Source organism: Trichomycterus rosablanca, chromosome 4, assembly GCF_030014385.1.
Source record: "Trichomycterus rosablanca isolate fTriRos1 chromosome 4, fTriRos1.hap1, whole genome shotgun sequence".
NCBI lineage: Eukaryota > Metazoa > Chordata > Actinopteri > Siluriformes > Trichomycteridae > Trichomycterus > Trichomycterus rosablanca.
The window spans coordinates 50,932,723-50,984,618 of record NC_085991.1 but is presented as its reverse complement, the minus strand read 5'-3'; the positions used below and the strand labels follow the sequence as shown (position 1 = coordinate 50,984,618).

Below are 51,896 nucleotides of genomic sequence, written 5' to 3'. Positions count from 1 at the left end.
TCTATCTATCTATCTATCTATCTATCTATCTATCTGTCTGTTGATCTGTCTGTCTATTATTATAGTATCTTGCTGTCTATCTGTCTGTCTGTCTACCTACCTATCTATCTGTCTGTCTGCCTTGTCTATCTATCATATGTCTGTCTGTCTGTCGTCTATCTATCTATCTATCTATCTATCTATCTATCTATCTATCTATCTATCTATCTATCTATTATCTGTCAGACTGTCTATAATTATAGTATCTCTCTGTCTATCTGTCTGTCTGTCTGTCTGTCTGAGATTTCCTTCGGGATCAATAAAGTGTTATCTTATCTGTCTGTGTATCTATCTGTTCATAATTATAATATCTGTCTGTCTGTCTATCTATCTATCTATCTATCTATCTATCTATCTATCTATCTATCTATCTATCTATCTATCTATCTATCTATCTATCTATCTATCTATCTATCTGTCTAACATTATTTTCTATCTATCTATCTACCTACCTATCTATCTATCTGTCTGTCTGTTGATCTGTCTGTCTATTATTATAGTATCTTGCTGTATATCTGTCTGTATGTCTGTCTACCTACCTATTTATCTATATATCTGTCTGTTTGTGCCTGGTTTTTGAGGACCATTTTCTCCTTTAAGTTTGGCATGGGGTCCATCAGAACCACCTGCTTCTCCAGCCGTTGTGCCTGGTTTTTGACGACCATTTTATCCTCTAAATTTGGCATTGGGTCCAGCAGGACCACCTGCTTCTCCAGCCTTTGTGCCTGGTTTTTGACGACCATATTATCCTCTAAATTTGGCATTGGGTCCAGCAGGACCACCTGCTTCTCCAGCCTTTGTGCCTGGTTTTTGAGGACCATTTTATTCTCTAAATTTGGCATGGGGTACAGTGGAGCCACCTGCACCTCTACCTCCTTCATCACTATCTCTATAACCAGAACTATCTTCTTTACCAGCTTCTGGTCCTCAAGAACTGCCTGCTCATCCAATTTATCCATCTGACTCTCCTGAGCAACCTGCTTCTCCAGGTTCTGTATTTGGTTCTCCAGAACCACCTGCTCTTCCAGTTTTTCTGTTTGGTTCTCCAGAACCATCTTCTCTTCCACATGTGTTACCTGGTTCTCCAATCCTTCACTCTCCCTCTCTACCATCACCTCATTTCCCTTCTCACCCTCCACGTCCTGCATCGCTACCTTCTGGCATCTCTGCCACCATTTTCTCTTCTTTACTTTCTTCTCAGGTTTGTTTTTTCCCAGAACCACCTGCTTCTCCATCTTTGGTATTTGGTCTGCCTGGTCCTCTAATACCTTCTGCCCCACTCCTTGCCCCATCTCTTCACCCTTTACCCCGTTTCCCTTCTCACCCTCCACGTCCTGCATCTCTACCTTCTGGCGTCTCTGCCACCATTTTCTCTTCTTTACCTTCTTCTCCGGTTCGTTTACCCGCCTGTGCGGCTCGTCTTCGTCAGATGGAACAGTCCGACAGGAGAACATGTTCATGCTGCTTACTGTCTCGGCGTCTCAGATCAATTGAGCACAAACACATGAAACGCAGCAATTTATACCAGAGGTGTGGAGTGTGGTGATGTCATCATGATGATGTCACAATGTGTGCATGTAGCTGAGAGTGGTGCTGATCATCATCACTGCTGCTCTCAGCATCATTAACCTCTAGTGTAGAGTGGGACAGTGGGAGGAGCTTCAGGCCCTATCAATCGAAAGGTTGGGGGTTCGAATCCCAGCTCTGCCATGCAGCCACTGTTGGGTCCTAGAGCCACCAAAGTTTTAATGTATAACTACAATGATAATAAAGTCTATATATCTGTCTGTCTGTCCATCTGTCTGTCTGTCAATCTGTCTGTCTGTCTATCTGTCGGTCTAGCATTATAGTATATCTATCTATTTATCTATTTGTCTATAATTATAGTATATGTCTGTCTATATAATTATTTAATAATTATCTGTCTGTCTGTCTGTCTGTCTGTCTGTCTATCTATCTATCTATCTATCTATCTATCTATCTATCTATCTATCTATCTATCCGTCTGTCTGTCTGTCTGCTGATCTGTCTGTCTATTATTATAGTATCATGCTGTCTATCTGTGTGAATGTCTGTCTGTCTATCATGTCTGTTTGTCTATATAATTATTTAATAATTATCTATCTATCTATCTATCTATCTATCTATCTATCTATCTATCTATCTATCTATCTATCTATCTATCTATCTATCTATCTATTATCTGTCTGTCTGTCTATAATTATAGTATCTCTCTGTTTGTCTGTCTGTCTGAGATTTCCTTCGGGATCAATAAAGTGTTATCTTATTTCATCTGTTTGTGTATCTATCTGTCCATAATTATAATATCTATCTGTCTGTCTGTCTGTCTGTCTGCCTGCCTGTCTGTCTGTCTGTCTGTCTGTCTATCTATCTATCTATCTATCTATCTATCTATCTATCTATCTATCTGTCTGTTGATCTGTCTGTCTATTATTATAGTATCTTGCTGTCTATCTGTCTGTCTGTCTACCTACCTATCTATCTGTCTGTCTGCCTTGTCTATCTATCATATGTCTGTCTGTCTGTCGTCTATCTATCTATCTATCTATCTATCTATCTATCTATCTATCTATTATCTGTCAGACTGTCTATAATTATAGTATCTCTCTGTCTATCTGTCTGTCTGTCTGTCTGAGATTTCCTTCGGGATCAATAAAGTGTTATCTTATCTGTCTGTGTATCTATCTGTTCATAATTATAATATCTGTCTGTCTGTCTATCTATCTATCTATCTATCTATCTATCTATCTATCTATCTATCTATCTATCTATCTATCTATCTGTCTAACATTATTTTCTATCTATCTATCTACCTACCTATCTATCTATCTGTCTGTCTGTTGATCTGTCTGTCTATTATTATAGTATCTTGCTGTATATCTGTCTGTATGTCTGTCTACCTACCTATTTATCTATATATCTGTCTGTTTGTGCCTGGTTTTTGAGGACCATTTTCTCCTTTAAGTTTGGCATGGGGTCCATCAGAACCACCTGCTTCTCCAGCCGTTGTGCCTGGTTTTTGACGACCATTTTATCCTCTAAATTTGGCATTGGGTCCAGCAGGACCACCTGCTTCTCCAGCCTTTGTGCCTGGTTTTTGACGACCATATTATCCTCTAAATTTGGCATTGGGTCCAGCAGGACCACCTGCTTCTCCAGCCTTTGTGCCTGGTTTTTGAGGACCATTTTATTCTCTAAATTTGGCATGGGGTACAGTGGAGCCACCTGCACCTCTACCTCCTTCATCACTATCTCTATAACCAGAACTATCTTCTTTACCAGCTTCTGGTCCTCAAGAACTGCCTGCTCATCCAATTTATCCATCTGACTCTCCTGAGCAACCTGCTTCTCCAGGTTCTGTATTTGGTTCTCCAGAACCACCTGCTCTTCCAGTTTTTCTGTTTGGTTCTCCAGAACCATCTTCTCTTCCACATGTGTTACCTGGTTCTCCAATCCTTCACTCTCCCTCTCTACCATCACCTCATTTCCCTTCTCACCCTCCACGTCCTGCATCGCTACCTTCTGGCATCTCTGCCACCATTTTCTCTTCTTTACTTTCTTCTCAGGTTTGTTTTTTCCCAGAACCATAATTATAATATCTATCTGTCTGTCTGTCTGTCTGCCTGCCTGCCTGCCTGCCTGCCTGCCTGCCTGCCTGTCTGTCTGTCTGTCTGTCTGTCTGTCTATCTATCTATCTATCTATCTATCTATCTATCTATCTATCTATCTATCTATCTATCTATCTATCTGTCTGTTGATCTGTCTGTCTATTATTATAGTATCTTGCTGTCTATCTGTCTGTCTGTCTACCTACCTATCTATCTGTCTGTCTGCCTTGTCTATCTATCATATGTCTGTCTGTCTGTCGTCTATCTATCTATCTATCTATCTATCTATCTATCTATCTATCTATCTATCTATCTATTATCTGTCAGACTGTCTATAATTATAGTATCTCTCTGTCTATCTGTCTGTCTGTCTGTCTGAGATTTCCTTCGTGATCAATAAAGTGTTATCTTATCTGTCTGTGTATCTATCTGTTCATAATTATAATATCTGTCTGTCTGTCTGTCTGTCTGACTGTCTATCTATCTATCTATCTATCTATCTATCTATCTATCTATCTATCTATCTATCTATCTATCTGTCTAACATTATTTTCTATCTATCTATCTATCTACCTACCTATCTATCTATCTGTCTGTCTGTCTGTTGATCTGTCTGTCTATTATTATAGTATCTTGCTGTATATCTGTCTGTATGTCTGTCTACCTACCTATTTATCTATATATCTGTCTGTCTGTCTGTCTATCTATCTATCATATGTCTGTCTGTCTATAAATAGAGTATGTCTGTTTGTCTATCTATATAATTATTTAATAATTATCTGTCTGTCTGTCTATCTATCCGTCTGTCTGTCTATCTGTCTGTCTGTCTGTCTATAATTATAGTATATGTCTGTCTGTCTATATAATTATTTAATAATTGTCTGTCTGTCTGTCTGTCTATCTATATAATTATCTATTTCTCTGTCTGTCTGTTGGTCCATCTGTCCATCTTGACTGCAGGAGTGAAACTGATTTATATCAAGTGGTTTTCACATGGAATGTCTATCACATGGTTGTCCAAACACTTCTGGCCGTACAACAGCAATTGAATCTATGTTATTGTGTTTACTTTTTAGTCTTTTTCTTCTGTTTTTCTTTTGTAAAAATATCTAACTTTGACATAAAATTATATTTAAAAGATCATGAGGGAATTGTTATTCATTCAGGTCTTAAAGTCAGAAATAAAATAATGATGAAATCTGAGTAAAATAAAAGCAAAATAAAAACAAAACTCAGTAATGACAGAGGATTTTTATCACAGCACATAAATGTTTAAAATAAGACACGATGAAGGTGAGGGGTGTGATGGATGTGAAGGATCGACGCTCTGCTTCAGCGTCAAGGGACAAATTTAGTTGAGCTTTTATCTAGACGTGTTTGTACCCTTGTATGAATGAATACGACGTGTGAACATCACATGATGCGCTTTCAGAAAATGATTTTAAAGTTTCTCTGATGCTTTGTGCTCTTTTACTCAAAGTTTAAATTTACTCCAGCCCGGCATGACGTCCATCAACATGCAAGAACGAACATCTTACAGTCTGATACCACGAGAGAAAAATCATCTATTTTACATATTTAAAATGTTTTATCACACAAATGTAGATTTACAGCATTCAGACACTTTAATCCAAGCGATTTACAGTTGTGACTGTATATAATCCAGGTCTGCAGTGGTCAGTATCTATCAAAAGTGCTCCAAGGAGGAAACAATGGTAAACCGGCGACCGGGTCATGGGCGACCAAGGCTCATTGATGGCTCGTGTGGTCCGATCCAACAGACGAGCTCCTGTAGCTCAAACTGCTGAAGAAGTTAATGCTGGTTCTGATAGAAAGGGGTCAGAATACCCAGAGCAGCACAGTTTGTTGTGTATGGAGCTGCATAGCTGCAGACAGGGATGGACTGGCCATCGGGAGGGTCGGGAGTTTTCCCGGTGGGCCGCTCTGTATGTGGGCCGCTGAGGGAGTGAAAAATAAATTCTGTTTTAAATATTTCTGAATAATAATCCTGAAGTGTGCATTGGCCCACCACAGTATCCTCGCTGCATGTCCGTTGGCCAATCACAGAAATGTCCCTCCCCCAGGATAAACCGTAATCACAACCACCAGTACAAACACTATGAATGAGTGCGAGATGGAGAAAGGGTCGAAAAAGCGTACAGGAGGTGCAGAAAAAGCCCGTGATGAAAAACAGAAAAAGGAAGGTTGTGCAGGAAACTGGACAACCTGTTTGGCAGTGAGGAACTACAGCATAGCCAGAGAGCAGAAAAGGAATAGTTAGTGTTCAGTGCCTCTGCTTCATTAGTAACGCCGTTTAAGAAGAGACTGTGGGCCCATCTCAAATGTCACCTATGCCCTACTTAGTGTACTTCCTAACCGAACAAACCATTTCTTTTAACAGTCACTGAATGATTAATAAGTAGTTATCTAAGCTACTGATGGATATTAGGGGCTTTAAACCAGCCGTTTTATGGACGATTTTTGTAAAAGATCTATTATGTCACGTCCAACATAGTGCACTACATAGGGCGGTGGATATAATTTGAGATGGTACCATTAGTCTCTGCTCTTCAGAAAAAAGTAAACACTGTCTTGTCCTCTATAACACAGAAAGGAAAATGCAGTTGTTCAGGACATTTTTAGAGTGATTATGTGCATAGCTCACATGGTTCATTTCCCTCGTCAACATATTTGTATTTACACATGCGATTTATTTCTTTGCACTAATTTGGAACAAACGTGAATCACGTGTGAATAAACGTGTGAAAAAAGCATATCTACCAATGTTGAAGGTTTAATGAAAGAAAGGTTTAATTTTATTTCTTGCGGTTTAATGAGACAGGATGGGGAAATCCAATAGAACCATTTAAGAAATTGTAAATTTTATATATATTATATATATATTAGGGCTGTCAAACGATTAAAATTTTTAATCGCGATTAATGTCAGAATTTCATATAGTTAATCGCGATTAATCGCATTTTAAAAAATCTGTGTAAATGTTATAGAAAACAAGGATTTTTAAGTGAAATGTTACAATTAAAATGGCGAACACATTTTATGCTAAATGTACTTATGTTAAAAACTGCTGGGACAAGAGAAAACTGTAAGGGAGTTTTATTCACTCACATACTAGGCAGTAATACTATTTAGCAGAGACCCCTGACTTCGTATAAATGTCAGATTGTAGGTTAAAATTTCTCCATCAGCAAACATTGTAGATCAGCGGTGCTTTAGGTGGGATAAGGCGTAGTTATTGTAACAGACTTTACTGTGGTTGTATCGTGACAATGGTTTGATGGACTGCTTTCAGAATTTAGCCACCACTAATTTGGTCCATAAATAAACTCAGAGAACAAAGACCCATGATAAATGTCCAATGCACCACTGTTCAGTCAACGGCCCTCCATTCACACCTTCTCATGTCAATTCTGGTTGAGGACGATGAGCTATTTACTGAGTGGAAAATAATCAGGACTAAAATTTTGGAGTGTAGACCTACAAGTGTTAAAGACATTTTCCAAGCTGATATGTAAACTAAAAGATTTAATAAGCAAAACAAAGACATGCCTTGTTCCACGTCTTAATAAATGGAAATAAAATGCCATCAAATATTAGAGTGAATATTAGGTGTCAAATTCAAATGCCGTGCCAAGACCTGAAAGAGGAAAGTAATTTCTGAAAACCTCAAATAAGACCAGGATAAAATTCCTCCATTTGGAAGTAAAAGTTGTTCTGTGTTATACTTAAATAATAAAAACAGATTCAGATCTGAGGTAGGAAAATTAAACATTTGATGATTTTTCCAGAACTCCCGGCGCCGCAGCGAGTGGAAGCCTGCTCAGTAGCTCTGTGTAGCGGTACTTTAATACAGTATTTTTCTTCTCTTTTCTGTCTGTTTTTACACGTTTTAGTGTGTATTTAGTGTGCCTTTGTGTATCCTATGGATATGGAGTTGAATTTAAATCACGCTAGTGGTACAAACTTCGTGTACTCGAGGGATGACCTACTGGAACTTCGGACAATGGGGCGCTTCGGCATAACGCACCCCATCCCGGAGGAACTCAAGAGCAAATACAGAGGATGCAGAGCCGGTGCTAAGCTAAAAGCTAAGCGATTGGAAAAGCGCAGAAGATATAAACCATCTGTTCCTTCTGTGGTTATGGGAAATGTGAACTCGCTGGTAAACAAGACGGACGAGCTAGCGGCTTTGGTGAGGAATCAGAGGATATACCGTGAATGCAGTCTGTTTTGTTTTACGGAAACGTGGCTAACCAGCAACACTCCCAATGCCAACGTGGATATAACCGGCTTCACCACCGTGAGAGCGGACAGGAATAACAAACTCAGCGGCAAAAGCAAAGGTAGGGGACTTGCGCTTTTTGTTAACATAAAATGGTGCAACCCTGGGCATGTAACTGTGAAGGAGATGATCTGCTGTCGGGACATTGAACTGCTAGCGGTGAGTCTGCGACCCTATTATGTGCCCAGGGAGTTCTCCCACACCATTGCTGTCTGTGTTTACATTCCGCCACGGGCAGACGCAGAGACGGCGTGTGACGTCATCCACACTACCATCGCGAGGCTTCAAACACAGCATCCGGACGCTTTAATTTTCATATCTGGTGATTTTAATCATGTTAATCTGGACTCTACACTCACTGCTTTTCATCAATATGTAGACTGTCCGACCAGGAAAAACAGAACAATCGACCTCTTCTACAGTAATATTAAGGATGCATACACCACCACACCACTGCCCCCTCTGGGGAAATCAGATCACAACCTGGTCTATCTACAACCTCATTACAAGCCCCTCGTCCAAAGACAACCACCAACTTCACGAACCTTCAGGAAATGGACTGCAGAAGCAGAGGAGGCTCTCAGAGACTGTTTTGCATCCACTGACTGGAGTGTGCTGCAGGAACCACATGGTGAGGACATTGAGGGCATTACACACTGTGTTACAGATTACATGGACTTTTGCATGGACTTATATGTTCCCACGAAAACTGTGCGCTGTTTCGCCAACAACAAGCCCTGGATTACCAGCAATGTCAAGGACCTTCTAAATAAAAAAAAGAAGGCCTTCAAAGACAAGAACCAGGAGGAGCTGAGGAACGTACAGAGGGAACTAAAAGTCTGCTTACGAGAGGCGAAAGGAGCGTATGGGAGGAAGGTTGAACAAAAGTTGCAGGAGAATAACATTAGGGAGGTATGGGATGGAATGAGGACCATCACAGGCTGTAAGCAGAGGAAGAACAGCACAGTAGATGGAAACGGGGAGAGAGCGAACGAATTCAACATCTTCTTTAACCGTTTTGACTCTGCTGTTCCAGCACTAACTGTTCCTGACTGCCACGACATCACACCCATAACCTCCCCCCACCAGGATCCTGCTACTTCTACTGTTCACGCCTGTCCAGCTGTTAACTCCTCACCTTCTCATATGCAAACCCACACTCACCTCCACCAGGCTATCTGCACAGACACCACAGCCTCTTCAATACCCTCTTCACACATTCTATTCACCAGCGCTTCAGACCAAGTCGTGAGCACCCCTCCTCCGTCTCACCCTTACATCACTGCGGATCAGGTTAAAGGTCAGCTAAAAAGACTTCACACAAGGAAAGCTGCAGGCCCGGACAAAGTGTCTTCTAAAATGCTCAAGTCCTGTGCTGCTGAACTGGGTGAACCTTTACAGTACATCTTCAACCTGAGCCTGCGACTGGGGAGGGTCCCAACACTGTGGAAGACGTCATGCATCATTCCGGTGCCAAAATCAGGGTGTCCCAGTGAGCTAAATGACTTTAGGCCTGTTGCACTAACGTCACACATAATGAAGACTATGGAAAGACTGCTCCTACATCTCATCAGACCCCAGGTTAAGCATGCTGTGGACCCACTACAGTTTGCCTATCAGGAGAAGGTGGGTGTAGAAGATGCTGTCCTCTACTTTCTTCATCGGGCTTACTCCCACCTGGACAAGGGGAACTGTGCTGTGAGAATCATGTTTTTTGATTTCTACAGTGCCTTCAACACCATCCAGCCCCTCCTACTAAGGGATAAACTGACCAGGATGCAAGTGGACCCATACCTGGTATCATGGATCACGGACTACCTAACTGGCCGACCACAGTATGTCAGACTGAGGGATTGTACTTCAGAGACTGTGGTTAGCAGCACTGGAGCACCACAGGGGACTGTGCTTTCGCCCTTCGTGTTTACACTATACACATCGGACTTTAATTACAACTCAGAGACTTGCCACATGCAAAAGTTTTCTGATGACACTGTGATTATTGGGTGTGTACGGGATGGACAGGAAGAGGAGTATAGGAACCTGGTGGATGACTTTGTTGCTTGGTGCCAGTTGAACCATCTACAGTTAAATTCATCGAAAACTAAAGAGATGGTGGTGGACTTTCGTAGATCTGGGCATCCCTTGCAGCCAGTCTCTATTAAGGAGTCTAATGTGGAGTTAGTAAGGACCTACAAGTACCTTGGACTGCAGCTGGATGATAAATTGGACTGGTCTGAAAGCACGGACAATATATACAAAAAGACACAAAGACAGCTTTATTTCCTGAGAAGGCTGGGGTCCTTCAGCATAGGTAGGACACTCCTGCAGATGTTTTATCAATCTGTGGTTGCTAGCACTCTCTTTTATAGTGTGGTGTGCTGGGGAGGCAGCATTAAGAAGAGGGATGCAACACGGCTGGATAAACTGGTCAGGAAAGCTGGAAAAGTGGTCGGAATAGAGCTGGACTCACTTGTAACTGTAACAGAGAGAAGGACTCAAAGTGCTTTCCATCATGGGCAATCAAAACCATCCACTTCACACAACTTTTCTGCAACAGAGAAGTGTGTTTAGTGGCAGACTACTGTCACAGAGCTGCTCTACAGACAGACTCAGGAAATCCTTTGTTCCCAGAGCCATTAAGCTCTTTAACTCTACGCAGAGGGGACGGGGAGGAACTGAGGACTGAATGTAACAGAATTGTGTCACTTGTACATGTACAATAATATGTGAATGTGGGTGAGCACGTGAGTGTTCACATTTGTGGGCACTCATGTGCACAGGCACTGACAGCACATCCGCACCTTATGTACATAAATCTGCACATTTTCGTACTTTTTCTTACATTTCCTATATTGCACTGTGGTTTCACTTTATACTCTATACTTTATAATTCACTTTAAATTCTTTTTATTATTTATATCTTACAACTGTGACTTATAATCCATACTAGCCTTGCAGTGTTAACTGAAATAACACCTTCATATGTATCACATGTACCATATGTACCCTCAGGTCCTGTTTTGTTGTGTGTTGTCCAAGTGTTGTGGTTATACAGATACTTTTTGTATAATGTGAATCTCTGTAGTGTGTACTATTACTTACTTTTTGACTTTGATTTATGTAACTTGCTACTGAGGCCTCAATTTCCTTCGGGATTAATAAAGTATCTATCTATCTATCTATTAATGATCATATTCATACCATGATGTACATTTAATAATTGAAGTAGAACAGTTCTAGTTTATATTAGTAGCAAAAGAGAAAACTGTAAGAAAAAAACACTTACAGTTTTTTGTATATGCATAGAGTATATTTTTATTGTTTTTATTTTGAATTTATTGGTGTTTTTCAGGACGACTTCCATCATGAAAACTCTTCCCACAATCCGAGCAGAGATACAGCTTAACTTCAGTGTGACAGTACTGGTGTCTATTAGGACTGCTGCTTCCAGTAAAACTTAATCCACACTTTAAGCAGCAATATGGGTTGTCCTCTTATGTGAATGCGCTGGTGTGGTGTACTTTAAGGATATTTCTGTCACTAAAGTTGTTTTTACACAGTGAGAAGTGATGTGACCTCTCTCCTGCATCAACTCAGTGGTGTTTTTTTAAGATTACCATTAACACTAAAACTCATTACTCTGAGCAGTGATGTCTTTTCCATCCTGTGTGAATGCGCTGATGAACTTTAAGGAAAATTCTTTGACTAAAACTACTTCACACAATGTGCAGCCATACAGCTTTTTTCCTGTGTGAATATGCTGGTGTTGTTGGAGAACATAATGTACACTAAAATACTTCCCACACTTTTTAAAGTGATGTAGTTTCTCTCCTGTGTGAATTTGCTGATGTCGCTTAAGATTAGGTTTATAAGCAAAATTCTTTCCACACTCTGAGCAGTAATACGGCTTCTCTTCTGTGTGAATGCGCTGGTGCTCTTCAAGGAAACTGTCGAGTAAAACTCTTTCCACACTCTGAGCAGTGATATGGCTTCTCTCCTGTGTGAATGTGCTGGTGTTGTTGGAGATGATTCTGCTTAGTAAAGTTCTTTCCACACTCTGAGCAGTGATGAGATTTCTTCATGTTTATGCTTTGATACGACTGTACAGGAAAACTATCATCATGTTCAACTCAAGACCTTATAAGAAAACATTTAATTCACTTCACGTTTAAGTCAGACGCTGAATTAAAAAAAAAAAAAATCAGGATAAAATATTTATAAAATCTGCAGATATTAATAACTTTATATAAAGATATAAATAAATCTGACTTTCTCAACATGTCTGGGAGTAAAAAACACTTCATAAAACACCACAATTATGAGCATAAAGCTTTTTCTAACATTAAATATAAGTATATAAAAACGTAATAAATGCTCAACATATTCACTCAGTAATGAACTTTAAACTCAACTTTAACTTTAAACAACCTTTATTGTACCTATTGAACTGCTAATAAAGCACAAAACTGTAATGTTAAGGTCGCAGATGGTTATTTAAAAATGATGGATTTCCTAGATGCAGGCACGTGCACAGACATTTTTGGGGGCAGGTGCTCAAGCCAAAAAAAAGGGCACCCATCACCAAAATTATTAGTAAAATAAAAAAAAAAACACAGTTGAATATTTAACTTACATATTTATTTTGTTAACACAATCAATACAAATCTAATCAAATAACTCAAATTATCAAATTGCATAAATAAATGAAAAACAGGCAAAAACACGGCCACATTGTGCACGCTTTTTAATAACCAAACAACTGATACTGATACATCTCCCTCATTTGCTTTACTGGTAGATTTGCCTAATCCAGGATAAAAGAGAGCTGCTACCCTGAGCTGCTGCTGTAGTTCCTTTTCTTTCTGCTTTTGTAACTTTTCTTTTCTTGGCATTATGCTGCAAAATTTGTAAATGAGATGAATCAATGTTGTGCATAATAATCAAGAGTGACTTTACTGAATCTCCATAAAGGGGAGAACACAGTATACATCATTTATTGTTTTCTGACAGAGTTGAAGCATTACACTAATAATATACCATTACTAGTATCAAATTACCTCACCAGACTGTCATGTAGCTCAACTTAAGACCTACCTTTCATTTCAAATCAGAAACCCACTTTGGGTACTTAATGTTAACAATGGGCCTATTATTTGCTTGCATGAAAATAACTCCTTGACTAAAGGTGACTTTTCCTACACAGCGTTCTGGCCAGGATGCTGTAATTATAAAATATTGTATGTTTGTATCTATTTTCAACACTTTACTGTGAGAGCTACTTGACTTGAAATAAAAGCAGTATTTATAAAACAAAGTTTGTAGGTTGTGAGGGACATTAATGAGTGTATATTAAAAATAGTTTGACATTATTATAATAAATTATCTTAGAGTTTAATTTATTTATTTGTCTCCAATATAAAAATATTATGGATTTACTGATTTTAACTATAAATTAAAATAAAAACATTATCTATAAAACAAGGTTTGTAGGTTGTGAAAAAATAGATTGACATGATTCCATCAATATATTAAAAGATTTGAATGGATTTATTGTAATAAGTGCAGAGTAAATGTTTCCTACGTTTTTCTGTTAGTTTGATGACGCTCCCTAACGCCTTAGCTGGACTTGGCGCTTGATCAGCGGTTTCATTTGAATTTTTCTTTAAATAAATACATTTAACCTTAAAATTACTATAAAATAATTTTTGTAGTATGTAGCCTACTTTCATCTGTGTAAGAATTCATAAAATAAGTAGGTGTTAGGTGTTTTATATAGATCGAAATAGCGAATGTTAAACAGCTGGACAAGGCTTTGAAATTTCCTGACTCATAAGTACAGTACATGTAGGCTGTGTGTTATGCAGGGATGCTCTTTGTATGAAACACTGTCAGTACCTGTCTGTAGTAAGTGTGTAGCAGCGGTTTGGCCTGGAGCTCAGCACTGCATGAGTGTAACCGGAGGAGGAGGATGGAGGGGCAGGGCATGGATCAGATCGGGGCAGAATTCTCACAAGAACTGAAATAAATGCCCCTCAGAAATCAAAACACTTTAGAGGGGAATTGATGACAGAGAGGGTAATTTTTATTTTTAAATATTGATGAATGTAGAAAAAAAAATGGGCTCCAGCAGAAAGGGCACTTTTCTCATCCCCAGGGCATAAGGGCAGGTGCTTGAGCACCACTAGGGGTCTATCTGTGCACGTGCCTGCCTAGATGTATGAAAAACGCATCTAAAATCAAGTACAGCTAATTTGAGCACCTTGCATATTTTTTATATAGATTTTTTCAAGTCACATAGTAACGGCATTACATACACTTAAACTTTAAACTTTTTTAAGGAATTAAAACTAAAACATACAATACTAACCGCTAGAAAAAATAAATTAGGCAAAGGTAGCACAGAATTAAAGACGTTCCCCGGGGTAATTTGCTTACAATTAACAAAAAATAACTTATAATTTGTAAGCAAATCATGTAAGCAAATCAAATTTGTAAGACTCGGATCATGAACCAAACCAGTTCTTTCATTTTCTTTTATTGGCTTATCAGCACAGGTTGTAGAACGCATTCTCTAATATCGAATCTCACAATAAAAGGTTAATAATTTTTTTTACTTTCTTTGTTTGTGTGACATTTCTTTTGGCTTCTTTTGTTTTGATTCTGTTCAGCCAATGTACAGCCAGAATCTGTATGGTGTCATTCAACACCACCGTATATTACAGCCCCCACAGATTTATGTGTTATTAGTTAAAACATAGATTTAAACTTTTTGTTGTTTTGTCCAACCAACCTAAGCATAACCTTTTCTGATCATCTGATTATTCATACTTTAAATATTTTCACTAAATATGTATATGTATATATTGTGAAAAACGTAAATCTGTGGTAGAAATGGGGATGAGATCATGATGTAAAAACCATGAAGATGGAACCGATTGGCAAATACGGTCATAAACTGTCAGCTAGGATGTGAAAGCCGTGTCCTTTTCTCCCAAAGTAATACTGCTGTCCAGAAACTTGCATTACACCCATTTCTAGGTGGACATTACTAGCATACCTGTCAAGTCTCCCGTTTTGGCCGGGAAACTACCGTATTTTACATTTACATTTACATTTTCAGCATTTAGCAGACGCTTTTATCCAAAGCGACTTACACAATGAGCAACTAAGGGTTAAGGGCCTCGCTCAGGGACCCAACATGGCAACTTGGTGGTGGCGGGGCTTGAACCGGCAACCTTCTGTTTACTAGTCCAGTACCGTAACCACGGAGCTATCGCTGGAAAGAGGGGTAATATCTATTACCCCACTTTCCCGCCGTCCTCCCGTATTAGTATTTTCCCGTAAATTTCCCGTATTATATTATAATTTTAAAAACATTCGTGTGCCTCTCCAAACTGAAATGTCACTGTGATGTTCTGTTATTTACATTGGGCAAAGGGAGATCCCTGGCGTTCATTTGTGTTTTTGCTGTTCCAGTGGGTAGTTTGGACTGTATGATTACTTGGCATTATATGGCCAGGAAAACATTTGCCTGTGAGTATTTTTATGTTTAGTTACTGTATAACTTTATTTTTAGACTATCTCTGATGTAAACCTTGGTTAATGTATGAAAATAAGTTCTAAATCTCTTGAGTAATTTGTAAATGAAACCGCTAGCATCTATATGGTTTTTTTCCATAGAAGTTAGCTTTAAGCTAATGATTCGGTTCTATTTATTTTAATGTACAGTGTCACGTAAATGCACTCAGGAAACAAATGTAACTAAGACACATTTTGTTATCTATCTGTCGAGCTTGTAGCCACACACACGAGCAGGGGCAGAATAGTCACTAACCTCGCGAGAACTGCCACCCAGGCTCAGTGTTGCCAACTCCTCAGTAAGGAAAGTAGCCATTGGCTGTCCTAGAAGTCGCTAAATGACGTCATCGCCTAATTTGCATAAGGTCTGCATTTGCATGTAATTGACGCTGTAGAAGAGAGGAATAACATCGTGGGAGAGACAAAAAGTGGGTAAAAACACCCTAAATATGTTTAGAACTACAAATGAACATTCTTCTGTTAATTCGTGGTTTGTTTTTGTTTTTTAAGACAACACTGAGCTACTCTGGGTAGGGTTGCCAGATTGCGACAGTAATTTTCAGCCTAAATGCATGAAAAAATGCTCAAAACACAGGATAAGCAGATGATGTTTGGCATTTCACAAATAATAAACCAGTTAAACCATCATGACCTACAAATCAATATCTTAAAATGTACAGATCAGTAATTATACATTATAAAGGACAAATTATTTTTGCTTGCATGTCTTTAAAGTAGCCTACCAAGTTTGTAAAATGCATTATTTGTTAGGACACACAAACCTTTGCATGTAAATAAAAATAAACTTGCAAGCAATGAAAGTTTTCCCTCTCGTACATATGAGAGGTTGTATGTACGAGACTTGCTTACCTTCATATTCAACTTAAATCACTTGTCTAACATATGAATCAGTGTATTGAATGACCTGTCAATCAAACTTTTCACAACTGGTTGGATGTGGTGGGAGAAGGGAGACCTATTTATACTCCACCTGCTTTAGCAATAGCTTTTTTATTTATATTTTAAGCTGCCAAAATGATTACAAACCAGCCCAAGTTTTGTCCACATGCCAAAGTGTTTTTCCCTGCCAATTTCCAACAAAATCCGCTCATTTTGGTGGAAAACCGCCCAATCTGGCAACACTGACTGTGATACTGTCCGCCCGTGTTTTGGGACGGGGGAGGGGCTCACGGCAGCACCCACTGCTCGTTGAGGACAGTAGCTGCAGAACAATATAATTTTATATAACAGTTTTCACGTTCGAGTCTCCAAAAGTCTCCAATAACACCAGAAAAAGTCGCTAGATTTGTCGCTAATCGCTTTTTTTGAAAAAAAGTCGCTAGAGGGGTCTGAAAAGTCGCTAAATATAGCGACAAAGTCGCTAAGTTGGCAACACTGCCCAGGCTGCTGCAAGTGGCAGTTCTCGCGAGGTTAGTGTGCACAGCGGGAACAAACCTGGAACAGGGAGAGATGGATGGATGCAAGGAGAGAGAGGGCATTCCTGCCAAAAAAGTAAAGACTGCATGTAATTATCTAGAGAAATGGGACATCGAATTTACCTTTCTAAAGAGGAGCAGGATGGGGCAAAGTTATGCAAAGGTAGGCCTATCAGATTCTGATCATCTAATTGCAGTTTGTAAGTGGTTCACAGGTGGTTATTTTAGATTTCTTGTAAACCTTCTTAAAATGTAAGGGATACTGAACCTCGGTTGGGCTGGTGGGACGACTCGAAGCGCGCGGCGGAAAATTTCCCTTATTTTTAAATCCAAAACTTGACAGGTATGATTACTAGTGTGCCTAAACCTGGAGTTTGTTTGTGTTGGGTTAATTTAATATAATAGCAAAGATGCAGCTGTATTATTATTTCTATATGAACGTGTGTTGAGAAATTTTAAAAGTATAAAAATATTAGAAATAAAAACACATTGAACTTGTGATTATAGTAAAATGTATTGGTTGTTATTAAATACAATTTGTTTATTAGGATTTTAATGTTATGTTTTACACTTACATTCATGACAGTGTTACTTATATAGCATTTCTAATTAGTGAACTTCGAATAATGTAGTTACTCCCTATGTAGCAAATGGGATGCGGTTCGGAACACAGCCTAGAAATCACTGTAAAATCACTTAAATATGACATTTTGTAAACTGCAGACTGTGATGTATTAAATGTAATTATGATTAAATATGTGTTCAAATCAAAACACTGTTAAGATGAGTAAATACAAGGGTAAATCTATTTCTTTATGTTTATTTACTTCTGATCCTGTTAAATATTTCACTGTGATTTCTCCTGGTGTTAACATGAGTTACATTCTGTAAGATTAAACTTAGTGTAGAAGATTTAGTGTGGAAGATCAAATGCAGCATAAAAAAACCCCCACAATAAACCCACATACATTTATACAGAAATACAAGATGTGCAGTCCAAACATTGTAAAGCTCTAAATTAAAAAAAGAAAATTATATAGTGCAATAAAATATTCAAGAATAACGTCCTGTTTTACCTCAGCAATTTGAATTTAGGAACAACAGGATTGAAAGGCTACATTCAATTTAAACTACAGCTGGGGTTTACACAAAGTCATTTACACAAGTTTGGACTTTTTAAAGCTAAAAGTAACATTTTAGCAAAATGTCTAACATTAAACTTTCTTTATTTGCATTTTGCTCCCGGTTAGTGATTGATCTTGCTACTTCTGCCGTATGCACAGTTGACACACCTTTTTATTTACCGGACAGTTAAGACATATGGAGGAAAATGATCTAATTTCAGGATGACAGTTTCACTGTTGACCCTTTACAAACCAAAAACCCCGGGTAGAGGAGCTGAGTGAACGTGGTCTGAACTCTGTGGATGAGCTTCATTGTATCAGAGACGCTGTAGTAGGACACAGTAGGAGTTCCTGCTCTGTAATCCACATACACTCCTATTCTAGAAGAACTCGGCATTATGGGAATTTTAGTCTCTGTGTTATTGTGCCAGAATGAAAATCTGGATGGAGAACAGAACAAACTCCAGGACTGATCATTACGTCCAAACACACACTCATCACCACGTCCCTTCCTGCTGATGCTTTTATAAGACACTGCAATATAAACCCCATCATTCCCACTCCACTCAACCTCCCAGTAACAGCGTCCACTCACACTCTCTCTACACAGAACCTGAGTGTAATGATTAAATCTATCTTGATTAAAAGGGTAACACAGTATTTTTCCACTCCAGGTCGCCACTCCAGGTCGCGGGGCTTGAACCGGCAACCTTCTGTTTACTAGTCCAGTACCTTAACCACTGAGCTATCACTGGCCCATCAAACATCAAATCTATCAGGATGATTAGGATATGACTGTGCTGTTTCACTCCAGGTCACCACTTTGTTCCCCTCAGACAGACTGAGGTAATTATTTACTGTGGTTGGATCCAGTGTGAACCGACATAAATCTGATAAAGAGGAAAAACACCAGTGAAGTGAAAATTTAAACATGTTTCTGTTAGTTTAAATGTTGGTAGAGTGACTGTATTCACTAATACAAAAAATATTACAGCCATTGTTCGTACACTATATGACCAAAAGTATGTGGACATCTGACCAAGAGCTTGTTGATCATCACATTTCAAAACCATAAGCAGTAATTCAGAGCTGCCCTCCCCATTTTACTGATATAAAAGCTTCCACTCTTCTGGGAAAGCTTTTGTAGTGTGTCTGTGGGAATTTGGGTCAATGGTGTCAAAACATTATTTGTGTGGTCTAGCACTGATGTTGGGTGTGAAGGCTTTCTTCACAATCAGCGTTCCAATTGATTCTAAAGGTATTCAGTCGAGTTAAGGTCACCCAGCAGTGGATGTGGCTAAAACATAAATAAATTAGGAGTAAACATAAATTATAAATTAGGGGTGATGGGGTGTCCACATATTCTTGGTTATACAGTGTATAGTTTACAGTAGGTTCTAATATTGCTGTGTTTATGTTTGTGTGATTAATAGACTTACATTGTAGAAACTCTCGTCTGGTTTGTGGTTCAGGTGAAGAAATGATCCAGATTTTTCTCACTACAGAAACACAGAAGCACAAACACAATTACACTTCATTCGTTCATTCATTCATTTATTCATTTTCAATAACTGATAACCCTGGTCAGGTTCATGGTGGATACGTCAAATCGTCCTTAATGTGTTGACTTGATACAGCATAACATTGAGGTTATCTGTAGCTCACTGTTTCACTCTGTTCTCTTTCTTGATAATCGTAATAAACAGAATGGACGGTTAAAGCTTTTCACTTGCTTACTTTACTATTTTTATTGAATGTACAACAGTAATGAACTATTACATATATAAACATTTTAATCCGAAACCCGCATACATTACATCTGTGTGCGTCGTTCTAACTGGTCCGTACTGAAACATAAAACTATATGTAACTATATTGTTACATCCCTTTTTGTTTTTTGTTTTAGTCGGTTCCTTTGCATTAAACATTCTTCCATAACATGACAAAGAAACAATACATAAAACCACATTTCAATCATGAAATCTACATAAATCAAAGTTATTTTGCATCTCAATGTTACTTTACTTTTTTCTTTTTCAAAGTAAACCCTTTAAATTAACTAATAAAACTCCTAAACTATGTTCAAATATTAAGAGACTTATTTAGTTATTTTATCTTTACTCTGCATAGTCTCTGAGATAGTAAGGTCTTATCACTCTCCGACCAAACCGGGTAACTACTGGTTGTTGACTTGTTGACTGGTTGTTGGATTTATGATCTGAATTAGTCAGTGGTGTGTTCTTTTCATTTCGCAAGTGTCGTCGGTCCCTCCTCAAAACTCCTCCAGTTTCCAGTTTGATTTCATAGGATCTATGATCAACTGGTTTGATTACTGTAGCTGGTTTCCAGACTGTGTGGCTCAAAAGGTTGGACTCTTACTTTGTCTCCTGGGTTTAAAGCATGCAGATCTTTTGCTGTTCGGTTGTAGTATTTGGCCTGTCTTTGCTGGTTGTATCTCAGTCCTTCTTCTGTTGGTTTAATCTCCGGCCTTAGAAGACTGTCAGTAATTGGTAGAAGGGTCCTTGTTCTCCTACTGAAAAGTCTCTGAGCTGGGCTAACATTGAGACCTTGACTTGGTGTATTGCGATGGTCTAATATAGCCAGATAAGGGTCTTTACCTGAGGCTTTTGCTTTCTTCATTATTCGCTTAGCCATCTTAACAGCAGACTCTGCTTTCCCATTACTTTGTGGGTATCCGGGTGATGATGTCCTGTGTTCGAACTCCCACCTCTTGCTAAATTGCTGGAACTCATTAGAGGTATACTGGGGTCCATTGTCTGAACATACAACATCCGGAATGCCATGTCTAGCAAAGTGAGCTTTTAGCTTTCTAATTACTGTGGCGGATGTAGTATCAGGTAAGTAGTCCACTTCCCAAAAATTTGAGTAATAATCCACAGTCACTAAATAATCTTTGTTCTCAAAGAAAAATAGGTCAGTACCTACTTTAGCCCATGGTCTAGTCTGGATCTCATGTGGATGTAATGTTTCTTTTTTCTGTCGAATGTCCATTGACCTACATGTATCACATTTGTTTACATATGTTTTTATATGTTCACTCATCCTTGGCCAGTATACACATTATCTTGCACGCCTGAGACATCCTTCTACTCCTAGGTGTGATGAGTGTATTCTGTGCATGATGTCTTCTCTCATTTCATCAGGAATGATTGCTCGCTCTCCTCTAAACACTATTCCATCCTGGTAAGTCAGTTCCTCTTGAAACGTGTAGTATTGTGCTATTTCTGAAGGTGCATTCTTTTTGTTTGCTGGCCATCCTGTTTGAATTGCCTGGATCAGTTTCTGAAGCTTTGCATCAGTCTCTGTTGCAGAACGGATTGCTTTTAGTCTCTCTGTTGAGATTGGCAAGTACTGTGCCATATTTACAGTTTCAATCTCAGCTTCAGCTGGACATGTGGTACTCTCTGGTAAGTATGCTCTACTTAAAGTATCAGCAAGTAGCATATCTCTACCTGGCACATAGGTCACATTAATACTGTACTTCTGTAGTCTGAGTAGCATTCTTTGTAGACGTTTTGGTGCGCTCAGTAAAGGCTTTTTTTGGATGTTTTCCAATGGTTTATGGTCACTCTGTACCGTTACTTGTCGTCCGTAGGTGTACTGGTGGAATTTCTCCATTCCAAAAACAATTGCCAAACATTCTTTCTCAATTTGGGCATAACCCTTCTCAGTTGGAGTGAGTGCTCTGCTAGCGAAAGCTACAGGTTTACCATTTTGTGTCAGAGCAGCTCCTAATCCTGTTTCTGATGCATCACATTGTAACGTCAGTTCATCCTCAGGGCTGTAGTACTTCAGAACTGGTGTGTTGGCTATGTTGTTTTTCAGCCTTGTGAATGCTTCCTCATGCATTGAAGACCAGTCCTATATACTATCTTTGTGTGTGAGCTGTCTCAAAATTTCACAATCATCTGATAAATGAGCATAGAACTTGGACAAATAGTTCACCATACCAACGAGACGTTGTACTCCTTTTACATCTGTAGGCCTCGGCATGTCTGTGACTGCTCTTACTTTTTCCGGATCAATACTTAGCCCCTCTGATGTCAGTAAACGTCCGATATAGGCTATCTCCTTTTTTCTCAGGTTGAACTTTTCTGCATTGAGCTTGATATTCCGTTCACGACATCTGTGCAAAAACTGTCTCAGTTTCCCATCATGGTCCTTATTTGCATTTTCCACTGTTGTTCCTTCTCCTGTAATAAGAACATCATCAGCTATGACATAAATGCCTGGCAGACCCTCTAGTGCTTGCATCAACTTTCTTTGGAAGACCTCCGGTGCTGGGCTGATGCCCATTGGCATTCTTCGCCATCTAAATCTGCCAAATGGTGTGGAGAATGTGGTAAGATAGCTTGATTCCTCTTCCAGTTCCACATGCCAGAATCCTTGTTTGACATCACAGACTGTAAATACTTTTGCATTTGATAAGTCTGGTAGAATGTCCTCAATAGTGGGGAGGGGGAAATGGCTACGTTTGAGTGCTCTATTCAAAGGCCTTGGATCAATACAAATTCTCAATTTGCCTGATGGTTTCTGTAGTGCTACCATGCTACTTATCCAATCTGTGCTGCAGTCAACAGGTGCTATGATCCCTCTCCGCTCTAGATCAGCAAGTTCTTCTTTAAGAGCTTTCATCATGGCAACTGGAACCCTGCGTTTTGGAAACTTGACTGGTTCAACTGTCTTGTCGATCTCTATGGCATATTCACCTTCCAAACAGCCATCTCCAGTGAACACGTCCTTGAATTCTGTCATTATTTCATCCCGTGTCCATTGTCCTTCTACGGTCTCCTGTTTTTCCACAATACTATCTGTGGCAAGTATGTTCTCGTATTGCACTCTGATTAGTTTCATTGCCTCACTCGCCCTTCTGCCTAGCAGGGGAATTCCAAATTTCTGGTCCACTACCTGGAACTCTAATCTATACAGTTTCTGGTTCCTGGGGTTTCTCACTTTCACTTTGCATTTGCCTAGGGGTCGCAATTCTGTCTTGTTATACATCACAAGCACTTTGTCTGTTTGTTCTACATTCATGTCAGGGTTGATGAGATGTATGGGCAAGATGTTACAGGATGCTCCGCAGTCTATTTGGAATTTCACCAGCTCTTTATTAATCAGCATTCCTGCATACAGCTGTTTTGACTTAGAACTGTCATTCACCTGGTGCACTGTCTTTGTGTCCTCTTTCACTGTTGAGACTGTCAATATGTCCTCATATGTGTCACAGTCCAGTTCTGTTACTGTATGTACAGTTTTATCAGTCTTAGTTCTAGTCTTACACACAGCCGCAAAGTGGTTGTCTCGTCCACATTTCTTGCACTTTTTCCCAAAGGCTGGGCATTTTTTCTTGTTTCTTTCATGCCTTTTCCCACAGAATTTACAGGAAATTTCATTGTCTTTGTCCTTTGATACATATTTTCTAACTGCATGTACCTCCTCTACTGTTCTGCCTTCCAAAGTTTTACTGTTTTCTCTTGACAGCTCCGTTGCTCTACAAAACTGAACACATCTATCCAGAGTAAGTTTATCTTCTCTCAGCAGTCTCTCTCTCAGGGCTGCATCATTTATTCCACACACGATCCTGTCTCTTATTAGGGACTCCTTAATCTGTCCAAAACTGCATGTACTGGCTAACGCTTTCAAATCTGTGACATATTTATCGATGGATTCATCCTGACGTTGATTTCTTACAAAAAACCTGTATCTCTCCACAGTCTCATTAACTTTTGGATTACAGTGTTCATCAAACTTCTCCATCATTTTACTTACGGTTTTTCTTGCATCTGTGTCATCTCCCATAAGTGTATCACATAACTCTCTGCCCTTTTCTCCTATTAGGTAGTAGAACAGTTTTACTCTTGTGGTCTCATCTGCATTTGGCATGGCAAGCTCCAAATACAATGTAAACTCTTCCTTCCAAGCCTTCCAGGACTTCGCTAAATTTTCTGACTTCATATTGAAAGCACTCGGTGGTATGAGACCTTCCATTGTTAACAGTTTTAGTCCTCTGTCTCTCTATCGTAACGTTTGAGTTCTCCGTTAGCGTTAGCTCTTTAGCGGGTAACACACTTCTGTTAGTTCCAGAGCCGTAGATAGAGAGAGTTGCGACACTCCTTGATCTCGCCGCCACGCAGTCACGTGGTTCATGTAACCCTCCAATAGTTCCAAACAAACCCGGCGCTGTCATGTTCTCATATGGGACCGGCAGCAGTGAATGAAATATTAAACATTAAATAATAAACATTTGTACAATTTCTGGGTATTTTCACCTGCCTTTACATTTACTGCATCTGCTTTAATATCAATTTGGTATATGAAGTGGAAGATTGATGTTTATAATGACTTAATAGGTCGTTCTTGTTAACACACAGTACATTATATTAGCGTACATTACATAATGCCATATCATTAAGTAGTAGAGACAATATACAGTACAGAGATTAGACAGTTTTTTATGTTTTGTTTTTTACATAAACTATAATCTCCCTTCACTTTCCCGAGGATTCATAATAATAATCATTTTGGTTAAACACTAAGTCATGTGCTGGATTCATAAGGTTTACCTGCACTGAATGAACAGATTGATAAACACACTACCGTACCTGTAACATTATAGTGCAGGTACATGAAATAGCTTCATTCATCTCTTATTTCATGAGTAAGTAATAATTTATTCCTACATGTAATACATGAATTAATTCATAATTAATATGCACTAGTTCATTTTGTCTAATGTAAGTGGTGGACAAGGTACACAAACCATGTAGTTGAGTTAAAGTAGAGATATCCAAGGTAACATATTACTCCAGTAAAAGTAAAAATACTCTTTACCTCCACTAAAGTACTAAACTAAATTTACCTTCAAATGTACTTAAGAATGAAAGTAAAAGTAGCATGATTTATTATGGCTCTGATGTTTTATTATCATTTCTGTAACAAGACTCTTGATTAATCAACTTTTAATTAATCAATTTTAGGTGAAAAGACTCTAGTGTCAATAATTTAGCTTAGCTGACTAAGCTAAATTCAGTTATACCTATTAAGTAAGATAAACATGTAACATTTAGTGCTGAGCAAATGCTAAACAATAACAGTATTAAGTATATTAATTACATCAAATTGATTATTTTTTTAAAACAAAGCAACAAACAGCTAAAAATGCTTGATAAGTAGTGGAAATGAATGGGGCTCTATGGGATGTTTGGAACTATACAGAGCTCCACAACCCGGAAGCTGCACAGAAAAAATGTCTTTACTATTTTTATTGAATGTACAACAGTAATGAACTATTACATATATAAACATTTTAATCCGAAACCCGCATACATTACATCTGTGTGCGTCGTTCTAACTGGTCCGTACTGAAACAAAACTGTCATATGTTCCATACATAAACACATATTGTTACACTCACCTCCACATGATATCTTCTTATTCTCATCTTTACAAAATTCCTCTAGTTTCTCTCTGAGCTCAGACATGGACTTTGTTACACCCTCGTAAGTGAGTAGAGGATTTAATTTGATGGTGGGTGATTCTGCAGATCCAGCAGAGGCCAAATGAGACTGGAAAGTCTACAAAGAGATAAATAGACAAAAGAAAGAAGTGAACATGGTATGACTGGCATTGTAGAGGCTAATCCAAACTGTTTTGCATTTAGCCCATAGAGGTTAGCAGGGGAGTCTCCCGACACACATTTCCAGTAGGTATGCACAGCGATTAGGTCCCAACACAATGACCCACAATTAATTCACTTAATTACCAAGCTTCCCAAATATTAGGATTTTCACCTGGAGGGACCCTGGTGGATTTTGGGTAACATTTAAATTGCCTTTTTTTTTAACACTGATTTGCGAATTACACAAAAATAGTCTTAAAATTAGTACTAATGTGCCAGTGCCAAGTATATCTAATAAACTGGCTGATAAGCAGCTGCTTTTTATCAGGATTCCAGATTTTCTCAGTGATGTTACCTGGAGGAAATGGATGGGATCTTCACTGTGTGAAAGCTCCTCCAGTTCAGCATTTCTCCTCTTTAACTCCTCAATCTCTTGCTGCAGTTGCTTCATGAATTCTTCAGCTTGACTCACTGCAGCTTTCTCCTCATCTCTGATCAGTTCTGTAACTTCAGAGCATCTTCTGTTAATGGAGCTGATTAGTTCAGTACAGATCCTCTCAATGTTCTCTATTTCTGTCTGTGCAGAGCTCTGTTAGGAGATACAGAAAGAGAAAATATTATATAACTGAGATATATTATTGAAATCACAGACACCTTTCTCATGTACCATGACAGTGACTGGCTGAGTGTATGATGATCCTGATCCTAAAAAAATCTTTCAGCAGTCAATTCTTCTTCTTCAAACTCACCCTGTGAGACTCCACAGATTTTCTCAGCTTCTGAATCTCATCCTCTCTGTTCTGGATTCTCTGCTGTGATTCTCTCTGTATCTCCTCCAACTTCTTCTGCTCAGGAAAACAAATTATAATTTAACGTCCATGTGTTAGAGGAATTACAGTCAAAAATCTACATACACTTGGCATTACATGTATTTCATGTTTTGTGATATTAAATAATTTTGCAAATGTATTTCCTGTGCCTGAATGATGAAAGAAATTCATCTTTGTTTAAAACAAAATGTTGTACATTTAAGTTCACTGAGTTTATTGAGAGTTTGCTGATTATCTGATTGCTGATGAATTTACATTAATCAGAAATTTGAAGGTGCAGAAAATTCTATAATGTCATTTAACTTTGTGGCATGCCCTGATTATTTATGACTGTCTATAGATTGTATCTACTAGTGTTCATATTCATAACAAAGCTATCTCTAGAGCTCTAATTTGTCTAATTTGAGGACATTTGAAACCATTTAATGTGAAAAATATGTCAAAATAGAGAAACTTATGTAAGGCTAATAAGTTTTTTTTTTTTACAGCATTATGAAAACAACCACTTGTATTAGAATATTGTATAACAGTTTTACCTGTTTCTCAGTTCTTTCTGCTGCAGCTGATATTGTATCATGTCCTTTATGATCATCCATGATGCACAACATGCAGATACACTGCTGATCAGTACGACAGTAAACCTCCAGCAGTTTATCATGCTGAGAGCAGATCTGCTCCTGGAGTCGTCTGGAGGCTTTAACCAGCTTGTGCTTCTTAAAAGTAGGAGATTCATAGTGAGGCTGAAGGTGAGTTTCACAGTAAGAGGCCAAACACACCAGACAGGATTTAACAGCTTTGTATTTTCTCCCAGTACAGAAATCACACTCCACATCTTCAGGTCCAGCAGAACAGTAAGCAGGATGTGGAGCTTGAAGTTCTTTCTTCAGTTTTTCCACAACTTCAGCCAGAATGGTGTTTTTCCTCACAGCAGGTCTTGGAGTGAAGGTTTCTCTACACTGTGGACAGCTGTATGTTCCCTTATCATCCTCCTGATCCCAGCAGTTGTTGATACAAACCATACAGAAACTGTGTCCACAGTGTGTAGTTACTGGATCTTTCAGTAGTTCCAGACAGATTGGACAGCTGAACTGGTCCTGAGATACTGAAATATTTGCTTCTGCCATTTTACTGCACAAACTTCCTGCTTCAGTCTGGGAGAACGAAGACAAACACTAAATAACGATACACACATTTACATTTTCATTTACACATGAATTGTTACAGTTTGTATAATTTTTAACTCAAACACCTAAATTAACAAAAACTACAATCACAGATACAAAACAGGTACTGGTACTGAACAGGAACAGATCAGTTTCAGTTCTGCCGAAATACAGGTGGGAGGAGCAAAGATTCACTCATTAACCCTTTTAATACCAAACACATAATGATCCTTATTTCATTTATTAATCTTCAGCAGCCAGTTTATTATGATCAGAGTCTCTGTGAGTCCAGCACCATCTATAAACACTGGGCACAGTGAATAATATTTTTATCTGTTTTATTTTGTCTCTTACTCTGTATTTTTATTTGGTTCTTACTTTTTTAACATAATGTTGTGTTAAGTATGCTTATTCGATGTACAGCACTTTGGTCAACGTAAGTTGTTTTAAGTGCTTTATAAATAAAATTTACTTACTTACTAGCAATACTACCTGGACAGGCACCAATCTATCACTCACTCTTCTTTATGGAAGATTTAAAGTAATCTAATTTCTGTGTGCGTTTGTAAAGTGGAAAAAAAACGAAGTACCTGAAGTAAACACATAAATAGGCAAGATTTAAACCCAGGTCCACAGGACTGTGTTGCCGTGTGGCACTGTGAAGCTGTACCGAACCTGTCTGTGACACCTTCATCCACCAGCAGAGGGAAGCCCAGGACAACTAATGGTAAACTAATAGTGGTTCTAAAGTACTAAATGTCCCAGGTTCTCCTACACTCATTATAGGTAATGTACTGCAGGTGAATTCAGCATCATATAAGCTGGATCTGAATTCAGTCTTGATTCTGTTCCACCAGTGCACTTGGGTCCAGAATCAGTATGGTGCCATCCAACTGTGTCATTCAACATCACCATATTACAGTCACCTAAAGATTTGTCTAGTTAGTTAAAATACAGATTTGAACTCTTGGATGTTCAGCAGGTGAAGTGGAGAAGGCTTTATTGGGTGAAGTGGGTGCTCCAGTTACTATCTGTGAGAAGTTTTGTATGTTCTTTCTGTGCCAGCGTGAATCTTCTCCAGGTTTTTTGGTTTACTTCCACCACTAAAAAACAAGGCAGTAGATAAACTGGATTCTCTATAATGCCCCTTGGCCCAAATAAAAGGAAATGGTTAAGCATGTGTTGTCCTGTGATGCATTGAAGCTCCAGGATGTAATTTTGCATCAAGCTGTGTGACCAGGATGAGGTGGGTAGTAAAAATAAATGATGACATGATTAAAATGGGACAATTAGCTGACATCCCTTTTCCATAAAGCTATTTTACACATAAATGTATATCAATATATATTCCAGGATCCAACCAACATAAGCTTCAGAAAATTAGAATATCTCTACTAAATATTTGTATTTTTTAATTTATATATTGTGAAAAATGTAAAAGACGGCAGCAGAAATGGGGAGGAAATCATGAAGTATTAATCATGAACACAGAGCCAATGGGTAAATACTGTCAAATACAGTTAGTTAGGTGTCCTTTTCTCCCAAACCTAAGTAATACTGATGTCCAGGACATATTCCTGCATTACACCTGTTTCTAGGTGGACATTACCAGTGTGTGTTGAGAAATTGAACGTGTGATTGAAATTGAGAAGTGTAAAAATATTAGAAATAGAAACACTGAACATGTGATTATAGTAAAGTTTATTGGTTATTAAATACAGTAGAATATTAGATGCTATACATTGCAGAATCATATTGTATAACCCAAAATCCACATGTGTATAGAATCATGTGTTATATTGTACCTAGTCTCACAGGATCAGACTTTTTCTCTGACCTGATTAGAATCTGGTTTGCAAAAGGATGGGAACAAGACTTATTAGGAAGGAACAAACTCAGTTTGAATTGTACAAGCCAACTCATATCTCCTAAAGGTGGAGCTTAAAGTTACATCGGTACTTAAAGCTGCTGTGTCACAAATTACACACTACTGTACTTAATAGCATGTCTAATTAGTAAACTTAGAATATTGTAGTTACTCCCTATGTAGCAAAAGGATGTGGTTTGGGACTCAAAATCACTTGTAAACAAGGTCTTTATGAGTAAAAATAATAAGATAGTCATGTCAGTAATTAAATATCATATTTTGTAGACTATAAACTGCAGACTGTGCTGTAGCATTAAACAGAATTATAAATAAATGTGTATTCAAATCGAAACACTTAAGAGGACTAAATAGAACGGTACGTCTATTTCTGAAACATTTACTTCTGATCCTGGTAGATCTTTCACCGTGATTTCTCCTGGTTTAACATGAGCTACACTCAGTAAGATTAAACTTAGTGTAGAGGATTTAGTCCATAAGATCAAATGCAGAATTAATAAAAAACACAATAAACCCACATACATTTTTATACAGACGCACAAGTTGTAAAAGCCACACATCTTAAAGCCCTAAAAAAATAAAAGGAAATGATAAAGTGCAATAAAATATTCCAAAATAATGTCCTGCTGTACCTCAGAAATCAGAAATTAGGAACAATCAATTGATTGAAAGGCTGAAACATTAACTACATTTGGGGTTTACATAAAGTCCCTTACACGAGTTTGGACTTTTTGAAGCTGAAAGTAACATTTTAGCGGAATGTCTAACATTAAACTTTCTTTGTTTGCATTTTTCTTCTTTTTTCTCCCAATTAGCCATTGATCTTGCTACCCCTGCTGTATGCACAGTTGACAAACCTTTTTATTTAACAGACAGTTAAGGCGTATGGAGGAAATTATCTAATGTAAGGATGACAGTGTAACTTTTGACTCTTTTCGAACCATAAACCCCGGGTAGAGGAGCTGAGTGAACGTGGTCTGAACTCTGTGGAGGAGCTTCATTGTATCAGAGACGCTGTAGAAGGACACAGTTCCTGCTCTGTAATCCACATACACTCCTATTCTAGAAGAACTCGGCATTATGGGAATTTCAGTTCCTTTGTTATTGTGTCCGAATAAAAATCTGGATGGAGAACAGTACAAACTCCAGGACTGATTATTACCTCCAAACAAACACCCATGAACATGCCCCTTCCTGCCGATGCTTTTATATGACACTGCAATATAAACCCCATAATTCCCACTCCACTCAACCTCCCAGTAACAGCGTCCACTCACACTCTCTCTACACAGAACCTGGTGTGAATGATCAAATCTATCTGGATGATCAGGATACGACTGTTCTGTTCCACTCCAGGTCACCACTTTGTTTTTCAGAAGGACGTGTTTATTTACTGTGTTTTGATCCAGTGTGAACGAACAGAAATCTGATAGAGAGGAAAAATTTAAACATGTTTCTGTGAGTATAATGGTGGTAGAGTGACTGTGTTCTCTAATGAAAATATTACAGCACACATTTGTACACTATATGATCAAAAGTATGTGGACACCTGACCATGAGCTTGTTGATCATCCCATTTCAAACCATGAGCAACAGATGCTATGGCTATCTCTTTATACCTCCGTCTGGCAGGCATTACAGGAGCCTCTGCTCTCGCACCAGCAGGCTCCGGAAGAGCTTTTTCCCGAGAGGCTGTAACCCTGCTAAACTCTACCACAACACTTTAAAATACCACTGCACCCTGGATCGCACTAAACTTTTGTACTTTTTAAGTGTTTCATCTCATCTCATCTCATCTCACAGCTTTTATGACAGCTTAATGACAGACATTCCTTATCTCTGTACTCCCAGCCACATCTCAAACAGCCACATAAGGATTTTGCAACTATAAGTATTTAATACACAAGCAGAAAAATACTAATACTCGGGTGATATCAAACATAGTATATATTTTTTCCATAGCAATAGTTAAGGTCAGAGCTCTGCAAGACTCTGGAATACCAAAATGATCATCATGTGTTTGTGGACCTCAAAGATAAACAGTAATGCTGAAACAGAAAGTGGCCTTCCCCAAACTGTTGCAACAAACATGATTTATTTGGATTTATTAAGTTTATGTAATTAATTGTAAAGACCATTTAGCAGTGGGAGTGGCTAAACAGATAAGCTCATAAATTAGGAGTCAGAGTCAGAGAGTCAGAGAGGTTTTTATTGTCATTTCAGCTACATACAAGTACATATTGAAACGAAACAGCGTTCCTCTAGGATCACGGTGTAACACGGTACAAAAAGTGCAAGACAATACAAAACAGTGCAAATACAACAATAATACAAAAAATCCTATAATAAATAACTACAAAAGATATTCCTTATTATCCCTAATCTAAACAAGTAATTAGAACACAGGACTAAAGACAAGTGTTAGTACATGATGGTGAATAGATGGTACAATGGTTCCTGAGGTAGTGACATGTTGTACATTAGCAGCGTAAAATTGGCAATGCAGATAAGGTGCCTAAAAAGTAAATATGGTGCAAAATACAAGTAAGGTGCAGAAATTATTGTGCATTTCCAGGAGGTGTGCAAAAATGCAAGTAACATAGTCAAAAATGCAAGTAACAGTCAATACAGTTCAGTGTGGCAGCAGAAAATGTCCGGAGGAAATTGTTACAGTACTGAGTTTAGGAGTCTGATTGCTTGTGGGATAAAACTGTTACACAGTCTGGTTGTGTTAGTCCGGATGCTGCGGTATCGTCTCCCAGACGGGAGCAGAGTAAAAAGTCCATGTGATGGATGGGTTGGATCGTCCACAATGCTGAGAGCTTTGCGGATGCAGCGGGTGTTAAAAATGTCCGTGAGAGATGGAAGAGCGACCCCGATGATCTTTTCAGCTGTCCTCACTACTCGCTGGAGAGTCTTACGGTCCGACGCAGTACAATTTCCGAACCAGACAGTGATGCAGCCGCTCAGGATGCTCTCGATTGTTCCTCTGTAGAACGTGGTGAGAATGGGGGGTGGCAGATGAGCTTTCCTCAGTCTTCTCAAAAAGTAGAGACGCTGCTGGGCTTTCTTGGTGATGGAACTGGTGTTAAGGGTCCAGGTGAGATTCTCCTCCAGATGAACACCGAGAAATTTGGTGCTCTTGACGATCTCAACAGATGAGCCGTCGATGTGCAGTGGGGAGTGGTCCCTTAGTGTCTTTCTAAAGTCAATGACCATCTCTTTGGTTTTATCCACATTCAGAGACAGGTTGTTGACTTGGCACCAGTCCGTTAGATGTTGTACCTCCTCTCTGTACGCTGACTCATCGTTGTTGCTGATGAGTCCCACCACAGTTGTGTCGTCTGCAAACTTAACGATGGAATTCGTGCTGTGCATCGCTGTACAGTCGTGCGTAAGCAGAGTAAACAGCAGTGGACTGAGCACACAGCCTTGGGGAGCGCCGGTGCTCAGTGTGGTGGTGCTGGAGGTGGTCTTACCGATCCGGACGGACTGAGGTCTCTCAGTCAAGAAGTCCAGGATCCAGTTGCAGAGAGAGGTGTTCAGGCCCAGCGTGCTCAGCTTTCCAATTAGATGCTGAGGAATGATGGTGTTGAATGCTGAGCTAAAGTCTATGAACAGCATCCTGACATAAGTGTTCTTTCTGTCCAGGTGTGTAGAAGCCAGGTGAAGTGTAGTGGATATGGCGTCGTCCGTTGAGCGGTTAGGACGGTACGCAAACTGCAGTGGGTCCATGGTGGGAGGCAGTAGTGTCTTAATATGCCTCATGACTAGTTTCTCGAAGCACTTCGTGATGATAGGCGTGAGTGCTACGGGACGATAGTCATTGAAGCATGACACAGATGACTTCTTTGGCACGGGTACGATGGTGGTCGTCTTGAGGCACGTTGGAACGATGGCGCTGCTCAGGGAGATGTTGAAGATGTCAGTGAATACATCTGCCAGCTGGTCTGCACATCCTTTGAGCACTCGGCCAGGAATGTTGTCTGGTCCAGAAGCCTTCCGTGGGTTGACTCTGTGCAGAGTTCTCCTCACGTCCGCTGTGGAGAGACGAAGCACCTGGTCGTCACAAGGTGGGATCGTCTTCCTCGCCAACATGTTGTTCTGCGCCTCGAACCGAGCGTAGAAGTCATTCAGCGCATCTGGAAGGGAGGCATCACTGTCACAGACGGGTGGAGTCGTCCTGTAGTTGGTGATGGCCTGGATGCCCTGCCACAAGCGCCGTGTGTCACCGCTGTTCTGGAAGTGGCTGTGGATGTTCTGGCCGTGTGCGCGCTTTGCTTCTCGGATCGCCCGGGACAGTCTGGCTCTCGCTGTTCTCAGAGCCGGCTGGTCACCTGCTTTAAAAGCGGAGTCTCGGGCCCTCAGCAGTGCACGCACCTCTGGAGTCATCCACGGCTTCTGGTTGGGTCTGGAAGTGATGGTTCTAGTGGTAGTGACGTCCTCAATGCATTTGCTGATGTAGCAGGTCACTGAAGTCGTGTACTCCTCTAGATCAGTGTAATCGCCGTATGTTGCAGCCTCCCTAAACATGTCCCAGTCAGTGCACTCAAAACAGTCCTGAAGAGCAGAGATGGAACCTTCTGGCCAGGTTTTCACCTGTTTCTGTACAGGTCTGGAGCGCCTGACGAGTGCTCTGTATGCTGGGATTAGCATTACAGAGATGTGGTCTGAGTATCCGAGGTGGGGGCGGGGCTCCGCCCGGTACGCACCGGCAATGTTCGTGTAAACATTATCCAGCGTGTTCGCTCCTCTCGTAGCAAAGTCCACATTCTGATGGAATTTAGGGAGAACAGACTTAAGATTTGCATGATTAAAATCCCCAGCGATAATAAACAGTCCGTCTGGATGAATGGTCTGTAGTTCGCTGATGGCTCTGTAGAGTTCGCTTAATGCTTCCTTCGCGTTCGCGCTGGGCGGAAGATACACCGCGACAATAAGCACGCTGGTGAATTCCCGTGGTAAATAAAAAGGTCTGCATCTAACAATAGCAAATTCCACCATCGGAGAACAGTACGCCACAACAAGCACAGAGTCCTTGCACCATTCGGTGTTAATGTAAACACAAACGCCTCCTCCTCGTGTTTTACCGGACTGAGCTGCATTTCTATCGGCGCGATACGATGCTAGCCCGTCTAGCTGAATGGCACTGTCTGGAATGTTGTCGCTAAGCCATGTTTCAGTGAAAATTAAAACACAACAGTCTCTGTACTCACATTGGGTCGTTCGCTGAAGTCTGATACAGTCCAGTTTATTCTCCAGAGAGCATGCATTTGCGAGGAATAACGATGGTAGAGCCGGCCGGCTTGGGTTAGCTTTTAGCCTAGCACGGACCCCGGCTCGCTTTCCACGCTTCTGCTTCCTCGAGCACCGCTTGCGGCGCCCCCTCCCCCGGTCACCTGCTTCAGGTAACTCCGAGGACTGCAGGCCTGGTTCGCGAAGTAGGCAGAGTTCATGCAGAGTACGCCGCAGATCATCTTGGAGGTTGGTTTCTGATTGTTTTCTCAATTGTAGCAGTGTATGGCGGTTGTAAACTCAGTCAAAAGTGGTTTCCATACGTTTATAAACAAAACTGTCCTAAACAAAACTTACAAACTTTTCTGCAAAACAACAAAAAACACCGTTTTTCGACCCCAGAGCGGCCGCTGCGTGTTAACGCGCCGCCATCTTGGTTTAACCCCACCACTCCATCTTGGAGTGGTGGGGTGTCTACATACGTTTGGTTATACAGTATATAGTGTACTGTAGGTTCTGATATTGCTGTGTTTATGTTTGTGTGATTAATAGACTTACATTGTAGAAACTCTCGTCTGGTTTGTGGTTCAGGTGAAGAAATGATCCAGATTTTTCTCACTACAGAAACACAGAAGCAAAAACACAATTACACTTCATTCATTCATTCAATCATTCATTTATTTTTAGTAAATGATTCAGCATGGGCAGGGTCATGGTGGATATGTTGCCACCTAAAATCACTCAGCACAGAAATTCCCCACTCACACATTCGTTTACTTAGATATTCATTCACTCACTCACACCCTTAAGGGATGTACTCACTGATACATTCACTCACTCACACAGTGATTTACTTACTCTAACATTAATTTACTCATATGTTCATTTACTTACACATTCATTCACTAACACATCTTGTCAGCCATACCTTTATTTACTTACTACTTGGTGTAAATCAATGAGTAAGAATGTACATTTATAACATAGTAAAGTGTGCAAAAAGTCAAGGGATCTGAATACTTTCTCAATCCACGGCATAAAAATCTCTAAATCAAAAATATACAGCCAGCACATCTTATTTTTAGTTTTAGACCCCTTAACTCTTCCACATTAATCTGATCCAATTGTTAGGCATTAACTGAAACAACTTTGAGCTATGATCCACTTTCTGAGATCTGTACAAAGCTTTGTAGAATATCCCATTAAATAATGTGTGGCTTAGTCTAACAGATGCAGTCGAAGTTGATTTATTTATATGGACACAATCACTACTGAGGAATGAAAGAATTATAAAGGAAATGGTATTTATAGATCAAAAAACTTACATGGCTGACTTGTAGCAAAAAATGAGTACAGATATAATGAGGTAAATCTCAAAACAAAATATGGTGTATATTTATAACCTCTAATATTTTCGAGCTAAATTAAAAAAGAATAAAACGAGCATTTCATTAAAATTGTATTAAAATTTTTATAAAGTTCACCTAGTTTAGACTCTGGCCTGTTGATTGGATTCATGATCATGGATATGTCTGTGACTCACTCATGATATGATCTTTGATCCTGATTTTTTATTTGTTCGAACAAACAGATCGCTGTTATTATGAACATGATTCCTGCCTCTTCTGCCAACCAGATGTTTACAAGTCTGTATATTATCAACCTTGTATTGTAGCTGTATATGAGGCACAAATAATCAATGTGTCAGTTCCATTTCATTGACAATCACCTGTGTCTAGTCAAGTGTTAATTCTTAATGCTGGATAAGGGAGCTGCCACAGCAAAGCCCTTTTTCCAGGGCAGCCCACACATAATGGAACCATGCTGGATGCGAGCTGCGTCAGTTGATGGTGTGGACATTAGCAGAAATGACTGAAAGTTGTCCTTATTGGTGTATGCACACTTTTGAATTGAGATGTATGTTTTGTTTAACACTTGACACAATATGTTGATTGGACACAACATAACATAACATAACATTAAGGCCTGTAGCTCACCTCCACATGATATCTTCTCATTCTCGTCTTTACAAAATTCTTCTAGTTTCTCTCTGAGCTGAGACATGGACTTTGTTACACCCTCATAAGTGGATAGAGGATTTAATGTGACGACGGGTGATTCTGCAGGTCCATTAGAGACCAAATGAGACTGGAAAGTCTACAAAGTGGTACAAGAACAAAAGGAAGAATAAATTATGGATAAATACATGGCATGAGGCAGAAAATAAAGTTTGTACAGTTAAGGTAACTATACACTGTTCTTTTGGATTAGTCTTAGTATTTGTAGCTCATGCACAAATTAAGTTGTACTGAATTCACCAAGTGTCCCAAATTTTAGGGTTTTGCACTTGGAGGGATTATGGTGGATTTTGGGTTACATTTAAATTGTCTTTTAACACTGATGTGTAAATTACAAAACAAAAGTCTTCAAATTAGTACTAATGTGCCAGTGATGAAAATATCTTCTAAATTGGCCACTTAGCATCTGCTTTTAATGGTGATTCTGGATTGTCTCAGTGATGTTACCTGGAGGAAATGGATGGCATCTTCACTGTGTGAAAGCTCCTCCAGTTCAGCATTTCTCCTGTTTAGCTCTACAATCTCTTGCTGCAGCTGCTTCATGAATTCTTCAGCTTGACTCACTGCAGCTTTTTCTTCATCTCTGATCAGTTCTGTAACCTCAGAGCATCTTCTCTTAATAGAGCTGATCAGTTCAGTACAGATCCTCTCAATGTTCTTCACTGCTGCCTGTGCAGAGCGCTGTTAGAAGATATATAATTGAAATCACAGACACATTTCCACAGTACCATGACAGTGACTGACTGAGTATATGATGTTATGATCCTGATCCTAAAAAAGCTCTTTCAGCAGTCAATTCTTCTTCTTCAAACTCACCCTGTGAGACTCCACAGATTTTCTCAGCTTCTGAATCTCCTTCTCTCTGTTCTGGATTCTCTGCTGTGATTCTCTCTGTATCTCCTCCAACTTCTTCTGCTCATAAACACAAATTTATTTGTTTGTTTATTTGGTTTTTTTTGTTAAACAAATATGTGTCATTTAATGGCTGAAGTGGGTGTTATATATCTGTCTTTTTTATCTTGTCTTTATCCTTTGGTCAATTTTATCAGAAACACTAATTATAATTCAATGTCAGTGTGTTCGAGAAATGTACATACACTTGGCTGAAACATGTATTTCATGTTTTGTGATATTAAAGAATTCTTTATTTATGAATTTGAGTTCAAGTTTATTGAGAGTTTCTGAACACCTGATTGCTCATAAATGTACATTTAGGAACTTTATTAATTTGAAGGTGCAGAAAGGTCTATAATGTTTGTGAAATATGTATATGTAAGATATATGTAAATTTGTTTGAAATATGTAAAAATAGAGAAACTCACAGCATTGTAAAAACTAAACAATCACTAGTATTAAAATAGTGTATAATATTTATACCTGTTTCTCAGTTCTTTCTGCTGCTGCTGATATTGTATCATGTCCTTTATGATCATCCATGGTGCACAACATGCAGATACACTGCTGATCAGTACGACAGTAAACCTCCAGCAGTTTATCATGCTGAGAGCAGATCTGATCCTGGAGTCGTCTGGAGGCTTTAACCAGCTTGTGCTTCTTAAAAGCAGGAGATTGATAGTGAGGCTGGAGGTGAGTTTCACAAAAAGAGGCCAAACACACCAGACAGGATTTAACAGCTTTGTATTTTCTTTCAGTACAGAAATCACACTCCACATCTTCAGGTCCAGCAGAACAGTGAGCAGGTTGTGGAGCTTGAAGTTTTGTTTTCTTCAGGTTCTCCACAACTTCAGACAGAATGGTGTTTTTACTCACATCAGGTCTTGAAGTGAAGGTTTGTCTACACTGTGGACAGCTGTATGTTCCCTTATCATCCTCCTGATCCCAGCAGTTGTTGATACAAACCCTACAGAAACTGTGTCCACATGGTGTAGTTACTGGATCCCTCAGTAGTTCCAGACAGACTGGGCAGCTGAACTGGTCCTGAGTTACTGAAATATTTGCTTCTGCCATTTCACTGCACAGACTTCCTGCTTCAGTCTGGGAGGACGAAGACAAACACTAAATAACGATACACACATGAATTGTTACAGTTTGTATAATTTTTAACTCAAACACCAAACTTAACAAAAACTACAATCACAGATACAAAATAGATCTGAACTTACTGGTACAGAACAGGAAGAGATCAGTTTCAGTTCAGCTGAAATGCAGGTAGGAGGAGACAAAAAGCACTGTGAAGCTGTACCGAACCTGCCTGTGATACCTTCTTCCACCAGCAGAGGGGAGCACAGGACAACTAATGGTAAAATAATAGTGGTTCTTAAGAACTAAATGTCCCAGGTGTTCCCACACTCATTATACACTGCTCACAAAAATTAGGGGATATTTCAAAATGAATATGAAGCGATTGAAAAAAAAAGGACTGGCCTTCACATTCTCCAGACCTGAATCCCATTGAACATGCTTGGGATGCACTGGGAAGATGTCTGGCAAACCGTCCAATGCCTCCCACAACACTTCTTGAGCTGAAAGTTGCCCTGGAGCAAGAGTGGCAGAGGATCGAGAACTACTGGACAATCTGATCCTGTCCATGCCCCATCGCTGTCAGTGTGTTTTGGCAGTCTTGGGTGACCATACACCCTTCTGAACAGTCAATGTGTGGCACACTCGTCCAGTTTGACATGCTTCTGTTCACCTTCACCAATATGTCAATAGCTTCTCCATCATGATAATTAATTTTGCATCTCATTTGCATAATCGAACAACTTTCTTTGACTTATCGTTTGCTTTTCTGATGTTCTTGTTTAATAATAAAAAAATCAAATTTTTTTATCGCTTTATATTCATTTTGAAATATCCCCTAATTTTTGTGAGCAGTGTAGTTTAATGTACTGCAGGTGAATTCAGCATCATATAAGCTGGATCTGAATTCAGCTCCACGTTAAGTCTTGATTCTGTTCCACCAGTGCACTTGGGTCCAGAATCAGTATGGTGCCAGCCAACTGTGTCATTCAACATCACCATATTACAGCCACCTAAAGACTTGTCTAGTTAGTTAAAATACAGATTTAAACTCTTGGTTGTTCAGCAGGTGAAGTGGAGATGACTTTATTGGGTGAAGTGGGTGCTCCAGTTACTGTCTGTGAGAAGTTTTGTATGTTCTTTCTGTGACAGCGTGAATCTTCTCCAGGTTTTTTGGTTTACTTCCACCACTAAAAAACAATGCAGTAGATGAACTGGCTTCTCTAAAATGCCCCTTGGCCCAAATAAAAGGAAATGGTTAAGCATGTGTTGTCCTGTGATGCATTAAAGCTCTGTCCAGGATGTAATCTTGCATCAAGCTGTGTGACAAGGATGAGGTGGGTAGTAAAAATAAATGATGACATGATTAAAATGGGACAATTAGCTGACATCCCTTTTCCAAAAAGCTGTTTTACATATAAATGTATATCAATATATATTCCAGAAGTCCAACCAACGTAAGCTTCAGAAAATTAAAATATCTCTACTTACTAAATATTTGTATTTTTAATTTATATTGTGAAAAATGTAAAAGACAGCAGCAGAAATGGGGATGAAATCATGAAGTATTAATCATGAACACAGAGCCAATGGGTAAATACTGTCAAATACAGTTAGTTAGGTGTCCTTTTCTCCCAAACCTAAGTAATACTGATGTCCAGGACATATTCCTGCATTATACCTGTTTCTAGGTGGACATTACCAGTGTGTGTTGAGAAATTGAACGTGTGATTGAAATTGAGAAGTGTAAAAGTATTAGAAATAAAAACACTGAACATGTGATTATAGTAAAGTTTATTGGTTATTAAATACAGTAGAATATTAGATGCTATACATTGCAGAATCATATTGTATAACCCAAAACCCACATGTGTATAGAATCATGTGTTATATTGTACCTAGTCTCACAGGATCAGACTTTTTCTCTGACGTGATTAAAATGATTTTTGGTTTGCAGGAGGATGGAAACAAGATTTATTAGGAAGGAACAAACTCAGTTTGAATTGTACAAGCCAACTCATATCTCCTAAAGGTGGAGCTTAAAGTTACATGGTACTTAAAGCTACTGTGTCACAAATGACACACTACTGTACTGTACACTACTGTACACACTACTGTACTGTAATAGCATGTCTAATTAGTAAACTTAGAATAATGTAGTTACTCCCTATGTAGCAAATATGATGCAGTTTGGGACACAGCCTGGAAATCCCTGGAATTTACAATGTCTTTATTTATTAAACAGAATTATGAAAACATTTTCATTCAAATCAAAACACCTCTAAGAGGACTATTTCTGAAACATTTACTACCTAAAGGCAGGTTTTGGAAAAAAGTGTGGATGTGGCAGCTTTTAATTAGATAAAGGAAAATGATATAGTGCAATAAAATATTAGAATATAGTTTGCCATACTATTCTCAAGCCCATGTGGTAATATTAATTCTCCGAGCATCTTATTTTTATGCAGTACTGTATGACAGATCAGTTATCACAGGCAGTTTTTGGCCTTGTCCTTTATACACAGACATTTCCCCTGGAACATTTAAATCTATAATGTAATTATTTTTCAGACTGTAGATGGTAAAACCCCTAAATTCCCTTATGCACTGTAAAGCTCTTAAATGGATGAACCACACACTTTTCACAAATTGAAAAACCTTCACCGATCCTTGTTTGTAAATGAGTGAGCCCTTCATTATTGTTTCATTTAAACCCAATTATTACAGCCTCACCTGTTATTTATGTACATATTTCAAATCATTCCACAATCTTCCTAGTCTTACTTTGCCCAAGTCCCAATTTTATTTGGAATGTGTTGCAGGCATCAAATTAGAAATTGATTGATAAGCTAAAACATTATCTATATTTGGGGTTTACACAAAGTCCCTTATACAGGTTTGAACTTTTTAAAGCTGAAAGTAACATTTCAGCAGAATGTCTGACACTATTAAACTTGCTTCTTCTTTTTTTTTTTTTTGCATATTTCTCCTTTTTCCAATTAGCGATTGCTCCCGCCACCCCTGTCATATGCACAGTTGCCAACCCTTTTTATTTACTAGACATTAGGGACATATGGAGGAAAATTATCTAGTTTCAGGATGACAGTTCACTGTTGACCCTTTACAAACCAAAAACCCCGGGTAGAGGAGCTGAGTGAACGTGGCCTGAACTCTGTGGAGGAGCTTCATCGTATCAGAGACGCTGTAGAAGGACAGAGTTCCTGCTCTGTAATCCACATACACTCCTATTCTAGAGGAACTCGGCATTATGGGAATTTTCGTTCTTTTGTTATCGTGCAGGAATGAAAATCTGGATGGAGAAAGGAACAAACTCCAGGACTGATCATTACATCCAAACCAACACTCATCACCACGTCCCTTCCTGCTGACGCTTTTATATGACACTGCTATATAAACCCCATCATTCCCACTCCACTCAACCTCCCAGTAACAGCGTCCACTCACACTCTCTCTACACAGAACCGGGTGTGAATAATTAAATCTATCTGGATGATCATGATACCACTGGTCTGTTCCACTGCAGGTCACCACTTTGTTCTCCTCAGACAAACGGAGGTTTTTATTTACTGTGTTTGGATCCAGTGTGAACTGACAGAAATCTGATGAAGAGAAAACACATCAGTGAAGTTAAATATTTACCACCACTTTAACTAATTGAAACATGTTTGAAAAATGTTAAACATATATTTTATGATTAAAAGTATGTGGACAAGCTTGATTCATTCAGCTTAAATTTATATAACAACTACAGTTAGCAGTGGGAGTGGCTATAACAGATAAGCTCATAAATTAGGATTGATGGGGTGTCCACATATGTTTGGTTATACAGTATAGTGTACTGTAGGTTCTAATATTGCTGTGTTTATGTTTGTGTGGTTAATAGACTTACATTGTAGAAACTCTCGTCTGGTTTGTGGTTCAGGTGAAGAAATGATCCAGATCTTTCTCACTACAGAAACACATAAGCACGAACACAATTACACTTCATTTATTCATTTAACTGATTCAGGATTCATCCCCACCTAAAATCATCAAGTGCAGAAATACACCTGGGACAAGGTGCCACTCCATTCGCGGGCAGTAGTCACTAACCCATTTACCCACTCCCTCATATACAGTGGGGCCAAAAAGTATTTAGTCAGCCACTGATTGTGCAAGTTCTCCTACTTAGAAAGATGAGAAAGGTCTGTAATTTTCATCATAGGAACACTTCAACTATGAGAGACAAAATGAGAACAAAAAAAATCCAGGAAATCATATTGTATGATTTTTAAAGAATTTATTTGTAAATCATGGTGGAAAATAAGTATTTGGTCAATAACAAAAGTTCAGCTCAATACTTTGTAACATAACCTTTGTTGGCAATGAAAGAGGTCAAATGTTTCCTGTAAGTCTTCACCAGGTTTGCACACACTGTAGCTGGTATTTTGGCCCATTCCTCCATGCAGATCTCCTCTAGAGCAGTGATGTTTTGGGGCTGTCGCTGGGCAACACGGACTTTCAACTCCCTCCACAAATGTTCTATGGGGTTGAGGTCTGGAGACTGGCTAGGCCACTCCAGGACCTTGAAATGCTTTTTACGGAGCCACTCCTTCGTTGCCCGAGCGGTGTGTTTGGGATCATTGTCATGCTGGAAGACCCAGCCACGTTCCATCTTCAATGCTCTCACTGATGGAAGGAGGTTTTGGCTTAAAATCTCACGATACATGGCCCCGTTCATTCTTCCCTTAACACGGATCAGTCGTCCTGTCCCCTTTGCAGAAAAACAGCCCCAAAGCTTCATAGTAGGTATGGTGTTCTTCTCAGCATTCTTCTTCCTCCAAACACAACAAGTTGAGTTTTTACCAAAAAGTTCCATTTTGGTTTCATCTGACTACATGATATTCTCCCAATCCTCTTCTGGATCATCCATATGCTCTCTGGCAAACTTCAGACGGGCCTGGACATATACTGGCTTAAGCAGGGGGACACGCCTGGCACTGCAGGATTTGAGTCCCTCTCGGCGTAGTGTGTTACTGATGGTAGCCTTTGTTACTTTGGTCCCAGCTCTCTGCAGGTCATTCATCAGGTCCCTCCGTGTAGTTCTGGGATTTTTGCTCACCGTTCTCATAAACATTTTGACCCCACGGGATGAGATCTTGCGTGGGGTCCCAGATCAAGGGAGATTATCAATGGTCTTGTATGTCTTCCATTTTCTTACAATTGCTCCCACAGTTGATTTATTCACACCAACCTGCTTGCCTATTGTAGATTCACTCTTCCCAGCCTGGTGCAGGTCTACAATTTTCTTCCTGGTGTCCTTCGACAGCTCTTTGGTCTTGGCCATGGTTGAGTTTGGAGTCTGACTGTTTGAGGCTGTGGACAGGTGTCTTTTATACAGATAACGAGGTCAAACAGGTGCCATTAATACAGGTAACGAGTGGAGGACAGAAGAGCTTCTTAAAGAAGTTACAGGTCTGTGAGAGCCAGAAATCTTGCTTGTTTGTGGGTGACCAAATACTTATTTTCCACCATAATTTACAAATAAATTCTTTAAAAATCCTACAATGTGATTTCCTGGATTTTTTTTCTAATTTTGTCTCTCATAGTTGAAGTGAAGCTATGATGAAAATTACAGACCTCTCTCATCTTTCAAGGTAGGAGAACCTGCACAATCAGTGGCTGACTAAATACTTTTTGGCCCCACTGTATTCATTCACTCACTCACACATTCATTCACTCACTCACACATTCATTTACTTAATTACCTATTTATGTTTACTCACTCTTTGTGAATTTATTCATTCACACATTCATTCACACATTTATTTTACCAACACATTTGTTTACTCATTTTCACAAAAGAAAAAAAACTAAAGCAGCCAAACCACCTTTAGAATGTGTAAGGAAACTAAAGTAGACCAACAAAAACCAAGCCAAGGAAAAAGAAAGTCCAAGGAAATGTATTTCAGCAATTGAATTGGGAAAAGGCATAAATAAGTGATATAAGGATATAAAACAATTTGTAAGGCTTCGAGTAGTGACAGGGACAGGAAGTCTGGTAAGTACTGAGGCACAGATGAAGCAGACAAGACTCAGTAAAACCACCTCCAGAGCACATGCAAACTTGTAAGGCAGTTGTAGCCTAGTGGTTAAGGTACTGGACTAGTAATTTAAAGGTTGCTGGTTAAAACCTCACCAAATCTAGTGTCTTTGAAAAAGGGTTTTAATGGTCGCCAGTCTATTACAGGGCAAACACACACACACACTCTAGGGGCAAATTGTACCTTCAATTAACCTGACAGTCGTTGGTGGAAGAAAACAGTAGCTCCCAGACAAAAAACACACAGACATGGGAAGAACATGCAAACTCCACACAGAAAGGACCCAGATCGCTCCATCTGGGGATCGAACCCAGGACCTTCTTGCTGTGAGGCAACTGTGCTACCCACCGAGCCACCGACATTGCACATTTATAACCTCTAAACATCAGTCTCAAAAAGAGTAAAACAAGAGCAATTTCTTTATATTGAAATTGTAGTGATTCAGTGAAATAAAATAATAATTGTAACATCCTCTCTTAGCAGAAATCATTGAAATGTTCTTTATAAGTGTATGTACACTTTGGAATTAAGATGTGTGTTTTAACACTTGACACAATGTGTTGACTGGACACAGCATTAACATAGAGGATTGAAGCTCACCTCCATCTGATATCTTCTTATTCTCGTCTTTACAAAATTCTTCTAGTTTCTCTCTGAGCTCAGACATGGACTTTGTTACACCCTCGTAAGTGAGTAGAGGATTTAATGTGATGGTGGGTGATTCTGCAGGCCCAGCAGGGGTCAAATAAGATGGAAAAGTCTACATAGAGATAAAAGTATAAAAGGAAAAAGTAAGTAAGTCCTGACTAAATTGTTAAATGCTGGCTTACAGAATTTATTCCCTTTACTCTTTTTGGCAAAAAATAAAAAATAAAGGCATAATTTAAATAATAAATACCCAATTTCCCTTACTGTATTTAAAAACAACATTATCATTTTGTACTCAATTATTACTTTTAACCTTTTGGCTTAGACTACTTTTAAATTGTCTTTATTTAACACTAACATTCTTTGTGAATTGATACTAATACTTAAATGAATTTAATACTTTTAAAATTAGTACCAGTGTGCCAATAATTAAAAATATATTTTGAATTGGCTGATAAGCATCTACTTTTTGTCAGGATTCTGGATTTTCTTAGTAATGTTACCTGGAAGAAATCTTCACTGTGTGAAAGCTCCTCCAGTTCAGCATTTCTCCGCTTTAGCTCTACAATCTCCTGCTGCAGTTGCTTCATGAATTCTTCAGCTTGACTCACTGCAGCTTTCTCCTGACCTCTGATCAGTTCTGTAACTTCAGAACATCTTTTCTTAATGGAGTTGATTAGTTCAGTAAAAATCTTCTCAATGTTCTCCACTGCTGTCTGTGCAGAGCGCTGTTAGTAAATATCAAAAGAAAAAATATTTCTAACTGAGATTTATTATTGAATCACAGACACATTTTTCATGTACCATGACAATGACTGGCTAAGTGTATGAAAAAGCTCTTTCAGCAGTCAATTTTTCGTCTTCAAACTCACCCTGTGAGACTCCACAGCTTTTCTCAGCTTCTGAATCTCATCCTCTCCGTTCTGGATTCTCTGCTGCGATTCTCTCTGCATCTCCTCCAACTTATTTTCCTCAGAAACACAAATTGTAATTTAGCTTAGAATGTCAGAGGAATTACAGTCAAAAATTTGCATATGCTTGACAGGAACATGTATTATACAACCCCAAATCAGAAAAAGTTGGGACAGCATGGAAAATGCAAGATCTTAGAGCAGCAGATGTTGCTCTAAGATCTTAATGTACTTTTCTGCATTAATGCTGCCATCACAGAAGTGCAAAGGGCAAGTGTGCAAGAAGTGCAAAGGAATTTGCAAAGGGCACTGACACACCCCCATACCATGACAGACCCTGGCCCTGACACAGCCCCATACCATGAGAGGCTTTTGGACTTGTTGCTGATAACAGTCTGGATGGTCCTTTTCGTCTTTGGTCCAAAGCACACCGCATCCATTTTTTTCAAAAAAGACCTGGAATGCTGATTCAACTGACCACAATACATGTTTCCACTGTGTGATGGTCCATCCTAGATCCCTCCGAGCCCAGAAAAAACAACGGTTCTCCTGGATATGGTTAACATAAGGCTTTTTTTTGCACAGTAAGGTTTTAAGTGACATTTGTGCATGTAACTTCGTATTATAGCACCTGACAAAGGCTTGCCAAAGTAAATCCCTCACCCATGTGGTTATATCAGTTATTGTTGAGTGGCGGTTCTTGATGCAGTGCCGTTGGAGGGATGGAAGATCACCCTTATCATCATGCACCCTTGGCCTTTACACACTGAAATTCCTCCCGATTGCTTGAATGGTTTAATAATATTCTGCACTGTAGAGGAAGAAATATGCAAATACCTTCCAATCTTTCTTTGAGGTTCATTGTTTTTCAACATTTCAATCATTTTCTCACGCATTTGTTGACAAACTGGATATCCTCTGATCATCTTTGCTCATCAAAGTCTTTCTCGGATGCTGCTTTTGTACCAATCACCTGTTTGGAATCACATCATTATTTAGTTTTTAACCTCATCACTAGCCCTAAATTGCCCAGTCCCAACTTTTTTGGAATGTGTTGCAGGCATGAAATGCAGGAATGGAGGTTCATTAACAAACGAAATGAAGTTGAGAAGACAAAACATGAAATATCTTGGGTTCAAACTGTCTGCAATCAAATAAAAGTCAAAGTTAATGTAAGGAAAACTGTGTTTTTATTTTATTTGCATGTGTCATACTGTCCCAACTTTTTCTCATTGGGGGTTGTACTTAAGTCTTGTGATATTACTTCTGCTACAGTATTTTCTTGTGCACTGAAAAAATAAACTTGGCACTTAGTGAATTATACAATTATAAAATTGATTATCAATTGTTCTCAATTTAAATATTAATATTAATTTCACTTAATAATAGTAAACAATTTTGAAAAACATTAAACTAAGCTCATAAAATATGCTTAAAGTTTATTCGAAATTATTATGTTGCATTTTTTTTATTTTAGAAAAAAAGCTATTTAACCACCAACATTAACTGTGAGAACAAAAACTATCGTCCCCTTAGTTTCCTTTATTAGAATAGATTGCCTTCATTGCACAGTGCACAACGAGTTACCCAAAGTTTGATTACTGCAGCCCTGTTTAATCTAAACACTTAATCACTTAAATAGGACCTTTTTAGCAAAGTAACACAGAAGAATAGTATAAGCAGGTAGGACATTGAACCAAAGTAAAAACAAATAAAAATTAGGTTACCTATAAAGTCTAATAACAAAGCTATCTCTAAGGCTCTAAGACTCCAGAGAAAAAGTTAGGTCCATCAACACCAAAACATGATATGAAAGATATGCGCCCCTTTTTAAGAGGATTTGAAACTGTAAAATAGAGGAACTCAGGCAATGCTGATATATGTTTTACAGCATTATGAAAACCAAACTATTAGTTGTATTAGAATATTGTATAATATACTTTTACCTGTTTCTCGGTTCTTTCTGCTGCAGCTGATATTGTATCATGTCCTTTATGTTCATCTAGCATACTCAACATGCAGATACACTGCTGATCAGTATGACAGTAAACCTCCAGCAGTTTATCATGCTGAGGGCAGATCTGATCCTGGAGTCGTCTGGAGGCTTTAACCAGCTTGTGCTTCTTATAAGCAGGAATTTGATAGTGAGGCTGGAGGTGAGTTTCACAGAAAGAGGCCAAACAGGATTTTACTGCTTTGTTTTTTCTCCCAGTACAGACATCACACTCCACATCTTCAGGTCCAGCAGAACATTGAATCAATTGTGAAGCTTGAAGTTCTGTTTTCTTCAGTTTTTCCACAACGTCAGCCAGAATGGTGTTTTTCCTCAGGACAGGTCTTGGAGTGAAGGTTTGTCTACAATGTGGACAGCTGTATGTTCCCTTATCATCCTCCTGATCCCAGCACTTGTTGATACACACCATACAGAAACTGTGTCCACATGGTGTAGATACTGGATTCTTCAGTAACTCCAGACAGACTGGACAGCTGAACTGGTCCTGAGCTACTGAAATATTTGCTTCTGCCATTTTACTACAGGTGTACAAACAAACTAGGACAGAAACACCAGTATAAACACACCGTTACTTACAGCAACTCCTGCTTCAGTCTAAGAGGACAAACACAAACACAAAATAACAATACATACAATAATTGTTAACCAGAACTTACAGTTTATATAATTATTATAAACTCAAACACCGAAATTACAAAAAAAAACTACACAGATACAAAACAGATCTGAACTTACTGGTACTGAACAGGAAGAGATCAGTTTCAATTCAGTCGAAATACATGTAGGAGGAGACGATAAGTTTCATTTATTAACCCCTTTAATCCCAAATACATTTTACTAAGATATACAAACAATCCTTCATTTATTTATTCATTTTCATGTAAACACTATGTGAAAGGCAGTAATACTTTGTGGACTGAAAACAGATCCACAGGTTAACATACACTGATCAGCCATAACATTAAAACCACCTCCTTGTTTTTACACTCACTGTCTATTTTATCAGCTCCACTTACCATATAGAAGCACTTTGTAGTTCTACAATTACTGACTGTAGTCCATCTGTTTTTCTTCATGCTTTGTAACCCCCTTTTTCATGCTGTTCTTTAATGGTCAGGATGCCACCAGGACCACCACAGAGCAGGTATTATTTAGGTGGTGGATCATTCTCAGCACTGCAGTGACACTGACATGGTGGTGGTGTGTTAGTGTGTGTTGTGCTGGTATGAGTGGATCAGACAGGAATTTTAAAATACCGTGTCCACTCACTGTCCACTCTATTAGACATACCTAGCAGTGCTATTGGCTGGTTGGGTGCCTACGCAAACAGATATGATTGGCTATGCCCGGAGGTGGTCGAGGCCCTGTGATAGATTGTATGTAAGAACTACAATGGTAAACGTTAGTTAATGTTAAGAGTTTGACTACTTAAATTTTTTTTTAATAATTTCAAGTAAATTGAAAAGAATGCTTGAAACTTGATGTGAGGGTATTATTTAAAACTTGAAATGTTAATAGATTTTTATTTTAAAGTTAGGCTGTAGAATAACATTTTACATTAGAATTACAGCTTATTTTACTCTTACTCCATTTCAAGGGCTGCACATTGGCTCGGTGGGTAGCACTGTCGCCTCACAGCAAAAAGGTCCTGGGTTCGATCCCCAGGTGCGAAGGTCCGGGTCCTTTCTGTGTGGAGTTTGCATGTTCTCCCCATGTCTGTGTGGGTTTCCTCCGGGAGCTCCAGTTTTCTCCCACAGTCCAACGACATGCAAGTGAGGTGAATTGGAGATGCACAATTGTCCATGATTGTGTTTGATATAACCTTGTGAAGTGATGAATCTTGTGTAATGAGTAACTCTGGTTTCTGTCGTGGATGTAACCAAAGTGTGTAAAACATGACATTAAAATCCTAATAAACAAACTCCATATCAAAGATGCACTTTAAAAAGCTGAACAGAAAGATTATCAGGCCATATAGACTTTAAATGCTTTTCTGTGAAGTCCATAGCAACTTGTGGGCTTCATGTCATTACAGCAAAAGGTGGAACAAATCAAATACTGAGAAGTTACAAAGTTCATGTAACTTATTACATACATGTTCTTAATTGCTTACCTCTCTTGTTTTAATTTCATATTCTCTAAATTGTAGGGTATATTTTTTAGTTTTTCATGTTCTCTCGTTTGAATTTCATGTTCTCTTAATTGTAACTAAATGTTTGCAAGAAGTCTTTTTGAGGTTCTAGAACTTAGGAATGTTTTAATGCTTTAAATTTTTGTCTTTCCTTTATGTAAAGCACTTTGACTTGCCAATGTGTATGAAAGGTGCTACAGTATACAAATAAACTTGCCTTGCCTATTATAGAACAGCGGTTTTGAAACGGTTGAGGGGAATTTTTGGTTTGCATTCCACACCAGACGATGGCGGTAATTATTTACTAAATCTTCACCAATAAAAGGAGAAGAAAAGGAACAGGCTGTGTTGTGTACTAGTGATTATAGGTGTTGTTATATATTATTATATTATATAATTTTATTTACTGTGATTGTATATCAGTTGTATTATTTTGTTACATTAATATAAAGTGCAGCAGAAGAAAAAGAAAGTGCACAGTGTGGATGTATAACAGAGAAAAAGGTAAAAAAACGAAAGTAAATATTATATTATTATAAAAATACAATATACAATTATGCACTGCTTAATTATTATTATTATTATTATTATTAATAGTAGTATTGTTATTAATGTTGTTTTTATCATCATCAGTATTATTATTTTAATTAGTCATTATTTTTATTGTTATCATTATTAATATTATCATTATTATTCGTAGTTGTTGTGGTATTGTTATTATTATTATAAAACTACACTAAACTACAATTATATACAATTATTTATTGCCTAATTATTTATTATTATTTTTAATATTGTTTTATTATCATCATCAATATTATTATTTTTATTAGTCGTATTATTTATACTGTTATCATTATTAATACTATTAATATCATCATTATTAGCAGTAGTAGTTGTGGTATTATTATTATTATAAAACTACTGTACATTGAACTACAATTATATACAGTTATTTGTTGCCTAATAATTTATTATTATTATTAAAACTATGATTATTTATTTTTTTAAGGCAAGGCGAGTTTATTTGTATACCACCTTTTATACACAGTGGCAATTCAAAGTGCTTTACATAAGGAAAAATTAAAAGCATTAAAACATTACTGAGCTCTAGAACCTCAAAAAGGCTTTTTACAAAAATAGTTACAATTAAAAGAAATTAAAACCAG

At 38.6% G+C, this 51,896-nt stretch overlaps 3 protein-coding genes across 3 annotated transcripts; all 3 read right to left on the bottom strand.

Moving 5' to 3' along the window:
* Positions 1–18,633: 18,633 nt before the first annotated feature.
* LOC134312475 (E3 ubiquitin/ISG15 ligase TRIM25-like) lies at positions 18,634–27,893 on the bottom strand. Its single transcript, XM_062994456.1, has 6 exons — positions 27,115–27,893; positions 26,498–26,593; positions 26,104–26,337; positions 25,545–25,704; positions 19,549–19,608; positions 18,634–18,999 (listed from the first exon to the last, which is right to left on the bottom strand). The coding sequence occupies exons 1-6, from the start codon at positions 27,700–27,702 to the stop codon at positions 18,869–18,871; spliced, it is 1,269 nt and encodes a 422-aa protein (XP_062850526.1). The 5' UTR covers positions 27,703–27,893; the 3' UTR covers positions 18,634–18,868.
* A 2,602-nt stretch (positions 27,894–30,495) lies between these two features.
* On the bottom strand, positions 30,496–39,087 carry LOC134312474 (tripartite motif-containing protein 16-like). The gene is made up of 7 exons (XM_062994455.1): positions 39,063–39,087; positions 38,317–38,934; positions 37,756–37,851; positions 37,387–37,620; positions 36,859–37,018; positions 35,420–35,479; positions 30,496–31,052 (listed from the first exon to the last, which is right to left on the bottom strand). The coding sequence occupies exons 2-7, from the start codon at positions 38,905–38,907 to the stop codon at positions 30,526–30,528; spliced, it is 1,668 nt and encodes a 555-aa protein (XP_062850525.1). The 5' UTR covers positions 38,908–38,934; positions 39,063–39,087; the 3' UTR covers positions 30,496–30,525.
* A 2,041-nt stretch (positions 39,088–41,128) lies between these two features.
* LOC134312478 (tripartite motif-containing protein 16-like) lies at positions 41,129–49,190 on the bottom strand. The gene is made up of 6 exons (XM_062994461.1): positions 48,523–49,190; positions 46,544–46,633; positions 46,175–46,399; positions 45,624–45,783; positions 42,830–42,889; positions 41,129–42,539 (listed from the first exon to the last, which is right to left on the bottom strand). Exons 1-6 carry the CDS (start codon positions 49,108–49,110, stop codon positions 42,004–42,006), a joined length of 1,659 nt encoding a protein of 552 aa, XP_062850531.1. The 5' UTR covers positions 49,111–49,190; the 3' UTR covers positions 41,129–42,003.
* Positions 49,191–51,896: the final 2,706 nt, after the last annotated feature.

What these genes read in the sequence shown, in the direction of transcription:
- LOC134312478 (XM_062994461.1), bottom strand. Translation starts at nt 49,110, where the DNA reads ATGGCAGAAGCAAATATTTCAGTAGCTCAGGACCAGTTCAGCTGTCCA. An exon ending in AAGCTGTGGAGTCTCACAGG is followed by an intron (nt 46,400 to 46,543) that starts GTGAGTTTGAAG and finishes ATTTACTAACAG; the next exon opens with CGCTCTGCACAGACAGCAGT. An exon ending in TAAGAAGATATCAGATGGAG is followed by an intron (nt 42,890 to 45,623) that starts GTGAGCTTCAAT and finishes GTGTTTCTGTAG; the next exon opens with TGAGAAAGATCTGGATCATT.
- LOC134312475 (XM_062994456.1), bottom strand. Translation starts at nt 27,702, where the DNA reads ATGGCAGAAGCAAATATTTCAGTATCTCAGGACCAGTTCAGCTGTCCA. An exon ending in AATCTGTGGAGTCTCACAGG is followed by an intron (nt 26,338 to 26,497) that starts GTGAGTTTGAAG and finishes ATCTCCTAACAG; the next exon opens with AGCTCTGCACAGACAGAAAT. An exon ending in CAGACGAGAGTTTCTACAAT is followed by an intron (nt 19,000 to 19,548) that starts GTAAGTCTATTA and finishes CCTCTTTATCAG; the next exon opens with ATTTATGTCGGTTCACACTG.
- LOC134312474 (XM_062994455.1), bottom strand. Translation starts at nt 38,907, where the DNA reads ATGGCAGAAGCAAATATTTCAGTAACTCAGGACCAGTTCAGCTGCCCA. An exon ending in CAGAAAGAACTGAGAAACAG is followed by an intron (nt 37,852 to 38,316) that starts GTATAAATATTA and finishes GTTTATGAGCAG; the next exon opens with AAGAAGTTGGAGGAGATACA. An exon ending in CAGACGAGAGTTTCTACAAT is followed by an intron (nt 31,053 to 35,419) that starts GTAAGTCTATTA and finishes CCTCTCTATCAG; the next exon opens with ATTTCTGTTCGTTCACACTG.